This window comes from Manihot esculenta, chromosome 18, assembly GCF_001659605.2.
Source record: "Manihot esculenta cultivar AM560-2 chromosome 18, M.esculenta_v8, whole genome shotgun sequence".
NCBI lineage: Eukaryota > Viridiplantae > Streptophyta > Magnoliopsida > Malpighiales > Euphorbiaceae > Manihot > Manihot esculenta.
Genome location: NC_035178.2, coordinates 27,213,144 through 27,285,232, shown reverse-complemented (window position 1 = coordinate 27,285,232; position 72,089 = coordinate 27,213,144). Strand labels below are relative to the sequence as shown.

At 38.7% G+C, this 72,089-nt stretch overlaps 1 protein-coding gene and 1 long non-coding RNA gene across 3 annotated transcripts; both read right to left on the bottom strand.

Moving 5' to 3' along the window:
• Window positions 1–27,241: 27,241 nt before the first annotated feature.
• On the bottom strand, window positions 27,242–38,824 carry LOC110606794 (ubiquitin-activating enzyme E1 1). Of its 2 annotated transcripts, XM_021745784.2 has the most exons (7): window positions 38,556–38,824; window positions 37,980–38,350; window positions 34,873–35,090; window positions 29,943–30,737; window positions 28,889–29,757; window positions 28,369–28,801; window positions 27,242–28,095 (listed from the first exon to the last, which is right to left on the bottom strand). In XM_021745784.2, exons 2-7 carry the CDS (start codon window positions 38,335–38,337, stop codon window positions 27,499–27,501), a joined length of 3,270 nt encoding a protein of 1,089 aa, XP_021601476.1. In that variant the 5' UTR covers window positions 38,338–38,350; window positions 38,556–38,824; the 3' UTR covers window positions 27,242–27,498. The 2 variants fall into 2 exon arrangements, with proteins under 2 accessions (XP_021601476.1, XP_043808835.1); XM_043952900.1 differs by lacking the exon at window positions 38,556–38,824 and having other exon boundaries at window positions 37,980–38,540.
• LOC122722355 lies at window positions 35,248–37,973 on the bottom strand. The gene is made up of 2 exons (XR_006349321.1): window positions 36,526–37,973; window positions 35,248–35,678 (listed from the first exon to the last, which is right to left on the bottom strand). It is a non-coding gene; the product is annotated as an uncharacterized LOC122722355 (long non-coding RNA).
• Window positions 38,825–72,089: the final 33,265 nt, after the last annotated feature.

Below are 72,089 nucleotides of genomic sequence, written 5' to 3'. Positions count from 1 at the left end.
CTCCTGACCGCATCTGTAGCAGGCTGTCGTCCCAAACCGACATACTCCCTTGTGTGGCTTACCACACCTTGTACAAACTGCATTATCCGCACCAGAGCTTGAGCCACCTCCAAATCCCAGACTGGACTTAACTTTGCTCCAGAACTTGTTCTTCTTAGTCTTGGCTTTGCCCCATCTCTTGCTGCCTGAAGCTGCTGCACTCAGGGTAGAGGGATCTAACCTTCCCCCACCCGGGGTTTTAGGACCAGAAGACTGTGCCACTGACTGCTTAACTGTCCCCTGAATGATGGCACTGGCCTCCATTTTCTTGGCCATATCTATTATGGCATGGAAGCTCTCCCTGTCCACTGACTGAATCAAGGAGGAATACCTGGAATGAAGTTTCATGACATACCTCCTTCACTTCTTCGAATCTGTATCCAGACTCTGCCCAGCAAAAGGCAACAGCTCCAAGAATCTGTCGGTGTACTCCTCTACACTCATTTCATCTGTCTGCCTCAACTGCTCAAACTCTATCATCTTCAGTTCTCTTGAACTGTCAGGGAAAGCCCATCCTGCAAACTCATTTGCAAACTCCTCCCATGATAAGCTTTCCACCCTCGGGCTCACATAATTCTTAAACCACTCTCGGGCTTTCTTGCATTTTAATGTGAACCCAGCCATCTGGATGGCTCTACTGTCATCCGCCCCTAACTCCTCTGTAATAGTCTTGACCCTCTCAAGATACACAAACGGGTCATCACCTGATTCAAACTGGGGAGCACCCAGCTTCATATATTCAGTCATCTTGACCTTGCTCCCACCAGATGAGCTAGGCCTAGGTAATTGAGTTTCTGGAACTGGGGTTTCTGCTGATGGTGGAGGAGGTGCAACATTTTCTGTGGTAGGGTTTGTTGGATTTGGATAGTAAGGTGGGGGTGGATACATTGGGTACTGTGGGTATGGTGGGTAGTAGGGTGGGTATGGCATCTATGTGGGATAAGGGGTAAAGCTAGGGTAATCCGATGTACCTCCCATCGAATACCCGGGATTTTGTGAGAAGTGTGGGTAGTGGGGTGGCTGAACAAATCTCGAGGCCTGAGTGCCTCCTTGGGACTCTCCCATACCTTCTTCCGACATGCTAACTCCCAGACTGCCATCCCTCCTCTACTCTACATCCATATCATCCCCCACGTCCTCTGACATTCCTCCCTGAACTGTTCCCCTCACTGATCTGCTTCTACCCAGATCCAGAGACCTTCTAGGGTCTTTTGCTGCCCTTTCTCTGTTAGACCTACTAGACATTGCCCTAGGCAATGTAGGAGGACGGGCGCTCATGCCCTCATCCTCAGGTGGCACTCCAGTCAATCGTGCAGATCGACGAGTTCCTCTCATCCTGTTTTCTGAAAAACAGCACACAACAAACAAACGTTAGCATCATATGGTTCATGTGGAAACACATGAACCCGCATCACATACATCACATATCATAGCATATCATTAATGCACATGCATATTATCATGTCATTTCACACCATCATACAAGACAGGACTCCCCATCCTATCCTAGTGGACATGATCTTTCCTATTGTGCTTGACCTTTTATAACACCTAAGAGCCCGACACTCTAGGTCCGACCATATGAACCTAGGGCTCTGATACCACTCTGTAACGACCCAAAAATCGGACCACTACCGGCGCTAGGATCCAGATCGGCTTAAGGCCGCCGGGACCCGTAGCAAGCCTGACATATGACCTGTGAACCTGTCAAATCCCATACATGATCATACATACTCATAAACCTGTGAACTTTTCCTTTCCATAAACCAAGCTCAACCTGTGCATACTCATAACATAACATAAACCACACACTGGAGCCCTGATAGAGCATAAATTAGCCCATATTATCATGATATTCTTGATGTCTATTTACATCTTTTCTACCTAATTTTGTGGTTTTAATCATGTTTTGCAGATATTAGGTGAAAAGGGACATTCAAGGGAAAATGCTCTTAAAAACGCTCAAAAGTGCAAAATCTGGAAAAGCCACCTTCGGCAGCATCTTCGGCGACCGAAAGCCCAGTCCAGAGACGAAACTGCCCCACCTTCGGCGGCACCTTCGGCCGCCGAACATTGGCTCCAGAGACGAAAGTCGGCCTCCTTCGGCCACCGAACCCCAACCTTCGGCCCCCGAACCTTCAGACCAGAACCGAAAGTCCAGCCTCCGAAACTCAATTTAGGCAGCCGAAAATGCGCTCAAATGCATTCTTTCCTTGTTCAAGAAGCCATATCCCAAGTTGCCATATTTGAGGAGCCAAATAAGGGAAATATCTTGAGATCCAAATCTTCAAAATTCACATTCAAATATTGGATCTCAAAGATCAAGCTTATTAAGGAAGCCAAATCCAGAGATCACATGTTTCCCACTTCATTCAAGTTTCCAAAGAAGGCTCCACCTTCCTCATTAGTGCATGGGCAATCTCTTGGACTTAATGTACAACATCTTGAGGATCTTGGACAGCTATGAAAAGACCAAAGTGCCCCCACTTGCCTTCCATCACATGCAACTCGTTTTTGCCTTCATACATGCACAAACAAGGCACATGCAACACCAAGGGCACTTTGGACAGCCCCTAAAAGTCTCCTGGACTTCCATGAAATCCTAGGCAGCCTCTCAAGACATATTTAAAGGCTCCAAGAAGACAAGAAGACAGATTTTGATCCACCTCTTCTCTCCCAAATTTCGGCAAGGCTCCAAGCCTCTCTCTCCACCTTAATTCTTCATCTTTTGCTTTCTTTTCTTTTATTTTCTGTTTGGTTCAGCCATGAGTGGCTGAAACCTTCTCTCTAGTTGAAGTTTGGTTGAAACTAAGGTTGTTTAATGGGTTGTGAGATCTGAACAGAAACTTTTGTCTTTGATTTTATTCAATATTCATGCAATTGTGCTTTGATTCCTAGATTGCTTTGTTGTTTTGATCAAATTGGCCACTTGATTCTTAATTGCAAAGTTAATTAATTGTTGATTAGGATATTTGTTTGTCCGTAATTGCTGGAAATATTCTGATCTAAGAACACTTGGTGTAAAAACCCAAGAAATTGTATGATCTAGCAACATCTCATGCGTTTGAGTAGCTAGGGTTTGGATCTTTCTTGTTCTTCATGCAATTGGCAATTGTTTTGATGCCTATGGCCCAAGGACGTTCCTTGGCAATTTGTTGATTAGTAATTGGTTAGAGGACGTTCCCTAATCAGTTTGTTCATAAGGAAAGACATGGTAGTGAGAAGCGTCTTCCACTCCCATAACCAACCTATTGAATCAATCAAGATAACCATGTTTCAATTATCAACCCAAACAACCAAAGTGGATCCATATCTTCAACTAGACTTTTCTCATATTGATTTCTCTCTTATTTTAGATTACTTACTGTTTTAATTGCTTTCATTAGTTGTTAATCAAATCATCTCAAAACCCCCCTTTTTCCTTTTCTTGCACTTGTTTCTATTTCTCTTGATTACTTGCCTTCACTTGTGCTTTCAATTAGTTCTATTGGTATTGATTGTGATAAATAAATAGGTAATCAATTCTCTGTGGATACGGTCCTTCACCACTATCTGCAGTTGTAATTGTAGGTAACCAAGAAGGTTATTTTTTACCGGCTTCGACAACCGCTCATGTCAAAAATTGGCGTCGTTGCCGGGGATTTGATTTCACTTGTTTGTTTATTTTTCTTTCATGACCGGGTCTGAACATAGGGACACTCTGCCCTTTGATCCAGAAATTGAACGCACTCTCAGAAGGCTTGGAAAGCAAGCTACCACGCCTGAAGAACATTCTGCCCAACCTTCGGCCGCCGAAAGTCATCAACCTTCGGCCGCCGAAAGTCCTACACTCCAGCAATCAAGTTGCGCGCCAATGGCAGAACCTCAAGCACCAGCTGCTGCCCATGATGGACATGCCGTCCAAGGCCAGATAATTCAAGAAAATCAAGCAATTAGGCCACAAGCACAAAGGGAAAGAACCATAAGGGAGTTAGCAACTCCTATAGGTGATTATGCTCCACTTTGCATCACCTATCCGCCTCTTACAGTTCCCTTTGAACTGAAATCAGGTTTGATTCATCAGCTCCCTAAATTTAGAGGTTTGCAAAATGAAAATCCACATAAGCACTTAAAAGAATTTAAAATTATTTGCTCATCCATGAGACCTCAAGGGATCTCTGAAGATCATGTTAAACTAAGAGCTTTCCCTTTTTCATTAGATGACCATGCTAAGGATTGGTTATTTTATTTGCCACCTGGATCTATAACTTCTTGGGATGATATGGTCCAAGCCTTTTTGGACAAATACTTCCCACCATCTAAATCAATTGGCATAATAAGAGAAATCACTAGCATAAGACAAAAACCAACTGAAGACTTATATGATTATTGGGAAAGGTTTGAAAGACTATGTACAGGTTGTCCACAACATGATATGTCGGACAAAGCCCTCATTCAGTTCTTCTATGGAGGATTGATTCCATCAGAAAGGAAACTCATAAATGTAGCCTGTGGAGGATCTATCCTAGACAAGACACCTAGGGAGATGAAGGAACTAATATCCAATCTTGCAGCTTCATCTAAGCAATATGAAGAAGAAGAGCAAACGCAAAGAGAAATCTATGAGATAAGAACATCCTCTATTGAATCTCAAATCTCAAAACTAACTTCTCTTGTGGAAAAGATCGCCTTTAGCCAGGTCCAACAAATGCAAGCAATTCCACCACCTAGGCCATGTGAGATCTGTGCTCATGTAGGACACCCAACTGATCAATGTCCCACACTCCAAGAAGATCACCACCAAGTCAACGCTATTGGAGGGTACCACAACCAGCCTAGGCATGATCCATACTCCAATACATACAATCCAGGTTGGAGAGACCATCCCAATTTCAGCTATGGAAGGGCCAACAATAGTCAGAATTACTAAATTCTCCAAAGAAATCAAGCTCAACCAGCACCTTCAAATCCAAATCAGAACCTTGAGAAGATCATGCAAACAATGATGGAAACAATGGTCAATACCATGCAAGGCGTGCGATAAGAGATAGGCCAACTGGCTGCATCCATCGGCAGATCTGAATCTCAAGGTAAGCTCCCTTCTCAAACTGAAACTAATCCTAGACAAAATGTCAGTGCCATTACTTTGAGAAGTGGAAAAGAGCTTCAAGAGGCCAAGATTGATGAAAGAACACCTCCTACACAATCTGAAAGGGAAATCTATGTGCAAGAACCAACTGCAGAAGAGCACATTGCGCGAAGACCCATCCCGGAAGCCACTCCTGCGCAAACTGAAGTCCCCCCTGCGCAAAGAGCTGATCCGAAAGTAAGTTTCCACATTCCACCTCCTTTTCCCAAGAGATTTGAAAGAACACAAAAAGAAAAAGAAGAAAAGGACATTCTTGACACTTTCAGAAAAGTGCAAATCAATATACCTCTGCTAGATGCTGTTAAGCAGATTCCCAGGTACGCTAAATTTCTGAAAGAACTTTGCACTAATAGAAGGAAGCTTGCAGAAAGAGAAAAAGTAAGTGTAGGTGAGGTAGTGACTGTTGTTATTAAAAGGGAACTCCCCACCAAATGCAAGGACAAAGGTATGTTTGCTATCTCTTGCAAGATTGGAAATGTTGGTATAAAGAAAGCCATGTGTGATCTTGGTGCATCTATCAATGTCATGCCTCTCTCCATCTATAAATCTCTCAATGCATGTGCACTAAAAGAAACAAGAGTTGTGATACAATTGGCTGATAGATCTGTGGTATACCCCATAGGTGTTCTTGAAGATGTCTTAGTCCAAGTAGATGAACTTGTCTTTCCTGCTGATTTTTATGTGATTGATACTAAGGAAGATAGTTGCAATACTAGTTCTGACATTCTTCTTGGACGTCCCTTCTTGAGTACTGCTAGAACTAAAATTGATGTGCATGATGGTACTCTTACCATGGAGTTTGAAGGGGAAGTAATCAAGTACAATGTTTATGATGCCATGAAATATCCTCATGATATGTCCCCTGTTTATGGTCTTGATATTATTGATTGTTTGAGCCAAGATGTGTCTAATGAAAATCAAGATTCTGTTTTAGATGATGATCTTTGCAGGATTGAAAACCTGAAACTAAAAGAAACAATCTGCAGCATTCAGCAAGTTGAGATCAAGCAGACAGAAGATCTTCGGCTGCCGAACATAGCCCACTTTCGGCCGCCGAACTCCACTGCCATTCAGACACCACCTTCTGTCGCACCACTTGAGCAAGACATTGCGCGGAAAGAAGACATTCTTCGGCCGCCGAACATCTTTCGGCCGCCGAACCACACTGACTTGCGGAAGCTGAATCCATCGCCAAAGCTCATTCCGTAAACTAAAGAACTTCGGCCGCCGAACCCAGCACCTTTTCGGCCGCCGAACCTCTCCCAGCAGCCCCCATCGCAAGCAAGCTCTTCTAATCCATCTCTGCAACAACCTTCTGATCTGAAGCTTCTTCCAGACCATCTGAAATACATGTATTTAGGAGCAAACGAGACACTACCAGTAATAGTGTCCAATGAATTGAGCCAACAAGAAGAAGCAAGCCTCTTGAAAGTACTACAGAAACACAAAGGAGCCATAGGATGGACTATTGATGACATAAAGGGTATTTCTCCCTCCACCTGCATGCATAGAATTCACATGGAGGATGAGTACAAGCCAGTCAGAGATGCTCAAAGAAGACTAAACCCACCTATGATGGAGGTAGTGAAAAAAGAGATAGTCAAGCTCCTTGATGCAGGCATAATATACCCAATCTCTGATAGCAAATGGGTGAGCCCTGTACATGTGGTTCCAAAGAAAACTGGAATTACCATTGTTCCAAATGCTGAAGGAGAACTTGTCCCCACTAGAGTCCAGAACGGATGGAGGGTGTGCATGGACTATAGGAAGCTTAATGCTGCAACAAGGAAGGACCACTTCCCACTACCTTTCATTGATCAGATGCTAGAAAGGCTTGCAGGTAAATCTCACTATTGTTGTCTTGATGGTTATTCAGGTTTTTACCAAATCCCAGTTGCTCCAGAGGACCAAGAGAAGACTACCTTCACTTGTCCTTTTGGCACTTTTGCCTTTAGAAGAATGCCATTTGGACTATGCAATGCACCTGCCACTTTTCAACGATGCATGATGAGCATATTTTCTGACTATGTGGGTAAGACAATTGAGGTATTTATGGATGACTTCACTGTTCATGGAAATTCTTTTGATGAATGCCTTACCAATTTAGAAAAGATCTTGCAAAGATGCATTGAGACTAACCTTGTGCTTAATTATGAAAAATGTCATTTTATGGTTAATCAAGGTATGGTCTTAGGACATGTTGTTTCAGCTAAGGGCATTGAAGTGGACAAAGCTAAGGTGGATACCATCAAAAATCTACCTTACCCCACAAACGTTAAAGAAATTCGATCATTCCTTGGCCACGCAGGATTCTATAGAAGATTCATCAAGGATTTCTCAAAAATCACTTTGCCATTATGCAAATTGCTCCAACAAGATGTAACATTTGATTTCGATGCAGATTGCAAAAAGGCGTTTGATTTGATTAAAGAATTGCTTGTGACTGCCCCAATTATTCAAGGGCCTGATTAGAACTTGCCATTTGAAATCATGTGTGATGCAAGCAATTATGCAGTAGGAGCAGTCTTGGGGCAACGTGTGGGAAACTCCCCCCATGTCATTCACTATGCCTCTCGCACATTGGATTCTACACAAAGCAACTATACAACAACTGAAAAAGAACTCTTGGCAGTTGTATTTGCTTTGGAAAATTTCAGACCATATCTTTTGGGAACCAAAGTCATTGTCTATTCTGACCATGCAGCCTTGCGATATTTGATCAAGAAAAAAGAAGCAAAACCAAGGCTCATTAGGTGGATTCTACTTCTACAAGAATTTGATCTTGAGATAAGAGACAAGAAGGGCAAAGAAAACCTTGTGGCAGACCACCTCAGCCGACTTCCATATAGTTCTACACCACACCCCAGGGAAGTACTCAGTTTCTTTTGTTCTCTCCCCTCTTCTTCTCCTCTCCTCTTCTCTCTTCTTTTACATTGAGGACAATGCATGATTTATGTGTGGGGGTGCATATAGCTTCTCTTTTCTTCTTCTTCTTTTCCTTCTTCTTCTCCCCTTCTTTTCTGCGATTTCTCATGCTTTCAGATTGCAAATTTTTTTCTTTAATTAGCCACAGTTAAATTTTAATTTGTTTATGCTTTCAATAATACACACACAACCTCAACCTTCTTCTTCTTCCTTTTTGTTTTGCTCCACTCAAACTGATAAACTATGTTGGATGAGTTTTCTTTCCATGACCCCATTAATGTGAAAACTCTTTAAACTTATGTTGAATCAATTGCAGTGAGTTGTATTCATGTTTGAGAATTGGCTTTTGAATTGAATCTTTGAGTTTGCCATGGTGAAAAATGTATTGATGACCCTCAATTGATTGAGAGTGAATTAAAATTGTGTGAATGAACTTAATGTGACTTGATTTAGCAATTGGTGTTGATTTGCCCAAATCATTGAGAGAAAGAAAATTCAGCAAAGGCAAAGCCCTCAAAAGCACAAAACAAGAAAATATTCCAATGGTCAAAAAGACTATGAAAAGAGCTAGTAGCCACTTGGAAAGGTGATCAACTGAGAAACTGGGGGTGGGTATCACAAATATGTACCTTCACGTCAAAAGGTTGGTGATCTTTTCAAGCAAAATCAAAGTGCAAAAAGCCTGAATAAATTACTTCAAGGTAAGGGCAAGTCAATCCAAAAGCTAGAAAAAGTCTTAACATAATGTGCATGTCTCTCTTGAGGAAAACAAATCCTAGCCATGGTAAGCAAAGGGAAACAAGGAAAGGAGGTAAGTAATCTTCATGCATATATTCTTCACTGCAATGATTCAAAATAGGTGTCTTGAGTATGAGCTTAAGTGGAAATAAGGATCTAGAGCAAGGGAAGCTTATTTGATTATGTTTGTTTGCTTGAGGACAAGCAAAAGCTTAAGTGTGGGGGTATTTGATAGAGCATAAATTAGCCCATATTATCATGATATTCTTGATGTCTATTTACATCTTTTCTATCTAATTTTGTGGTTTTAATCATGTTTTGCAGATATTAGGTGAAAAGGGACATTCAAGAGAAAATGCTCTTAAAAACGCTCAAAAGTGCAAAATCTGGAAAAGCCACCTTCGGCAGCATCTTTGGCGGCCGAAAGCCCAGTCCAGAGACGAAACTGCCCCACCTTCGGCGGCACCTTCGGCCGCCGAACATTGGCTCCAGAGATGAAAGTCGGCCTCCTTCAGCCGCCGAACCCTAACCTTCGGCCCCCGAACCTTCAGACCAGAACCGAAAGTCCAGCCTCCGAAACTCAATTTAGGCAACCGAAAATGCGCTCAAATGCATTCTTTCCTTGTTCAAGAAGCCATATCCCAAGTTGCCATATTTGAGGAGCCAAATAAGGGAAATATCTTGAGATCCAAATCTTCAAAATTCACATTCAAATATTGGATCTCAAAGATCAAGCTTATTAAGGAAGCCAAATCTAAAGATCACATGTTTCCCACTTCATTCAAGTTTTCAAAGAAGGCTCCACCTTCCTCATTAGTGCATGAGCAATCTCTTGGACTTAATGTACAACATCTTGAGGATCTTGGACAGCTATGAAAAGACCAAAGTGCCCCCACTTGCCTTCCATCACATGCAACTCGTTTTTGCCTTCATACATGCACAAACAAGGCACATGCAACACCAAGGGCACTTTGGACAGCCCCTAAAAGTCTCCTGGACATCCATGAAACCCTAGGCAGCCTCTCAAGACATATTTAAAGGCTCCAAGAAGACAAGAAGACAGATTTTGATCCACCTCTTCTCTCCCAAATTTCGGCAAGGCTCCAAGCCTCTCTCTCCACCTTAGTTCTTCATCTTTTGCTTTCTTTTCTTTTATTTTCTGTTTGGTTCAGCCATGAGTGGCTGAAACCTTCTCTCTAGTTGAAGTTTGGTTGAAACTAAGGTTGTTTAATGGGTTGTGAGATCTGAACAGAAACTTTTGTCTTTGATTTTATTCAATATTCATGCAATTGTGCTTTGATTCCAAGATTGCTTTGTTGTTTTGATCAAATTGGCCACTTGATTCTTAATTGCAAAGTTAATTAATTGTTGATTAGGATATTTGTTAGTCCGTAATTGCTGGAAATATTTTGATCTAAGAACACTTGGTGTAAAAACCCAAGAAATTGTATGATCTAGCAACATCTCATGCGTTTAAGTAGCTAGGGTTTGGATCTTTCTTGTTCTTCATGCAATTGGCAATTGTTTTGATGCCTATGGCCCAAGGACGTTCCTTGGCAATTTGTTGATTAGTAATTGGTTAGAGGACGTTCCCTAATCAGTTTGTTCATAAGGAAAGACATGGTAGTGAGAAGCGTCTTCCACTCCCATAACCAACCTATTGAATCAATCAAGATAACCATGTTTCAATGATCAACCCAAACAACCAAAGTGGATCCATATCTTCAACTAGACTTTTCTCATATTGATTTCTCTCTTATTTTAGATTACTTACTGTTTTAATTGCTTTCATTAGTTGTTAATCAAATCATCTCAAAACCCCCCTTTTTAATTTTCTTGCACTTGTTTCTATTTCTCTTGATTACTTGCCTTCACTTGTGCTTTCAATTAGTTCTATTGGTCTTGATTGTGATAAATAAATAGGTAATCAATTCTCTGTGGATACGATCCTTCACCACTATCTGCAGTTGTAATTGTAGGTAACCAAGAAGGTTATTTTTTACCGCCTTCGACAACCGCTCCTGTCAAGCCCTCATCAAATGCTCCAATGGGGTATCATAACATACATGAATTAAGCTTGGTTGAACATAAACATCATAAAACATTCTATAGATCATTATTAAAAGGGATTACTATACAAACTCGGTCAAGCACAATTTCTAAACCTCAATACATCATCATTACATATCATAACTGTATAAGACATTACATTACAATTTAATCATGTCCACTGCTAGCTATTTCATAACCATGACTTTACTCTATCCGACTTCCTACTCTATCCTGTACCTGCAAGCCTGGGGGTTAAAGGGAGAGGGGTGAGCTAAAAGCCCAGTGAGTAGAACCATAAAAACATATTAACAAACATGCTCCAATGAAATGCATCATAACACAGACAATTCACATAAGGGTTGGGTGAACTTGTCACCAAATAGTCCCAGCATCATTTGTGCCAGGCCGTAGCATGGGGTCCTGGTCTTCCTGTCATATCATACATTACTTACCATTGCCCCAGGGCCTCCTCTGGGCTCCTGGTCTTCAAGTCCCATATCCGTGCCAGGCCGTAGAATGGGGTCCTGGTCTTTCATTTCCGTGCCAAGCCGTAGAATGGGGTCCTGGTCTTCCCTCAGGGACTAATTGGGTCATCCAACATTCACCCACATCAACAATAAAGAATGCAATGCAACATAGTCGTGAAATCTAATGCAATCATCCTATTGCATACTCATGATGCATGAAACATGATAAACATTTAAATTTCTCAATTTAAAAGATTAAGTTTAGTTCCACTCACCTCTGGCTGACTCTGACAACACCAAAGCAGCTGAACTCACTGCTGGGGGGGTCCGAACCTACACAGGTGGACTCAAATGAGGGACCAAACATACTAGAACATGACTCAAAAATACTCCCCAAAAACCCCCTTAAAACACCTCAAAACATCATGGAAAATCATGCAAAGGAGGGCTGCACAGGGCACTTTCGGCGGCACCTTCGGCGGCCGAAAGTCCCTCAAGAGCCGAAAGTCAGGCAGGTTCGGCAGCATCTTCGGCGGCCGAAAGTGCCCTCCAGAGACAAAAGTCTCTTTTCGGGGGCAGGCTTCGGCAGCCGAAAGGCTTGCCTCCCAGCCATGTTCGGCGGCCGAAAGTCCTTCGGCTGCCGAACCTGGTTTCTGCCAAAGGGCAGAAACTTCAGCTCCTCATGCACAAATGCCTCCCAAACCTTCCAAACATGCATTTTTCCTATTCTACAACATGCATACTCAAGCATACAAGTTCCTAGGGGCTTCAACTAACTTAAACCTCATCTACAACACATCAAACATCCACATTGTTCATAAACACAACATATACCCATAAACATAACAATAACCTAACATGCATTTCTACCCCATAGATCTACTTAAAACTTACTTAAAACATGCAATAAGCTCAAGATCGGACCTTACCTCTTGAAGATCGAGAGGAGAACGACCCTAGCTCAGAAAATGGGAGAGAGAGAGTTCCTTGAACCTCCAATCTCCAAAACTTGCTCAAAAGCTCACAAACTTCAAAACAAAGAGAAAACTCATGAAAATCTTGAAAGATCTGAAGGAAGAAACTCAAGATTGGTGAGGGATCGCGGAGAGCTCACCTTGGCCGAAAATGGGGAGAAAAGCTCGCCCGTTTTCGGTTAAGGGACCCCTTTATAGGTGGCTGGCCAGGCCACGTTCGGGAACCGAAAGTGCCTCCGCATGCATGCCATGTTCGGCGGCCGAAGATAAGGTTCGACGGCCGAACCTGGTTTCCCTCACTTATGCTTTCGGGGGCCTAAGGCACACCCGAAACGTGTGCATGTTCGGCGGCCGAACCTGAGTTTTCTTCCAAGGTTGTTTTTATGCAAAAACTCATTTTCTTTCATGCTTAAAACATAAAACACATTAAAACATTTTATGAAAACATAGTTTTACCCTCCTAGAGGTCTCCGACACCCGAGATTCCACCGGACGGTAGGAATTCCGATACCTGAGTCTAGCCGGGTATTACAACCACCTCATGCCTTGCACATTCAAAATTCAAATTGCAAAGGAGGCTCCTCCTTTCCTTATTAGTGCATGGGCGGCAAGGAGAGTGTGAAGGCAAGTCTTGGGCACCTTGGGCAGCATCTTGAAGACACTTGGGCAGTAAGCAAAGACCAAAAGACCCACTCTTGCACAAGCCACATATGCCCCACGTTTTTCCCTTCTCACATGTGCATGGATGGCACATCTTGGACCAAGGGCATTTTGGACAGCCTCTTAAAGACTCATGGACAGCCAAGAAACCTTAGGCCAGCACCTTAAAACATATTTAAAGACTCCAAAGAGGCCAGCCGACCAGCACTCTTCATCACACCATTCAGCCAAGGCAAGGGAGGCGCACCAAGCTCCATCTCCTCCATTCGGTTCCCCTTTTCATCTTCTCTTCTTCTTTTTGATTTTTGTTTCAGCCATGAGTGGCTGAAACCTTTTATTCTAGTTGAAGATTGGTTGAAACTACGGTTGTTTTATGGATTGTGAGATCTGAACATAAACTATTTGTCTTTGATTTTTTCAATATTCATACAATTTGGTGCTTGAATCTATGATTGCTTTGTTGTTTTGATCAAATTGGCCACTTGATTCTTGATTGCAAGGTAATTGATTATTAGTTTGGATAATTTTTAGTCCGTAATTGCTGGAATTATTCAAACATAAGAACACTTAGTGTAACAACTAAGGAATTGTATGATCTAGCAACATCTCCATGCGTTTGGGTAGCTAGGATTGGATCTCTCTATTTCTTCATGCAATTGACAATTGTTTTGATGCCTAAGGCCCAAGGACGTTCCTTGGCAATTTGTTAATTAGTAATTGATTAGAGGACGTTCCCTAATTGATTTAATCATGAGGAGAGACATAGTGGTGAGAAGCGTTTTCCATCTCCATAACTAATGTATTAAATCAATCAAGAGAACATAAGTTTTAATGATCAATCCAAACAACCAAAGTGGATCCATCTCTTCAACTAGACCTTTCTCATATTGAATTTCTATTTTATTTTAATTACTTGCTCATTTAATTGCTTTCAGTAGTTTGCTAATCAAATTAATCTCAAAACTCCCCTTTTTACTTTCATTGCACTTTACTTTTGTTCCGCTTTCAGTTACTTGCTTTCAGTTTCTCATTCAGTTTAATCTCTTGGTCTTGTTGAGAAAAATAGATAAGTTTTCAATTCTCTGTGGATTCGATCCTTTACCACTATCTGCAGTTGTAAAATTGTTGATAACCGGAAAGGTTATTTTTTACCGGCTTCGACAACCGCGAGTCAGCAGGGGACTTTCGGCGGCAGGTTCGGCAGCCGAAGGTCCCTCCAGATCCGAAAGTCAGGCACTTTCGGAGGCAAGGTTCGGCGGTCGAAAGTCTTCACAGATTCGAAAGTCCAAACCTTCGGGGGCAAGTTCGGCGGCCGAAACTCCACTCCAGAGCCAAAAGTCCAAACTTTCAGAGGCGAGCTTAGGCGGCCAAAACTGCCTCCTCTGGCAGGTTCGGCGGCCGAAACTGGCTTCGGCGGCCGAACCTGGGTTCTCCTGAATGGTAGAACTCGATTCTGCCTCTCTCATCCAGCCACCCAAAACCTCACAACATGCATTCAACTATTCTAAAACATGCATAAATACATTTTCAAGCACATAGGGGCATAAAACTAGCCTAAACCCCAACAAACATCAACATAGCATCACATTTCTCATAAAACTAACATAAACCCTAACATTTTACATCTACTCTAAACATGCATCAAAACCCTTAACCCCTTCTTAAAACTTACTTAAAACATCATAAAAGGTGTGGATCTACACTTACCTCTTGAAGATCGAGGGTAGGCGTGACCCAAACTTAGAGGTTGGGAGAAATCAAGCTTTAGGGGTCTCCAAGCTTCAAAACTTTGATTTTAAGCTTAAAAACTTCAAAACAGAGTAAAATCTCATCAAAACTTGAAGGGATTGAAGGAAAACACAAAATCAACCATGGGAGGGCGAAATCTCACCTATGCCCGAAAATAGAGAGAGAAAACTCGCCCATTTTCGGACAAGGGGCCTTTTATAGGTGGTTGGCCAGACCACCTTCGGGGGCCAAAAGAGCTTCCGCAAGCTCCCCATGTTCGGCGGCCGAACTTGAGGTTCGGCGGCCTAACCTGGGTTTTTCCTCCTTGGTCTTTTCTTTCAAAACTCAATTTTCTTTCTTCATTAAAACCATAAAAACATGTAAAAACATTTTATAAAAACATATTTTACCCTTCTAGAGGGTTCCGACATCCGAGATTCCATCGGAAAGTAGGAATTCCGATACCGAGGTCTAGCCGGATATTACATTACCCTTGCTGACTTCTTATGCTATCTCTGACCCTGCAACCTGGGGGTTAGGGGAAAGGGGTGAGCTACTAAAGCCCAGTGAGCAAAACGGTAAAACAATTTTAATAACATATGCTTTCATGAAATGCATCACATCACAAACAATTCACATCAAGGATAGATTTGTCGCCAACAACCCTCTACTTATCCAATTGTGCCAGGGGCGTAGAATGGGTCTCACTGGACTTTCTCTTAAACATGACGTAACATAACATGTCCAATGTGCCAGAGGCGTAGAATGGGCCTCACTGGTCTTTCTCTTATATCGTGCCAGGGGCATAGAATGGGCCTCACTGGTCTTTCTCTCACATCGTGCTAGAGGTGTAGAATGAGCCTCACTAGACTTTCATACCATATCATAACATATCATATCGAGGGCTAGTGGGTTATCCAATATCTATCCACATCAACATCATATTATGCAATGCATCATATTCGTGAATTCTAATGCAAAACAACCTAGTACATATCATGGCATTCGTGATGCATGAACGTGCTAAAAATTTCATTTACTTTAAAACATAGTTCAGTTCTACTCACCTCTGGCTAATGCTGGATTGACTCTGAAACAGCTAACTCTGCTGGCCTCCTCGGTTCCTCGGGTCCGATCCTACACAGGTGGACTCAAATGAGGGACCAAACAAACTCTAACATGACTCTAAACAACTTCCCAAAAACCCCCTAAAACACCATCAAAACATGCATAGAAAACTAACAAAGGAAGGCTGGACAGGGGACTTTCGGCGGCAGGTTCGGCGGCCGAAGGTCCCTACAGATCCGAAAGTCAGGCACTTTCGGGGGCAGGGTTCGGCGGCCGAAAGCCTTCACAGATCCGAAAGTCACTAACCTTCGGGGGCAGGTTCGGCAATCGAAACTCCCCTCCAGAGCTGAAAGTCCAACTTTCAGGGGCGAGTTTAGGCGGCCGAACCTGCCTCGGCCGCCGAACCTTGGTTCTCCAGAATGGCAGAACCCGATTCTGCCTCTCTCATCCAGCCACCCAAAACCCTTACAACTCACACTCAACTTCTCAAAACATGCATAAACACATATTCAAGCATATAGGGGCATAAAACTAGTCTATACCCCAACAAACATCACATTTATCATTAAACTAACATAAACCCTAACATTTTATATCTACTCTAAACATGCATCAAAACCCTTAACCCCTTCTTAAAACTTACTTAAAACATCATAAAAGGTGTGGATCTACACTTACTTCTTGAAGATCGAGAGGAGATGTGATCCAAACTTGGAGATTAGGAGGATAGGTCTCCGGAGGTCTCTAAACTTCCAAAACCTTATTCTTAGCTCAAAATCTTCCAAACAAAGTTAAAACTTATCAAAAACTCAAAGGATTTGAAGGAAAACACAAAATCAACCATGGGAGGGCGAAATCTCACCTATGCTCGAAAATAGAGAGAGAAAACTCGCCCATTTTCGGACATGGGGCCTTTTATAGGTGGCTGGCCAGACCACCTTCGAGGGCCAAAAGAGTTTCCGCAAGCTCCCCATGTTCGGCGGCCGAACCTGGGTTTTTTCCTCCATGGCTTTTTCTTTCAAAACTCGATTTTCTTTCTTCATTAAAACCATAAAACATATGAAAACATTTTAGAAAACCTTTATTTTACTCTTCTAGAAGGCTCCGACATCCGAGAAATTTCGGATTCCAATGGAGATTCCGCCGGAAGGTAGGAATTCCGATGCCGGGGTCTAACCGGGTATTACATTCTTCCCCCCTTAAGAACATTCATCCCCGGATGTTCAACAAACAAGCATAGCATGGCATAACACACATCTCAATAAGGAAGCACATGACAACAAAAACACTAACCTTAAAAGAGATAGGGGTATTGCTGGAGCATAGACCCCCGTGTCTCCCAGGTACATTCTTCTATGTTGTGGTGATTCTAAAGGACTTTCACCATCGGGATTTCCTTGTTCCTCAGCTTTCTGATCTGCGTGTCTAGGATCCGTACTGGCTGCTCAACATAGGTGAGATCTCCTAGGATCTCCACATCAGGCTCATTAAGAACCTTGCCCGGATCTGACATAAACTTCTGTAACATGGAAACATGGAAAACCGAATTGATTCTCCCCATTGAAGTAGGTAGGTCCAGCTTGTACGATACATTCCCAATCTTCTGCAAGATTTCAAATGGTCCGATGTACCGTGGAGCTAGCTTACCTTTCTTCCCAAAATGAATCACCCCTTTCATAGGAGACACCTTGAGCAATACCATATCTCCCTCCTGAAACTCTACATGCTTCCTGCGGACATCTGCATAGCTTTTCTGCCGACTCACAGCAGTTCTGATTCTTTCTTTGATAATGGGCACTACCCTGCTGGTGATCTCTATTAACTCAGGCCCTGCCAAGGCCCTTTCTCCAACTTCTTTCCAGCAGACAGGTGACCTGCACTTCCTCCCATAAAGAGCTTCATAAGGAGCCATCCCCATGCTAGCATGATAGCTATTATTTTAGGCAAACTCCACCAAGGGTAGATGCTGCCTCCAAGAACCGCCAAAATCTAGCACACATATTTTGAGCATATCTTCAATTGTCTAGATGGTCCTCTCTGACTGTCCATCAATCTGTGGATGGAAGGCAGTGCTAAAATCTAACCTTGTGCCCATAGCGTTCTGCAGACTCCGCCAAAACCTGGAGGTGAATTGGGTTCCCATATCTGACACTATTGATACCGGAGCCCCATGCAACCTGACAACCTCTTCCACATACACTTGTACCAATTTATCCATAGAATAGCCACTCCTGACAGGGATGAAGTGAGTAGATTTGGTCAGTCTGTCTACAATCACCCATATGGAGTTCAATCTGTTGGACGTTGCCGGTAACCCCACCACAAAATCTATAGCTATATTCTCCCATTTTCACTCTGGAATCGGTAGTGGGTTAAGCATTCCAGCCGGCTTCTGATGTTCCAGCTTCACCCTCTGACATACTTCGCAGGCGGACACGAACTGCGCCACTTCTCTTTTCATAGCTGGCCACCAATAAACTCTCTTCAGATCCTGGTACATTTTGGTGGCTCCAGGGTGAACACTGTACCTGGCATTATGAGCTTCCCTCATAATGTCTCCCTTCAGACTCACGTCATCTGGTACACATAACCTGTTCTCGTAACGGAGGATCCCTTTACTGTCAAATCTGAACTCTTCATTCTTGCCTGCCTGGACTGCTCTGGCTATCTTCACCAACTCGGGGTCCTCATGCTTTTTCTGCGCCACTTGTTCCAGAAACACGGGTGTCACTCTCATCTGAGCTATCAAAGCACTTATACCAGACAACTCCAACTGCAGCCCTTCATTAATGAGCTTATAGAATTCCCTCACCACCGGTCTCCTCTCTGCTGTAATATGGGATAGACTGCCAAGTGATTTCCGACTAAAGGCATCTGCCACAACATTTTCCTTATCCGGATGGTACTGAATCTTGCAATCATAGTCACTAAGCAGTTCTACCCATCTTCTCTGCCTTAGGTTCAACTCTCTTTGACTCAAGATGTATTGCAAACTTTTATGATCTGTAAAGATCTCACATTTTACCCCATACAGGTAATGCCTCCACGTCTTGAGTGCAAAGATCACAGCTGCCATCTCTAGGTCGTGTGTAGGATAATTCAACTCATGCTTCTTCAACTGTCTAGAAGCATAAGCAATTACCCTCTCATTTTGCATCAACACACAACCTAGTCCCACACGGGATGCATCACAAAACACTGTGAAGTCTTCGTTACTGGTAGGCAGAGCTAACACTGGTGCTGACGTTAACCTTTTCTTAAGCTCTTCAAAGCTTTTTCTCGCACTGATTAGACCACACAAACCTCTGATTCTTCTTGGTCAATCTGGTCATAGGAGCGGCAATTTTTGAGAAGTCCTGGATGAACCTCCTGTAGTAACCTGCCAAACCCAGAAAACTCTTAATCTCTGTAACTATAGTGGGTCTGAGCCAGTTAGCTACGACTTCTACCTTCTTGGGATCCACCTCAATTCCTTTTTCTGACACAACATGCCCCAAGAATGAGATGCTCCTCAACCAGAATTCACACTTGGAGAACTTGGCATACAAGCCGTGCTCCCTTAGGGTCTGTAAAACTATCCTCAGATGATGGGCATGCTCCTCTGTGTTTATGGAATACACTAAGATATCATCAATGAAGACAGTAACAAAGTGATCCAGACACTGGTTGAAAACTCCGTTCATGAGGTCCATGAATGTTGCAGGGGCATTGGTCAGCGCAAACGGCATCACTAGGAACTCATAATGCCCATATCTAGTCCTGAACGCCATCTTCGGCACATCTTCCTCTCTAATTCTTAGCTGGTGGTACCCAGATCTCAGATCTATCTTGGAAAAACAACCTGCTCCTGCTAGCTGGTCAAATAGATCGTCGATCCTGGGTAGAGGATACTTGTTCTTAGTAGTGACTTTGTTCAACTGTCTGTAGTCGATAAAAAGTCTTAGGGATCCATCCTTCTTCTTTACAAACAGCACTGGAGCACCCCAAGGTGAGGTACTCGGTTGGATGAAACTCTTATCTACCAACTCTTGCAGCTGATCTTTCAACTCTTTCAACTCTGCAGGTGCCATCCTGTAGGGAGGGATAGAGATCGGTCTGGTTCCAGGCATCACTTCTATTTCGAACTCTATCTCCCTAGTAGGTGGTAGTCTTGGAAGCTCGTCTGGGAAGACATCTGAAAACTCTCTGGCTACGGGCACTGAGGCGGGCTCCCTGACCTGACTATCAAGCTCTCTAACATGAGCTAGAAACCCCTGACAACCCTTCCTGAGCAACCTACGAGCCTATAGGGCTGATATTAAACCTCTAGGCATCCCTACTCTATCCCCCCCTGAAGACAACTTCTGACCCATCTTGATCTCTGAACCTGACTATCTTGTCTCTGCAGTCCAAGGTAGCACCACGAGTAGAAAACCAATCCATCCCTAGAATGACGTCAACAAAAATCGATCGATTCTAGAACCACAATGGTCGGCTGGAAGGCATCTACTCTCAACAAACACTAGGCTATACCGGCAGACTGACTCTGCCACTGATGGATCACACTTGGGTCCACTGACCCAAAGGGGACACTCTAACCTAGAGACTATCAAACCCAACCTCTCTACGGCTCTCGGTGCAACAAAAGAAAGAGAAAAGCATCAGGGTTCATAAAAGCATACACATCAGAACATTCAAAAGTGAGCGTACCTAACACCACCGTGTTCGATGTGTTAGCCTCCTGCTGAGCCAGGGTGAAGATCCGAGCTGGAGCTGACAGACCTTCTCCGCGGGAACCTGCCGAAGAAGAGGCTGACCCTCTCCCTTTGCCTCGACCACTGCCCTACGTCATGGCTGGAGCTACTGGCTGAGCCACACTACCTGAAGCTGTCTGCTGGGACCGTGCCAACCATGGCGCAGTGGGACACTCACGTGCCATGTGCCCTTGCTATCTGCATCTGTAACATGCTGTAGTCCCATACCGACAAACTCCCTTGTGCGGCCTTCCACACCTCATGCATCCAGAACTATCTGAACCGGAGCTCGAGCCACCATCTAATCCCAGACTAGACTTCAACCTTTTCCAGAAATTCTTCTTCTTCGACCTCTTTGTTCTGCCCCACTTTTTACTTCTTGTGGGGGCTGCACTCAGAGATGAGAGATCAATTCTCCCTGTACCCAGGGTTATGGAACCCGAGGCCTGAGTGCCTTTTTGTGACTCTCCCATGCCCTCTTCTAGCACACCTACTCCCAAACTTTCATCTCTCCTCTGAACATCCATCTCTGCTTCCTTCACATCAGCTGACATCCTTCTTGGATCCATTCCTCCTCTGATTACATCAAAAGACCTTCTAGGGTCCCTTGTTGTTTCCCATCTACTGACTCTACACGACTGTGCTCTCGGCAGAGCAGGGGGAGAGGTATCCATACCCTTCCTCTCAGGTGGAACTCTAGTCGATCCCGCAGATCGACGAGTGCCTCGCATTCTATTTCTAAAAAAATGACATAAAACACATAAAAATTAATATCATATGGTTCGTGTGGAAACACATGAACCCACATCATACATAGCATATCATTAATGCACATGCATATAGTCATGGCATTACACATCATCATCAAGACAGGACTCTACATCCTATCCTAGTGGACATGATTTTTCCAATTGTGCTTGCCCTTCTATAACATCTATGAGCCCGACACACTCTAGGTCCGACCATATGAACCTAGGGCTTTGATACCACTCTGTAACAACCCGGAAATCGGACCGCTATCGGCAATAGGATTTAGATCGACTTAAGGTCGCCGAAACCCGTCGCAAGCCTAACATACATCCTGTACATCTGATAAATACCCATACATGATCATAAATTTTCATAAAAACTTTAAACTTTTCATATACCAAGCTTGACCTGTGTATGCACTAAAACTATATACATAAAACCCCTTACTGGAGCCCTCATTAAATGCTCCAGTTGGGTCAACATCTCATATGTCAAGTCTGGTTCAACATATATCATCAATAAAACATTTCATAAAGATCATGTACCAAAAGGGATTTACAACCAACATTAGGGCCAAGCACAATACTAATCCTCATTATATTACTGTACAATACTTACATTACATTACATGTCATTTCATATCCACTACTAATCTATTACATATACAACCTCTTTACCCTTGCTGACTTCTTATGCTATCTCTGACCCTGCAACCTGGGGGTTAGGAGAAAGGGGTGAGCTACTAAAGCCCAGTGAGCAAAACGGTAAAACAATTTTAATAACATATGCTTTCATGAAATGCATCACATCACAAACAATTCACATCAAGGATAGATTTGTCGCCAATAACCCTCTACTTATCCAATTGTGCCAGAGGTGTATAATGGGCCTCACTGGACTTTCTCTTAAACATGATGTAACATAACATGTCCAATGTGCCAGGGGCGTAGAATGGGCCTTACTGGTCTTTCTCTCACATCGTGCCAAGGGTGTAGAATGGGCCTCACTGGACTTTCATACCATATCATAACATATCATATCGAGGGCTAGTGGGTCATCCAATATCCATCCACATCAACATCATATTATGCAATTCTCCCATTTTTTAAAATCTTAAAAGGCAAAAGTAAGTTTGTGGGGGGAGGAAGACTATACAGAAACTTTTCAAAGTTTAAAAACCTTTTTATCATCTCTCCCATTGCTAAGCTCGCCCATCAAAGGCGAGGTTTTGTTTCTATACTTATTTGTGACACAGAAAACAGTAAGCTCAATACTCTTTTTGAGACAATGGGGAGCAAAATCCAGTCTATTACGCCAACCAAGTCTTGAAGGGGGCAGAGCTGAACTGTTCTCCTCTTGAAAAGTTAGCATTTGCAGTCTTGATGTCAAGCACGAAGTTACATCCATACTTCGAGTCATACACAATAGAAGTCAGGACAAATTATCCTCTGCAAAAATTTTTACATAGACCGGAGCTTTCAGGGCAACTATCCATCTAGTCAATAATATTGCTAGCCTTCAATATCAGGTACGTCCTAAAAAAGGCTATGAAAGCCTAGACAGTAGCCGATTTTATTGCAAAAATGAATCCGACATTAGAGCCTTCAGAATCTCCTGCATCAACCATGGAGGAGTGGAAGGTTTAGACGGATGGAGCTTGCGAAGCTGGGAGTTTTGGAATTGGGATCCTTTTACATATTCAAACAGGATAAGGCTTCGGTATGCAAAAAAACTCGCTTTCAATGCTACCAACAATATAGTTGAGTACGAGGCTTTAATAATGACCTTAAAGATCATCAAGGAATTAGGTATACCAAAATCTACTGTTTTTAGTGACTCGCAGTTGGTTGTTAATCAGCGCTAAGGACAATTTAAAGTCTAAGAACCAAATCTTATCAAATACGAGGAAAATGTTTGATCCTTAATGGAGAGGATCAAAGAAAAGCAAGGCAACTACTAGCTTCACGAGGTGGCTAGAGGTGACAACAAAGAGGTTGATTTTCTGGCCAAAATGGTGGCGGCAAGTGAACAACACTTGACTCAACCATTTCAATTTGAGGAGCTGCATACTCCAGCAACTAACAAAGAAGAGTCTTTTCCCATAGAGGAAGGGGAATATGGATAATGCATGTATACAAGTTTTTGACATAGGATGATCTGTCGGCCGATGAACTGTTGGCCAAACAAGTATAAGAAAATCCTCTAAGTATGCACTAATTGATGGTTGGTTGCATAGGAGGTCATCAACTCAACCATGGCTGCATTATATTATGAAAGGAGAAGGCCAAGAAATCTTAAAGGACATTCATGAAGGTCAATGCGAGAGCCATAAAGGAGCTCGGACGATCGCCCGAAAAACATTCAAACAAGGATACTACTGGCCAATGATAATGCAAGATGCAAAGCAACTTGTCCAAAAGTGTCAAAGATGTCAAGTACATGCAAACATCCCAAGCAAGCAGCAATTGGAAGCCCCTGGCCTTTCTTTCAATGGGGGATAGACATCCTTGGCCCGTTCCTAAAGGCAACCGAGTCAAGGAAGTTCGTAATTATGGGAGTGGATCATTTCAGCAAATGGGCCGACGTGGAGGCAATTCAGTCCATCACCACCCAACAAGCGATCTCTTTCATCAGTAAAAATATCTTCACTCGGTTCGGAATCCCAAAGATAGTAATTACGGACAACGAAACTCAATTTGCGAGCTCTAAGTTTAAAGATTTCTACAGGGAATGGGAGATTGACTTAAGGTTCAGTTCGACTTACCATCCACAGACCAATAAAATGACCGAGGTTATAAATACGACTATCCTACAAGAGCTAAAGAAAAGACTCGACAAAGTCAAGAGCAACTGGCCTAAAGAATTGCCCCACATATTTTGGGCATACAAAACAACTCCAAGAACAGCCACAAGAAAAATACCATTTTCTCTTATATACGGAGCCGAGGCAGTTATCCCTGTGGAAATTCAAGTAAGCAACTTCATGACACAACACATTGAGATTTCAGAAAATCCTAAAGAAATGTAATTCAATTTGGATCAAGCCGAATTCCTACGAGAAAAGGCCACAATCAGAATGGCAGTTTATATAAATAAAATGCCCAGAATGTTCAATAGTAAAGTCAGGCCGCGTGCTTTTAATGTGGGGGACTTAGTCCTTAAAAAGACGATGTGACAAGCGGTAATGCTGGGTCTAGTAAGTTGGGCGAAAACTGAAAAGGACCATTCAGGGTCTCGAAGGTCATTCGCTCAGGATCCTATAAGCTGGCCAAGTTAGATGGCTGAGTCATTACCCACTCCTATAATATTTGTAATTTGAGAAAATTTTATCAATAACAGTTAACAAGGTATTTTTTTCATATGTTGTGCTCTTCAATGATAAGAAATGTTGGGATTGCCTTCTTTAAAAAAGATTAAGGAGTATTCATTGAAGGCCACAAGGCGAGTTCCGCCAGGCCATAAAGCGGGCATTGGATCCACTAAACAAAGGCATCTCATGCCAAGCCAAAAGGTGGAAATCCACCAGGCCATAATCTGGACGTTGGACCCACTAAACAAAGGTATTTCATGCCAGGCTACCAGGCGGGAATCCATCAAACCATAATCCGGGCATTGGATCCACTAAACAAAGGCATCTCATGCCAAGCCACAAGGCGAAAATCCGTCAGGCCATTTGGGTATCATTTCCGCATAGCAAGGCATCTCATGCCAGGCCACAAGGCAGGAATCCGTCAAGTCATAATCTGAGCATTGAACCTACTAAATAAAGGTATCTCATGCCATGCCACAGGGCGAAAATCCGTCTGGCCATCCAAGTGCCAGTCCTGCATATTAAGGCATCTCATGCCAGGTTACAAGGTAGGAATCCGTCAAGCCATAATTAGAGCGTTGGACCCACTAAACAAAGGCATCTCGTGCCAGGCCACAGGGCGTAAATCCACCAGGCCATTCGAGTGTTAGTCTCGCATAATAAGGCATCTCATACCAAGCCACAAGGCAAAAATTCGTCAGGCCATAACCTAAGTGTTAGTCCCACTAAACAAGGCGAGTATGAGCCAAGCCAACCAACCAGGTGTCAGTCTCGCTTCACGAGAAGTTTCTAAGGCATTTCATGCCCAGACAACAAGGCAAGTATACGCCAGGCCAACCAACCGAGTGTTAATCCCGCTTCACAAGAAGTTTTTAAGGCATTTCATGCCCAGGCTATAAGACATTTGTCACTACTCTTACAAAGGACTGTTGAGCTAGAAAGTGAAGTCCACAAGGAGGAAAATGGCCGGAAGATTGTCAGGGCTGATCAAGGCAAGAAAATGCTCGGAAGCTCATCAGGGCTTAAAAATGATCAGAAGCCTGCTAGATAATGCCCGGAAGTATGTCGGAGCTGGAGAATGCCTAGAAACTCACTAGGGCTAGAAAATGCCCGGAAGCTCACTAGGGCTGATTGAGGCAAGTGAAAGCCCGAAAACTCACCAGGGCGTTACCATATCGCTCAAATCAATTTTAGCCAGAAGATGGACAAGATCTTGGACTGAGTTAGTCGGTAGGCAAGTAAGAAAAAACCAAGGACAGCGTGCACAGCCTAGATAGAAGCTGACTTAGTTCGGCGGACTGAACTAAGGCTGCACAGTTCCATTTGGGACAGTTGGTATGACTTACACTCTAGACCGTAACATATTTCACGACCAGGCCACTAGGAAAGTATCCGTGAGACTAATGATCGGGTGTCAGTCTTGGTTAATAAAATTCTCAAGTCATTATCGTGATCGGGTGTTAAGTTCGATTTGTTATTTTTAATGTATTTCATAGCTATAAGACAATTGTCATTTATAGGTAGGAGCAGGCAAAGCGATGCGAGTATAGAAGGCTAATCCAAACAAGCCATATGCCCCATATCACGAAAACAACTGTCACCTTTAAATCTAAAGAATTGAGAATCAGCGGGGAGACTTCTGATATTACATAATAATAATCCAAAAAAAACCATGTGTTGGCACTCGAAAATAGGACTACATGGCAAAGATCTGATCAGGTGATACCCAATCCTACTAAGGAAAAAGAAGATCCGGACGCTTCAGGTCTTGAGTCTTCGTCAACGCTCGCCCTCCTTTGGAGAGGTCAGATCTTCACAGGAGGTTACTAGTAGTGGTTACAATCCAACAAACTCCCTTTACGCTTGTAATCACGAAATTGTCGACCAATTAGTCAGTAAGATCCCTTATCAATGAACTGGCCACATCATTGTCGAATTTCAAAAAAAATACTATAATTAACTTCGTGCTCCTATAGTATAAAAATCAACAATTACAGAGAGTACGCATTCTTACACAACTATTCTTAAATTCAGAATATTATATTACATTCGCTCTTCCCTTCAATTTATTACTACTCGAGTATCGGATTACATTACATTCGCTATTCTTTTCGGTTTACTGCTTTTCAAATATCGAACTGCTGTAAATATCAATCACCTCATATTATCTTTCTTATAGCTCATTCTCTTTCTCATATTCTCTTTCTTACAAGTTTAACCAATTATAACTCTATTTTCCTATTACATCATTAACAAATAAAAATAATTATTTAATTAATTTTTAACTTTTTAAATGTAAAAAACGAATTTAAGAAGCCATAATATCGTCATTATCATTACAATTTAAAGATTAATTTGGTTAAAATTAAAATTAACTAACTAAAAATAATAAATATTCACATACATTGCTGCTTCTGCGTACTTTTCCCAATAACTTTTTAAAAGGCAAAATTAAAACATTAAAAAGTTTTTAACTAAAAAATCTCTCTAAATTGTAACTTCTACACTCCGTAAGAAAATAATATTATCTACTTGAGAGAGAAGGAAAAGGGGATTACGAGCCAATTTGCGTTTGAACTTCCCCCTCACCACAATCACAACATAGTTTTGCATTCTTTATTATTTTCCTAACACAAATCACTGAATGTTGAATTACCGATGCAAACAAATGAACCAAATAATAACGCAATTTCCAAAATCTCATTAACAACGTCCAACGTAAATGCAAGAAAAGAGTCAGCTGTGGATCACCATCAAAACATAAGCAAGTATACATGATATCTGCAATGCATAAGAAATTGGATACTGGGAAGCCTTAAATCTTGGTATACTCCCAGACAGAACATGGAGATGAAAGACTAAAGTCTGATTATAAGTATTTTCCTAAAATCACAGGGCCAATGATTAGGCAAATTGGGAATACAACTTAACGGTAGTAAATAGATATCGGGGGAATGTCGATATCATTGTCCTCGTCATCTTCGCATGCCACCACAACATCAAAATGAGATCGGTATGGAGGCAATTCTAATTTTGCCACTTCCCTAACCAAATCCACCACCTTCCTGTCCATTCTTTCTCTATGCTTAGGAAACATGCTATTGTAGAGCAGGCAACTGCCACATGAGATGCTATAAGCATTCAACCCTTTATCCTTGAGCCATTGAAGAAGTTCCCTCAGAGTAGGATTATCCTTAACAATCCACCTGTCCCAAACGGTCCACTTCATGTCCCGATGCTTGATAACCTTGGGTGGGACTGGCTCAGCCATGGAGAATAAAGGTAGTGCTAGGTTGGCAAAAGTATTGCGATAGTCTTCTAGTTTGTGGCCCCCATCGAGAACCTTGTACAGCTCCAAGCACACAAGACCAGTTGCCATTGCTGTTGAGGTTGCAATAGCAGGAATGATCCTTCCTGCTATAAACTTGGCTTTCAGCTTGTCAACCTCAGGAATGCTATAGTTTCTTGCTCTCATGTTGGCAAGTGCAGCAATCAAATCCATATGGAAGTTTGTATCATCATCCTGTAGATTCATAGAATGTGAATAGCCATGCCAACAAACCAATTGAATTAAAATCGAACAAGGTTGGAAGACAGAAACACAGTATTTTAGACCACATAAAAGTTATGGGGCAAGAGTAGTTCAAAACAAATACAACTATGACCAATTCATACAAACATTCCATGACAACAGCAAAGTCCATATTAATTAAGTTAGAAGACATATTAATCAACGCTTTGATATGGTCAAAGAAATGCACATTAAATATGTTAAATAAAGATGCAAAGAGAGAACCTTCTCAAACTGAATTGGCTTCATCCTGTATCCTGGTGGCAATTTCTTCCTGGACTGCTCTAATCTCGCGATTATTTCATTGATAATCGCTAGATCATCTGCAGATGCAGTAGCAAGACTGGTAGCCTTCTCATCCGTCACAATTTTCGCATCTTTCTTTGGTTGAAATTCTGGTACCATAACCTTCTCAACAGCCTCAGTCAACATCTTAGGATTCTTGACCCAGTCAGGAACGGGAATGCCAAAAGTCTCCGCTCGAAGTACGGATGCAGACATGACAAAATGGAGGTGACCAGGATCAGAAGCTGAGAACTCAAGTGGATGAGGAAACCGCTTTGGGGCAGACCAGAATGGTGCCCCAGTACTGGTTGCAGCATCTTCAGGAAATGTATAAATCAACTGCTTTACACGATTAGCATAATAATCTTCAAACCTGATTACAGAAGCAGCAATGTCAGGAATTAAATTATGTATATTCAATAATCACTTATTTAATGGAAAGATTGAATCAGGGTAATACTTTAATCTAGCCCAGGTAATGCAATCTTGGAACGTCTCGCACTTTTCCTTGTCAAGACACTCAAGGACACGCTCTAACGTATCCCTTGCCTGAGCATCACCAGCATTAGCCATAGCAGAAGTATATTCAGCTGGATTGGATAGGTAGGCATTCACTTCAGCTGGAGTTTTCTCAAGCAAACCTTCAAATTCCGATCGAGCCCATGTCAAGCAGTGGTCAATATTGTGTGGGAATGAATGGACTGTGCACATGGGTGCTTGCTTCTCAGGCGGGTCTCTCGAGGCACCATAGTTTTCAGTCAGATGAGGAATGACCATCTGGGTGTTGCATTTGGCACCCAGGGTTCCAGACTCAAGAAGTGACTTCTGAAAGTACAAGCACCTCTGATCAACATATAACCTGGCATTAACATTGTCCAAAGCATTTATGACAACAGTTAAATTCTCCCAGAATGTATCATCAAAGACATTCTCAGTTTCAGGGCCCACGCGATTTTGCAATGCTTCAATGTTGAGACTTGGATTTATTGATGCCGCAGCAGCAGCAGCAACTGTTGACTTGGCCTGTCCAATGTTCCAATCACGGAAGAGAAACTGTCTACTTAAGTTACTTTTCTCTATTACATCATCATCAGTTATTGTCAACTTTCCCTTTTTCCCGCATGAAACACCCATTAATGCAACATTTTTCAAGAATTCACAGCCTAATGCACCAGATCCTACAATGAACACATTGGCATCTTCTAATTTCTTCTGGAGCTTAGATCCAAAAACTGAAATTTGTGCATCATAACGGCTATTTAATGGTTGAAAAGCACTGGGATCCAAATTCTCTTTAGGGAGTGACTCCACAGAGTCAAAATAGAAAAACTGTGACAACAGAGATACAAAGAGAGAGGAGGAGATTAGTTTACCAAAAGAAGCAAGGAGAAGTATATGAAATCACACACATGTCTACAAAGCATAAAACAAGTAATGAAGAAAAGGAAAGGAAAAAAAATATAGCGGGAGGGGGGGAACAAGGAGGAAAGATAAGAAAGTGACATGATGCCCACCTGAAAGAGAGGATGAAATTTTCCAGAGCACGCTTTGACAACCTCTTGTCCCACAATGCCGCCAAACATGGCAGCCATGGGATTCAGTACAGCCCTGGCACCAAAGGCAAAATGTCGAAGAAGTTTTGGATCAATGTCCTCCACTTTTCCATCTTCCAAGCTTTCATTTATGTTAGCAGTCAAAGTTATAAGCTTCTGAGCATCCTCTTCTGAACCAGCAACAGGATATCGACCTAGTTCTGACAAAAACTTATCCAATGCTTGAAATGCTAGATGTAGGAGAGGTGGGCGATCAAACTTGGAGAAATCACTCAAAAGAAAATCACCAGGATTTTCAAGTGCTTCCCTCAGTGGCTTAAAGTTCAACACCTTGAGTTGTTTCACCTGTGTTACAATACCACCTTTCTCATAGGTACTGAACTTCGAGGTATCCTCATCAAGAGTAAAGGCATATGGCTTGGCACTTTTTATCTTCCTTGGCTTGCCATCATTTAGCTCTGTCATTCCATGAATTTCAGAGAATACAACAAGATCCCCATCCTGAAACTCAAGCCTCTCATCATCCACACATGATACTAGAGCAGGGTTGTCATTGCTGATGGATGCAATTATACCCGTGTGTGGATCCTCTCCATCAACATCAAAAACTGTGAATTCAGGTCCAAAGTCACAAAATACAGAACCAAAAAGACCTCTAACTTCAGCCTTAATGAAAGAGATAGGAGGCTGATGGCTATGGCAGTAGTCATTGAACTCAATGGCTTTCTCAAGATTGATATCAGTAAAAACAACAGCCTGCATAAACAGAAAACACGTATCTATGCAACATGAAATAAGCAAAAACATTGCATAAAGCACATCCAGATGAGAGAAATAATGTTGACAAAATGGATACACAAAAGAAAATTAAAAAATATAAGAAAAATCATAAAAATCATAAAAATCTAAAGCTAAGTACGCTTATGCTTGAATTTCTCCCAATCCAAATGACATATGCATGAAAAGTGATATTATTGCAATTACAAATTATTTACATTGTTGGATAAAAATCTATGATCCTTGGAATTCAAATACATGTCCATTCCATTTTTCAGATTCTCATAGATTTTTGCACTATTTTGCAATGCTCGTATCACAATGAGGTGAAAGTTACTATGGCAACATAGGAACCATTGAAGCCCCAAAATGCGCACGCAAGAGAGATGAGAGCGAGAGAGAGAGAGAGAGGAAATTACAATGATGTAGACTGGAACTTATTCTGTACTTTTGACATTCAAGAGACTCCTATAATTTAGCTAATCAGCAGTTCCATTTCATTATTGGTATGTTGAGGCAACTCTGAAATTGAACTCCTTGATGGATGCAAGCACATAAATAAACAGAAAACTCTTGTAAAATGGAGCCAAAAAAAACACGAGGCAAATGCAAAAAGAAAAGGAAATACCTATCTTATTTTACTCTCATAAATTTCAGAAGTTACAAAAATTCAGTGGTTAGACATCCTCTAGATTCTATTAATTCTGGTCCAACTATTCAGTCAGAGAAGACTCTGTTAGACTTCTCTTTGCATCCAGCAATATAAATGTACAATTTTGCAAGTCAGTCTCCCAAACAAATAGTTTCTGATTCAGGAGCAGTACAGCCCCAGAACAAAAGAGACTAGCTGTTAATTGGAGGTGTCAATTTCATGGTTTTAAATAATTGCTGTTACTTCACTTAAAAGACATTATTTACAGCACTTCATACCATAATAGCCATTACATAGAGGCAAAAAGGATTGGTGTATTGGTCATTACACCCATTACTTACCAGTAATGGCCATTTCGCATGTGGGGTTCTTTTCTTTTTTCAGAGGTGGGAAGGAACCTCATTTCAATATTTTGTTTCTAGTTTCTGGGTTGCGCTCTTTTAGCTAAGATCATCAAATATTGGAAGTTTATTTCAAGTAAAAGAAAGCAATCTGCATCCACATTTTGCGATGGATGAGTTTTAAAATTGGTTACTATTAGGGACATCTAAGAATGACGGATTTAATATCTTTAAATAATGTATTTATGCTTACCATAATTGTGTATCTTAGTTTTACTTATCTTTAGTTATTATTAAATTCTTAACTACTCAAATTTTTCAAAATAAAATAAAATAACATAGTAATTATGGCCATTAAAAAATGGTTTGCTCCCAGCTGTAACAGCAATTTAAATCCATGAGCACAATAGCTATCCGAATTATTCCCATACATGAACGCTACTCATAAACCTATAAAATCCTAAAAAAATACTTGAATTACCCTCCTTCCCCATACTGCAGTGTATCTAAACCATTTTCTTAGATGACTTTCTAGCCTTAAATCTCTCAAGCACGATAAATCCCAAACAGAAGGAGCATTTAGTCATCATGTGCTTGCAAACAGTCTTAAACACCTCCTCCAGAGAATGCTAAACCAAGGTATATTCTCCACATACTCACATTCCAGACAACTCCATAGAAGTTCCAAATCCCACCCCACCACATTGAATCTCTTGTTGCTTGGACTCCACATTTAGCATATGTTTAACAAAACAATCAAACTTCAACATGGAAGTTTTCTGAAGGCAGACAACAAATTGAGAACATCCATTCTACTTCCATATCATATTTGTTTTCCTTTTTTTTTTCCCCATTCCATCAACAACTTTGTGTTATCTGGCTAAACTTTATTAAAGAGGTTCAAAACTATCATTCCCAAATTGAATGGAAGAGAATGACCTTAGTTTGAATGCACAACAGACCATCAAAGGAAGACCACAGAATGAGCTGGATTTGATAAACCAAGACTACATAGGTTTTTCCGGAATTTGCATCTCTGCTCTAAAAAACTGTAATCAGCCAAGATTTAACAACCAAACAATGACACATAAGATTGTTCAAATTAATGAACAAATGCACAAGAAAACTAACATATCTAGCCATTGAACTTATATTTTTTTATTTCCAAGTTGAAAAAAATAATTAAAAAGAAAAGTTATACTCATTGACAATAGTCAACAATGGGAACACCATCCATGTTCATCAATCCCAACACCCAATTTTTGTTGATCTTATAGAGGTTTCCTGGCTATCAAATGCAGCACACATGATCAACAAAGACCAAGGAAATGGCATCACAAAGCAGCCTTTTCCTTGTTCCACAACAATAAACTTCCCATGCTAAAAAGTTCAACTCCAAATTTTCTGAAAGTGTAATAGTACCTTAGACTCGCATGCATCAGTCACCATGGAATTCTGACTATCTTACTAAAAAGAAGTGTTCGATCAGTTGCACTAACTCATAAAAAAACTAGAAGGGGAAAAAAAGCACCTCAACACAGATGAATGGAAAAGAGCTCTCTCACATGGCTTAAAAGGCCCCAAAAAGGGGGGATGTTTGTCTTCCAAATTGCTTACAATAAACAAATAAAATAATATAAAACTCATATAGCTCATCTCCCACTTTACAATAAAGACTATAATACTACTTTATCCCACAATTTTTTTCCCTTATGCTTTAAGGTGGATAAATATCATTAAGAAGTTCCAGAAATCAAAGAAAGGCTCAATTACCCAACCAGATCTCTCCTATGAACCACACTTGACCTCCTCTACGAAAGCAATGATTCCCACCCACAAAGAATCCTGAACTTACCCCGCATTTATAGCCAAAAAAAGTGTTATCTGAAAAGGCAACTCCAATAGCAATAATCATGCAAAAAAAAAAAAAAACTAAAATTGAGCCATTACGCACCATAAAAGAAAAATAAGAATCTCATCCCTCCACTACAATATATGCTTCTAAAACACAATCCCAAGAGAAAATCTAACTGAAAAACCAGGAAGGCTTGGCCTAGTTTAGAATCTGTCCTTCAGTGGCATCATAAAGTACCAAATAGGACTTCAAAAAATAAGAGGTTAAACATCAACACCTCTTTATGCTCTCCACCAATCCTAAGTTTATTCAGCAAATCACCCAATACAATCACAATAAATATCAGTGCTGAAATTGTCCATTAGAAAGAAATCAGTATTACATCCATTAATATGGATTGAGAATCCACCAATATATACACAAACCTTCTTACCCAAATTGTTTACTTAAACCCAAAACCCATAATCTGACAGATAAAAAAGGGAAAACAAAAGAAGAGAGAGAGAGAGAGAGAACTATCAGTTCAACAGTTGTGTTCTTTCTGAACATCCACCCATCTTCTCCTAAATTTTTTTGAATTCATTGACAGTAAGAACTCACAAGTAAATGCTTTTCCGATAAAGTAGAAAATCATATAGTAAACATATGTATTCTAGGTCTTGGCTCATCATAGCATAATCCTTATTCAATGTGATATATCCTCATTGGGAACAGTTCATCTCTACATCCTCAAAAACCACAGTTCTTAGGTGTGGCATTCCTAATTCAAAAACCAGATGTTCAAAACCTTTGACTCATATCCTATCCCCCACACCTCCTAAAGTAAAAGGAACGAGAAGATAAATACATAATAAAATCACATTAGTTAACATGTACTTTTTGACTTGCTAATAGACAAAAAGTTGGCCAATTCACATAAAATTTGTTCAAAACTTTAAGAAGAAGAAGAAAAGAAAATAAAACAAAGAATTCAGTACCACATTCATACATGCCTTAGTTGTAACATTGATAGATAATCACCATGCAAACAGTGGGATTATCTAGAGATCATTTTACCCTTTTACAGTGACCTTGATAGATAGCCACTAAGTAATTGCCAGGATTATCCAAGAGGTCATTTATCCTTTCTAGTCAAGATGGTAGGATCCATTTATTAAAGATATTATGGGATATTATGAATAAGTATTAAGTAGATATCCACAACAATGGAAATGCCTTTCTTTGGAATAACATCACTAACAAGAAATTCAACAAACATGGAAATACCTGGAAATCAGAAAGTTTTTCCTTTGTTAGTTCTGTAGTTAAGGTGGAAACAACTACTGCATTATTTAGTTCCTGCAACTTCTGAACAGAAGCTAATGCCCTGTTCTTTCCAACATCTTTCTCAGAAAAAACAAAATTACTGGACAAATCCCACATCTCCACTTCCCCTTCATCGTGCAATGTTATAGACTTGACCCCAGCAAGAATAAGATTTTTAGCTGCAGCAAGAGAACAAACACACATTACGGCGTGTCACATAACTGGTATAAGATCAACTTAAATGTAGTAGCACTATTTTAATCCCGTCACCTCAACAGTATAGGACACATCCATCACCATCAGATACACAAACAGAGACGCATGCAAATTTTTTTAAAAAAAAAAAAAACCAGAATGCTAGAAAATAATAGTTTAAATCTCACGAGTGTTTCAAATTATTCTACCAAGGAGACAATTGTACACATTCCGTAATGCAAATGAGTGAATACACTACAAACAAGGTTAATAATTTTATTTTAATTTTCAATTGTCATAATAATATCATAATAAGCTCTACTAAATACCAGCTATCTAGATGACTCGGGTATTTATAGAAATAATAACTAGTCCCACTAGTACTAAGGTTGGGAATCCCAAAATAAGAAAAAAAAAATTAAACCAGCACTCCACTTGGTCGAGAAGAGCTTGATTCCAGAGAGTTGAACTGCACATAAGAATCCATGAGAGAAGAATCCAAAGTTTGAAATGTCTCTTTAGAAATCCAGGTAGCATCAGAAATCGAACAATCATGGCACTTGACAATAAATCTGTGAAAAACAACTTGAGAGGAATTAATGAACTCATCATCTAACACAGATTCAGGATGTTGATGGCAAAGAATTGTTACGGACAGCAGCAAGGGCTTAAGGGAAGCATAATATGGAAAAGAAATTCAATAGCAAGGAAGTGTGAGAAAGATATAGCAGCCAAGGGCAGAAACTTCAAGAAGAGCCAAAAAAATTTCATAATTAATTGTTTGGGTAATTCCACAGACACTTGGATCAAGAAAGAAGCCTTCTGATACCAAATTGAAGCAGAACCAAAAGAACAATCACAAGGAAAAGAACTACACTCCCAAATTTTATTCAGTTCTCAATTGTCAATAATAATCAAAGTTCTACTAAATGCACAGATCATATAAGCATTTATAGTATAATAATATTCTGTTAGTACCAGGATTAGAAGACTTGGAAAGAGAAAATATTAAACTAATGCTAATTGGAAATCCTAAAGCAACAAAAATTCATAAATAAATAAAATACTACACGGTTAAATTTCCTAAATTTATTTCTAAAATAAATAGACCTAAAATCCTTAGTAAAAGGTCCTGCTTCACAAACACATTGACATTTCAATTGATATGGCTCCAATTAGCTCTATAAAACACAATCTAAAATGGCCAAATATATACTTACACCTCCATACCATTTGAGTTTATCTATTAAACACCTAAAAGTACAATCAAAACCCATTAAGTACCTGAACTTATCAAAATTAAAATAATTAAATGTAATTTAGCCACATTATCAATGACTTACCAAAAGGAATTCAGAAATATTTCTATTTATTGCTAGATATACTCCAAATTATCATAAAATAAAAAAGTTATTTCACCTTATGAACAACAAAAGTTCTTTCCGTCTCATTGAGGATAACTTTTTCATTTTATGAAAGCTTGGATCACATTCAACAAAATTTAAGACAAATGAGTGCTATTAAAGGAGAGGCAACAATAAAAGTGTGTTTGGATTGGAAGTAAAGCAAAGTAATAAAAAGTGAAGTATCATAACCTTCCTAACACTCCAATTTGGTGGACCCAAAAAAAAAAAAAGACATTTTTGGAGGTTTTGAAATCTCCAAAAACCTTACCTTTCTTAAAAAGGATCCTCCCAAACATGAAGATTACTTTTAAAACCATCTCTTAACATTCTAAAACTTCCAACCAAACATTCTAAAACTTCCAACCAAACATAGTGCAAGGTGACAGGTACCCTATGGCCCCAAGCGAGAGGAGAGGCGAGCCAAGCTGAGAGTGGGCCACCAGAGAGAGAGAGAGTGTGCGTGTGTGTACACCTTAAAATAGAGAAGTAAAAATGAAACAAAAAATAGGGGAAAACAGGCTGGATGTTTCTGCACCAGCAGTGAGAATAAGAGACGATACGAAGAGAATAAGAGGAGAGAAAGAGGAGAGAGGGCAAGGAAGAAGATTAAAAAAAAAACTCAGCTGGGTTTGCTGTGCCAGCAGTGAGAAAAGAAGATGAGAGGAGAGAGTGGAACGAAGAAAAAACTAAGGGAAATGTACCTGAAATTCAGTTCTCCAGCAGCTGATGTGGAAATAGACACTATAGTTTAGGACTCGATGTTTAAAAAGCAAAAGAAAACAAAAACAAATACTGATATGCCTGTTGTTTCGAAAAGGCAAAGCCAGGCAAGGGCCTCTTTGACTCGCCTCGCGCCTCTAACAACACTTGTAATAATTTGGAACTTTTTTTACTTTCTTCATCAATAACATGACTAATTTGCATTTAATTGTGCTGCTTTTCATAAGTTCAAATATTCAGTAACTCATTATTTTAGCTCAAGTATTCACTGGCTTAAATCCCAGGGATAAAGCTATGTATTTAGCAAACTAAAGCTATAGAAGAACTTGTTCAGTTCATGTAAAGGAAGAAGACAGTAATTTATATACATATACATATATATATATATATATATATATATATATATATATATATATATGAGATACTTAATATTTTGTTGCATTTTAAAGTATAACACAAATTAGAATTATAAAATAGTAATTACACTTAATATCATTCCACATTAAAATTTGAATCAAAAGTTGAAATCTTCCATAATTTTACAAGAATTCATTTAAATTCTTTTATTGCAAAATGAATCATGCCTTCAGATGTTAGAATTAGTTCGTAAATCTATCAAGATAAGTAGGCTTTCAAATCACAAACAACATATTCACAACCATCAGTCAAGCATTGGATTATCACTTGAAAATTCAATTAAACGAAAATCTAACAAGATCAGTTGGTTTTATCATATCATATCCATACCAATCTCAGCACCAAGACCCTGCATGCCCGAGACTAGGACATTAGAAGCAAAAAGCCGCCGCATGGTTTCACGGCCATACACAGCTAGCTGCCGGCTGTGCAGATCCTCATCGATATCACTCAGATTTGCATCGCCAGGTGCCATAATCAAATCTCTACTACTCTTGTCTTTGTTGAGGCCAACGATGCTACTGTTGCTGTTGTTATTGGTCGTATTGGTGGCAGTAGTCTTTTCAGCTGATTCAAGAACGCAATCGATCCGATGCTTTTTAATCGAGGCCGAACCTGCTGTCTTGCTTCCGTTCTCTTCTTCTGCTTCTACAAGCACGCCTTCAACAGGTCGCTTTCTTGGAAGCATAAAGTGCAGTAAACTGCCGAACAAGCCACAAAACCCAACAGAAATCATTACAATAGGAACCACCCCAGAGAATTTACAATTAGCAAACATTAAGCCCACAAGGATCGGCAACAAAATTATAAACCCTAACCCTAGTTTAAGGTTCAACATGATTCCAAGGCAAAGATGGCAATCAAAAGAAAGATCATTAACAATCTCACAAGGAGAAAGAAACGTACCGACAAGGACTGCGATTTAGGAAATATCAACACTAGTAATTGGATAGGGGAAGCGAGCGAGAGAGGCAAAATGGGTTCCAATTCGTTACTTGAAGTGTAATACTCGGTGATTATAGCTAGGGTTTTCATTTATACATAAGGAAAATGAAAAGGGTATTTTATGGATTTTGAAAAAGAGTCCTTCCCTAGGGTTTTGGGCCAAGGACAGGTGCTGTTTGGCGCGGCCTCTAATGTACCATTATCATCATCCTCTAGTTGTTTTGACAGAATATGAGGATTGGCGTGGATATAGAGACGAGAGGAAGATGGCAGTTGTGGTTCTGTCGGGCCCGCGTGAGCAATCAAACGGTCAAGATTCAACCATGTGATGTTTCCAAAACAAAAAAAAAATTCAGCCATCTTTGTGAATATGGACTTAATTTCTCCCTCCCCCATTCTCAATTTCAAAAATTACTTTTAATGTCTTTAAACTTTCATTTATATTTTCCATTTTCATAAAAATAAACTTATTTTTAAAGTGATATACTTTTCATTTTAAATTGAAAAACTAAAATAAATCGACACAAATTGAATGAATTTAATTGATCTGATTTTTTATCTCAAGTACTTTCAATTTGAAGGTTTTTATAATTTTGATTATTAAGTTCCATTAAATTAATTGAAGTGATAATTATTATTATATTTTTTATAGTTTGATCAAATTAATTAAATTGTTTTTATATTTTTTAAATTAAATTAAAAATTCATTATAATTTAATTTCATTGATTCAAAGGACAATGGCCTAATTTTAGGTCTTTTAGTCATTGCTCCGTAGGAAAATCTCTAAATTCTCTTTTATAGCCATATCAATACATAGAAATCCATCTTCTCTAACCGTAGCAGTAACAACCATCTCCTCCATCCAACAAGCTAACCATGTTCTTCTCTTTCTCTATCTCATCAGCTATATCCAACTTAAATAAACTTACTATTATCTAAACATCATCTAAATACCGTAATTGCAAATCTCTATGTTGTGCTTTTTTTGCAACTCCACAAGACCCTCTCCTTGAGATTGTTTTTATTATTGGTGGTTATAAGTATCCCAACTCATCATATCATCAAATAGAGATTTAAGTCCATGGTATCATCACTGGATAAATGAAGTGTAATGGGTTCATCTTTGGAGAGTAAATTTTCAATAGTTGGATTTGTGTCTATTAAAAAAAATTGAGTAATTATATTGTTGATAAGATTAGAGCAACCCAGTGCATGAGAGAAAGAAGAAAGTAAAGACAAAGTTGGCAACCTAATAGAATTTCATGGGAAGATAGGTTTTTAAAGAAAAAGGGTTCAAGAAGCGTAAGAGGCAATGGATGACAATTAAGATTGATTGGTTGGACTCAACTGATCCTGTGGGTAGTAGCCATATCTTTATGAACTAAAGGATTCAATTAATATTGGGTTCTTAACATGAGATTGTCATATTAACCTCCATGGCCATATTTCTATGAGATAAGGGATTCAATTGAATATCAAATTACAAATGAAGAATGGAAAAGTTAATCAAAACTTGAAGTAATGAAGAAATTGCATTATTAGCAGAGTAATACCTTCGATTGTAAACAAATTTGATTTGTTGCTTGTGCAATGAGGATATGAAAACAATGGAGAGGTTCAATCGAGTTTGGATCCAAAGACAATTGGAGAGAGAAGATTATCAACTTCTCTTTTCAATTTAGTGAGATTCAAGGGGATGGGCAAATACATTTGTCGCTATATCATACATTTATTAATGCCCTTAGATTCAACTTTTGACATGGAGCAACTAGCCTTGGATTTTACGGCAGACTTGGACCGGGGCTAACTTTTGTATTTTAATTATTATTTTTGGATATTTTGAGTATTTTCATAATTTTGGACATTAGGGTTTTGTTTCTATTATAAATAGCCTCCCTTGGCTATTAGAAAGATACTTTTTCAATCTTTGAGGAATTTCAATAAGACTTTTAGTCTTTCATCCTATCTTTTCTCTTTTTTCGTCTTAGCCAAACGATATTGGTTGAAACTCCTGACGGAGTCTAAACAGTCCTTTATCAGATTGATATCAGAGCAAGGTTCGGCCATGGCAGATAACCAAGAGGCGCGACTTGCTGCGATTGAGGCATCCTTGGCATAATTGAGGGAGATGATTGGACAATTGACCCTACAGTAGGGAATCCACCAACCCGCCGCTGCCGCACACCCCCAGCCAGTCGCCAATCCTGTGGCCACCAATCCTGAGGTCACCTATGTGGTGAAGAAAATCTTACGTTCAACAAAACAGGAGGATGAGACGCAAACGAGGAAGATTTTACAGGCAAAGTGTCGAGTAGGAGAGGCAATTTGCAGGCTAATCATAGATAGCTGCAGTTGTGAGAATCTGATAGCTAAGCAATTGGTGGAGAAATTGCAGTTGCCTATACAGCCGCACCCTTCGCCATACAAAGTCGGATGGATTAAGGAAGGTCCGACAATTGAGGTCAACAAAATCTGCAGCGTGCCTATCTCGATCGGTAAATCTTATGCTGAACTTGTTAATTGTGATATTGTGGATATGGATTGCTGTGGAATTTTGCTAGGTCGCCCTTGGCAGTTCGATGTTGATGCATTGCACAAAGGAAAAAAGAATTCATACATGTTCACGTGGAATCAAAAGAAGATTACTATCTTGCCTTCCGGTTCTGTTAAACATTCTAAAGTGGAAGGGAAGAACGTTGTTGCTGTTTCCACGGGAGTACAGAGGCTATCAGGCACAGTTGAGAAATCTGAAGACACACTGGCCTTATTGGTGAGAGCAAAAGGTACAATGAAGGATGCACCATCTTTAACACCACCCGTCAAAGAGCTGTTGAAGGAGTTTCCTAAGATGGTGGAGGAATCATCCAAGCTTCCACCTCTGCGGGATATTCAATATCAGATTGATCTCATTCCTAGATCAAAACTATTGAATCTGCCTCATTACAAGATGAGTCCAAAGGAGAGTGAAATCCTCCAAGACCTGGTGGAATTTGCTAACAACAGTGTTGTCCATAGCTCCGCAAAGATGTCACCATTTGCTGTTGCGTACAGGAAAGTCCCAGCGCATACAGTTGAACTTGTTGCCCTTCCCACAGGTTCTCATAACAGTATTGTAGCAAGCAACTTGGCAAAGCAGCATGTGGATGTTTTCAAACAGGTACAACAATGCCTTATAGAAGCCAATGACAAATATAAAGCTACAGCTGATAAACATAGGTGTTTCAAGTCCTTCAATGTCAGTGACCAAGTTATGGTGTATTTATGCAAGGAGCGTGGTGGATGACAGAAAAAACTTGACGCCAAGAAGATTGGTCCATTCCGGATCATTCAGAAGATTAATGACAATGCCTATGTTCTTGACCTCCCACATGAGATGAAAATTTTCAAGACGTTTAATGTGGCAGATCTATTTCCGTACTACCCTGCTGATGACAACTCGAGGTCGAGTTCTTTACAAGTGGAAGGGAATGACATGGAGCAACTAGCCTTGGATTTTATGGCAGACTTGGACCGAGGCTAACTTTTGTATTTTAATTATTATTTTTGGATATTTTGAGTATTTTCATAATTTTGCACATTAGGGTTTTGTTTCTATTATAAATAGCCTCCCTTGGCTATTAGAAATATACTTTTTCAATCTTTGAGGAATTTCAATAAGACTTTTAGTCTTTCATCCTATCTTTTCTCTTATTTCGTCTTAGCCAAATGATATTGGTTGAAACTCCTGACGGAGTCTAAATAGTCCTTTATCAGATTGATATCAGAGCAAGGTTCGGCCATGGCAGATAACCAAGAGGCGCGACTTGCTGCGATTGAGGCATCCTTGGCAGAATTGAGGGAGATGATCGGACAATTAACCCTACAGCAGGGAATCCACCAACCCGCCGCTGCCGCACACCCCTAGCCAGTCGGCAATCCTGTGGCCGCCAATCCTGAGACCTATGTGGTGAAGAAAATCTTATGTTCAACAAAACAGGAGGATGAGACACAAACGAGGAAGATTTTACAGGCAAAGTGTCAAGTAGGAGAGGCAATTTGCAGGCTAATCATAGATAGCTGCAGTTGTGAGAATCTGATAGCTAAGCAATTGGTGGAGAAATTGCAGTTGCCTACACAGCCGCACCCTTCGCCTTACAAAGTTGGATGGATTAAGGAAGGTCCGACAATTGAGGTCAATAAAATCTGCAGCGTGCCTATCTCGATCGGTAAATCTTATGCTGAACTTGTTAATTGTGATGTTGTGGATATGGATTGCTGTGGAATTTTGCTAGGTCGCCCTTGGCAGTTCGATGTTGATGCATTGCACAAAGGAAAAAAGAATTCATACATGTTCACGTGGAATCAAAAGAATATTACTATCTTGCCTTCCGGTTCTGTTAAACATTCTAAAGTGGAAGGGAAGAACGTTGTTGCTATTTCCACAGGAGTACAGAGGCTATTAGGTACAGTTGAGAAATCTGAAGACACACTGGCCTTATTGGTGAGAGCAAAAGGTACAATGAAGGATGCACCATGTAATACCCGGCTAGACTCCGGTATCGGAATTCCTACCGTCCGGTGAAATATCGGATGTCGGAAGCCCCTAGTAGGGTAGAAACATGTTTTCATAAAATGTTTTAATGTTTTTCATGGTTTTAAGTGAAAAGGAAATGAGTTTTTGCATTAAAACAACCTTGGAGGAAAACCCAGGTTCGGCCGCCGAACCTCAAGTTCGGCCGCCGAACATGCAGGCATTTCGGGTGTGCCTTAGGCCCCCGAAGGCATAAGTGAGGAAAGTCCAGGTTCGGCCGCCGAATCTCAAGTTCGGCCGCCGAACATGGCATGCATGCGGAGGCACGTTCGGCCCCCGAATGTGGCCTGGCCAGCCACTATAAAAGGGTCCCTTAGCCGAAAACGGGCGAGCTTTTCTCCCCATTGTCGGCCAAGGTGAGTTCTTCGCCATCCCTCACCAATCTTGAGTCCTTTCCTTCAGATCTTTCAAGATTTTCACAAGTTTTTGCTTTGTTTTGAAGATTTTCAAGTTTTGAGCAAATTTTGGAGCTTTGAGGTTCAAGAACTCAAATCTCTCCCATCCCCGAGTTTAGGTCGTCTCTCTCTCGATCTTCAAGAGGTAAGAGCCGATCTTAAGCTCATTGCATGTTTTAAGTAAGTTTTATGTAAGATCTATGGGGTAGAATGCATGCTTAGCTTGTGGTTAGGTTTATGAGCTTATGTTGTGTCTTTGAGCAATGTGTTGTTGTTGTGTGTTGTAGTTGGGGTTTAAGATAGTTTGAAGCCCCTAGGAGTCAATGTATGTATATTTGCATGATTTGAATGAGTTATATGCATGTTGGAATGAGAAGGAGAGGTTTTGTGTAAAGGGAACCGAGTTTCTGCCCTTTGGCAGAAACCAGGTTCGGCAGCCGAAGGACTTTCGGCCGCCGAACCTGCCTGGGAGGCAGGCCTTTCGGCTGCCGAAGTTGCCCCCGAAAAGAGACTTTCATCTCTGTCTGGGACTTTCGGCCGCCGAAGGTGCCGCCGAACCTGCCCTGTTCAGCCTTCCTTTTGCATGTTTTGCATGATTGTTTTAAGGTGTTTTAGGGGATTTTTGGGGATGTTTTTAGAGTTATGTTCTAGTTGTTTGGTCCCTCATTTGAGTCCACCTATGTAGGTTCGGACCCGAGGAACCGAGGACCTCAGCAGTGAGTCAGCTGCTTCAGTCAGTGTCAGAGCTAGCCAGAGGTGAGTAGAATAACTCTTTATGTTTCAAGAAAGTAAATCAATTTTGAGCATGTTCATGCATCACGGATGCCATGTGATATTTTAGGTTGTTTGCATTAGAAATCACGAATATGTTGCATTGCATAATATGTTGTTGATGTGGATGAATGTTGAATGATCCATTAGCCCTCATATGTTATGACGTGATGATATGATATGGAAGTCCAGGTGTGGCCTGCACTACGCCCCTGGCACTATGTAAGAAAAAGACCGGATGTGGCCTGCACTACGCCCCCGGCACCATTGGTTATGTATGTTATGTTATGTATAAGAGAAAGACCAGGTGTGGCCTGCACTACGCCCCTGGCATGATTGGAATATGTAGAGGGCTAAATGGTGACAAGTTCATCCTTGATATGATTAGTTGTGATGTGATGCATTTCATGATAGCATGTGTTTTAAATGCTTTATTATTCTGTTCACTGGGCTCTAGTAGCTCACCCCTTTCCCAAATTCCCCAGGTTTGCAGGTACAGGGTAGACCAGGAGGTCAGCAAGAGTATTGAAGTCAATTGTATGTAATAGATAGAATGTGGACATGATAAAATGTAAAGTTATGAATAGTTATGTTATGTATAATGATATTGAGGATTAGAGGTTGTACTTGACCTATGTGTAAGGTATCCCTTTTAATGCATGATCCTAGATCTTTTATGATGTTTATGTAAACCAACTCAACATATGTTGTATTTGCCCATTGGGGCATTGATGAGATCCCTCAGAGGGGTCGATGTTTATGATTATGTCTATGTTCAGTGCATGCACGGGTTGAGTTTGGTGTTTGAATGAAAGAAAAGTTTTAATTTTTATGTATGTTGTTGATCATGTATGGGATAAACAGGTTTACAGGTTGCATGTCAGGTTTGCTACGGGTCCCGGCGGCCTTAAGCCGACCTGGATCCTAGCGCCGGTAGCGGTCCGATTTTCGGGTCGTTAGACACCATCTTTAACACCACCCGTCAAAGAGCTGTTGAAGGAGTTTCCTAAGATGGTGGAGGAATCATCCAAGCTTCCACCTCTGCGGGATATTCAATATCAGATTGATCTCATTCCTAGATCAAAACTATTGAATCTGCCTCATTACAAGATGAGTCCAAAGGAGAGTGAAATCCTCCAAGACCTGGTGGAATTTGCTAACAACAGTGTTGTCCATAGCTCCGCAAAGATGTCACCATTTGCTGTTGCGTACAGAAAAGTCCCAGCGCATACAGTTGAACTTGTTGCCCTTCCCACAGGTTCTCACAACAGTATTGTAGCAAGCAACTTGGCAAAGCAGCATGTGGATGTTTTCAAACAGGTACAACAATGCCTTACAGAAGCCAATGACAAATATAAAGCTATAGCTGATAAACATAGGTGTTTCAAGTCCTTCAATGTCAGTGACCAAGTTATGGTGTATTTACGCAAGGAGTGTGGTAGATGACAGAAAAAACTTGACGCCAAGAAGATTGGTCCATTCCGGATCATTCAGAAGATCAATGACAATGCCTATGTTCTTGACCTCCCACATGAGATGAAAATTTTCAAGACGTTTAATATGGCAGATCTATTTCCGTACTACCCTGCTGATGACAACTCGAGGTCGAGTTCTTTACAAGTGGAAGGGAATGACATGGAGCAACTAGTCTTGGATTTTACGGCAGACTTGGACCATGGCTAACTTTTGTATTTTAATTATTATTTTTGGATATTTTGAGTATTTTCATAATTTTGGACATTAGGGTTTTGTTTCTATTATAAATAGTCTCCCTTGGCTATTGGAAAGATACTTTTTCAATCTTTGAGGAATTTCAATAAGACTTTTAGTCTTTCATCCTATCTTTTCTCTTATTTCATCTTAGCCAAACGATATTGGTTGAAACTCCTGACGGAGTCTAAATAGTCCTTTATCAACTTTCCATCTCCTATATTGAATCTCATCATATGATATAGCGTTAAATGTGACAAACGAGATGGGAAGTTGAATATAAGGGCAAGAGATAGGTAAATACTCATTCAACATAAGAGACACCAAGGGCAGTAGGTAAGAAGCAAGTTGATGGTAAAGGATAAAAACTAAGAGTAAATTGAAATTATTTGAAAGATAGAGTAAGGCCAGAGGCAAGATAGAGGAAGGAGAGGACATTGTCACATAAGAATTAATAATGAGCTTGTTGAGGAAGAAGAGTGAATGAAGGTTATATTAAACGATAATTATATAATTAGAAAAAATTTTATTCATGAACTAATGGTTAAAAGTCTCAAAATTGGACAGTTGTCCTCTAGAATTAACAGAATTAAATTAGAGGGATATTTTAATATAATTTGAAAAATATAGGGACAATTTAATTATTTTAGTCAAATTATAGATATATATAATAGTAAGTATCTCTTTTTTAAATTAAAAGAAAAAAAAAAGAACTAACCCAATTGTATGAATTTTCATTCGCTAGTTGAAGTCTCGCGTTTTACCTGGGTGTATGTATATACACACACATAAAGTAAACTTAATGTTCTAATTTTTTTAATAATAGCAATCTTCTCTTTAACTCATTTGCCTCCCATCTCTTTATCCTCTTCTTTTTAACCCTGTTGCATGTTACGAAACTAGAATTTGACATTTGTCTAAATCCATGTGGCACTCATTTTGAACTCAAGACAAGTCAATTGATGAATTCACATAATAATATGCACAGCAATAAGAGTTAATTAACACGAAATTGGTCTAATAGATTATAAAAGCAATATTAACATAACATTTTAAGTAGGATATCACAATCAGATAAGCATAGCATGACAATCATAACAAGCATAAGAAAAAAAAAGCACAAAGATTTCATAAATGGACTATTTTTTTTATTCAATATAAAGTAGTCAATACTATCTTATCATCGGTACTCACATAACTTATACTAGGAGAAAACATATAAGGAATGGTACAAAGACTCAACAAGCATACAGTGGTTAATTATACCCTTTCTTTATTGGAGACCAACTAGTTAGTCCCTTTTAAAGAGCCTTAGGAATAACTTGGAGTTTATCAGAAAGAGACATCAATATATTTGAGACAATATACCCTTAAAAATAAACAAACAAATAAAAAGGATAATTCCTTACAAGTCCTTAAAATATTACATTATAGTACCTAAAATCCTAAGCTTTTGGCATTCTTCTCCCACTAAATCAATCGACATCCTCATTAACTTGTGGGAATTCTTCAGTCTTCTATATATATGATTATGGTTTGTGTGAACACTTCAATGTTTTGTGGTAAGACTGGAGGTTAGCTTTTTTCTTCCAATTAGTTTCTTTTGCACTTGAACTAGTCCAACTCTTGGTATATTCTCCGACTTATTAACTCTTATCGATGATAATGCATTTAAAACATTTCATTATAAAAATTTGATTCAAGCTAGGGTCACGATCATATCAAACCCTAAAACTTTGAATTATTTGATTAACACTTAATTTCAATTCTTAATTAACATGACTTACATAGGAAAACACTTTCCAATTAAGTCTAATTGTCATGGCCATAAACTTACTTTATTAAAAACAATTAATATGATCGCAAGATTTCACCTATTTGCCCAAGGTAATGAATCCATCTTGACTAGCCCCCTTATCTCTATAAATAATTAACTCGAGTCAATACTCATCATATTACCCATACATAATACAAACATGTAAATGATATTAAAATCAAATCATTTATATATAAAATAAGTGTTATCACAGGTCTAATTGCACTATTATAATCTTGACAAGCAAATATTGATAATAATAAACTTTGCGTATTCCTTATCCTATTGCCACGTGTTCAGACCACTTATCACCATAAGTGTCCACATGTCCATCTAGACATCTTATGTCCCATAGCAAGTGACTCATCATTCTACTATCAATAGCGTTACTATGCTAATCAATAGAAATAGATAGAAGTAATAGTCTAATCAAGAGGAATCATGACCAGTGAGTCATCCTATAACTGAACTATAATTTGTACAAGACTGTTCCCTCATTCTTATTTCTAACTCTTGAGGAATGGAACATCTTCCAAATAATAATAGGAATATGTCCATTATTCAATTAAACAACTTTTAATATATAAATATAAATAAAAGATCTATTTTTTTTGAAGTAAATATAAATAAGTTTTATTAAGCACTATCAAGTCTCAACAAAGGCAAAATACAAGTAGGAGGTGAAATAGTCCATTTCACCTGATCTGTAAAAGAATGGGCAGCCCTAACCAATACATGTGCTACGCCATTAGCAGATCTATTTTGTTGCCTTAAGAAATGTCAAATTTACAAAACATGACATAATATATAGCTCTGGGTGTATACATCTAATAATCTCCCACTTTCCCTAAAGTTAATCCCTATAGTATCTAAGGCCCATTTTCTCTAGTGCTCTCTAATTGCTACTGGCTCATATCTTTGATAAGTGGATCAACAATATTATATACCAAAACTACTTTTTTGACAGTTATACCGTCACTTCTAATTATTTCTCTAATAATGTAGAAGCACCTTTCAATGTGTTTAGACTTTTTGTGGAATTGTAGTTCCTTTACTTAAGCCATAGCACCACAATTGTCAAAGAAGAAAGGTATTGATGACTCAATGATAGGAACCACACCTAGTTCAGTGATGAGCTTTTTCATCCAAATTACTTCCTTTACAGCATTCAATGTAGTAACATATTTAGCTTCTGTAATGGAGTTTACTATCTTTATTTGCTTGGAAAATTTCCAGTTAACTGCTCCTTCATTATAAATAAACACAAAACTGGAAATAGACTTTCTATCATCTACATCTGATTAAAAATTAGAATTTGTAAAACCATCAATATGCAAATCACCTCCTTCATAAGTCAAAATCAAATCTTTAGTCCTTTTCAAGTATTTGAGGTAGTATTAACAACACCCAAGTTTTCAATACTAAGGTTGGACTGAAATCTACTAGTCACACTAACAACATAGGCTATATTCTACTAAGTACACAACATGGCACACATAAGACTTCCAATAGCTAAAGCATATTGAATCTTGGCCATCTTGTCTCCTTCCTTAAGCATCTTAGGAGATATTTACTTAAAGAGATAGATACAATGCTTGATTGGTAACAATCCTCTCTTAGAATCAATCATGTTGAACCACTTAACAAATTTTCAAATATAGACTTAAAGAGAGATCTATTATTCTTTTTGCTCTATCACGATAGAGACAAATTCAAAGAATATAATGTTGCCACTCCTAAGTCTTTCATGGAGAAAGTATTTCAGAGCGATAATTTTACACTCGTGACCATCCCAATGTCATTTCCTATTAATAGTGTGTCATCTATGTACAAAATAAGGAAAGCAGTTACGCTCCCACTAACCTTCTTATACATAAGATTCATCAACATTCTTAATAAAATCAAAGGATTAAATTGCCTCATCAAACCTTAAATTTCAACTCCTTGAAGCTTGCTTAAGTTCATAAATGGATTTCTTAGGCTTGCACACTTTGAAACCTTCTTTGGATTCAAAACCTTTAGATTATTACATGAATTTTTTTTTAATGAATGTGGCCATTCAGAAAGGCAATTTTGGTATCTATTTGCCAAATATCGTAATCATATTGTGCGGCTATAGTTAGAAGAATAATATTGAACAAAGCTAAAATTCTCTGATGCTCTCTACAGTCACAATACTGATTATGGTTTTCTAGATGATTCTCAAATAATTCAGGTCCTTCACTTACTAATTCTTATTTGAAAACTAATACTTCTTGCTTATTAGTAAGGTCTATTAAAAGTAGTTTTTGCATAGTATCTTTAATAAAACTACACATATATATATTTACAAAAATCTTACAGTGTCGTCTTGGTAGTTCGGATGAATTTTCCAATCAGTTGGCTTGATTTCAGAAAATGGGATGTCTGCAGATGATGGCTTAGAATAGTATACCCAGGAATCGAACTTGCTAGAAGGTTCTCCTAATAAATTCTTTTCTCCTAATAATTCCTCTACTGGAAGGTTTTCTTGCTTAGTAATCTACACAACATCATCTCGGAGTTGTCGAATTCTTTCACCTAATTCATCTATTTGAGCTTCAAGTTGAGATTGGTATTTCACCATAAACTCAAAAGTTTTATTGATAGTAGTAGTTGTACAAACACACTTCAAACACTCACAAAGACGAAATGTAAACACACTCAAAATGCTCTGAAAGAAAAACTTGACAATTATTTACATCGCATGGCTATTTATTTTGGTAGATGGAATCTCTTCATTGTCATAGCCTTCATCATCATTTTTGTCACCATTTTAGCGACCACTTAGTGGAGTGCTTAGGGAATCTTTTAGTGCTTTTCATAATTCACAAGGGTCCTAGCTGTCCATCAATAGTTATTCTGTCATGTTGTCCTCATCCTCTGAGCCACTGTCTTTCATTTTGTCAAATCTCGACTTTGAACATTCTCCTTTGGCTTTTGAGTTGGAGCCTTCTGCCCTTACTTTTGAGCTGGCAGATTCGTCCATATCTCCTAATGCAGTGAATAATTATTTCTTCAATTCTTCTCTTGGGACAAACTGAAATAAGTCTTTGAAGAATTCTAATAGATTAGGAGATAAAGTGGTTTTGGATGAATTTGGCTTTTTCGCCAAGCAGATTATACCTTTATTATTGTAGACTGATGGGGTTTCAAAAACTTCATATTTATCCCATCATTTAATCATTATTCTCCTTGCTAGCCAGGGTATCTTTTCTATCGAGAATTCATTAAATTTTTTTCAGTATTTTGGTGGCAATAATATAGTCCCATTTGACAATCCAAGGTATTTTGTAAAAGATTGTGAATAATAGTCTTGGGTCATTTAAGACCCTGTTTCTTTCAGCAAATTGTTCATATATTGATCTTACCTTATTAGGTAAGGTAATAGGAAATAATTCCCAGTTGAAAAACCAATCGTGGAATCGGGGGGCAAATCCCATCTTTCTTTATCCAGTTGGAATTGCATGAACCAACTGAATTTTCTTTGTCTATTCTCATATAAGAGAGCTCTAGTTCAGGCATGGATATAATCAAAAGAACTATAGTATCTAAGCTTTTCGTAGCTTAGTTCTCTTTGTTTAAAAAGAGAATCTCCCCATTCATCGCTGGATATCACTCTTTTAATAATAAATAAAAGCCCATTCGTGTGCTGATCTTTCAATGGGGGAGAATACTACAGATCCAGTTTCTGCTAGAATAGCCTGATAATAGTCAAAAGCTTTGGGCAGATAAGGAGCTGTAGAATGGTGCTCTATATAAAAATTAGCTATCTCGTGAGGCTTTAAGCCTTCATGCTTCCTGTCAACTGTATTTAGGAAGAAATAACTAATAGGTATATATGGGTAATTAAGGGTAACTAACCTCTTTATTGTTTGTAGCTTCAGTGCTTATTTTATAAGCATCTTCTCTTAATTTATCCACATTTTTAGGTGGAGGAGGTGATATCTAATGCAATTTTTTTGAGGGAGTTGTTGGAGCTCTTGACAAATTTCCTGATGAAATAAAAGAAAAAACTCAATTGCAATGGTTTTTAGGAAGTCTTAATTATGTGTCATACTTCTATAAAAACTTGGCCTAAGATGCAAAACCTTTATTTCAAATTGTAGAAAAATCCCTCAGAATGGTCTGAGGAACATACATTGGCAGTAAGAAAATTAAAAGCAGAGTAAAATCTCTCCGTTGTCTTGCTATACCTCACCCTAAAGCCTTTAAGATTGTTGAAACAGATGTATCAGAAAAAGGCTATGGAGAAATCCTTAAGCAAAGGATTAGCAATAAAGAGACATTAGTCAGATTTGAAGCTAGCGCAATTAAATTAAAAATTATTTTATCTAATTAAACTATCTAAGAACTTTATAATAACATTGAACAAAGTTAAAATTCTCTTATGCTCTCTACAGTCACAATATTGATTATGGTTTTCTAGATGATTCTTAAATGATTCAGACCCTTCACTTACTAATTCTTATTTGAAAACTAATACTTCTTGCTTATTAGTAAGGTCTATTAAAAGTAGTTTTTGCACAACATCTTTAATAAAACTAGACATATATATATATTCACAAAAAGCTTACAGTGTCGTCTTGGTAGTTCGGATGTAGTTTCTAACCAATTAGCTTGATTTTAGAAAATGGGATGTCTGCAGATGATAGGTTGGAATAGTATACCTAATAATCGAACTTGCTAGAAGGTTCTCCCAATAAATCCTTTTCTCCTAATAATTCCTCTATTGGAAGGTTTCCTTGCTTAGCAATCCGCACAACGTCATCTCAAAGTTGTCGAATTCTTTCACCTAATTCATCTATTTGAGCTTCAAACCGACATTGGTATTTCACCATAAATTCAAAAGTTTTATTGATAGTAGTAGTTGTACAAACACACTTCAAACACTCACAAAGACGAAATGTAAACACACTCAAAATGCTCTGAAAGAAAAACTTGACAATTATTTATGTAATACTCGGCTAGACTCCGGCATCGGAATTCCTACTTTCTGGCGGAATCTCGGATGTCGGAGCCTTCTTGAAGGGTAAAATAAGGTTTTCATAAAATGTTTTCATATGTTTTGTGGTTTTAATGAAGAAAGAAAATCGAGTTTTGAAAGAAAAAGCCATGGAGGAAAATCCCAGGTTCGGCCGCCAAACATAGGGAGCTTGCGGAAGCTCTTTTGGCCTCCGAAGGTGATCTGGCCAGCCACCTATAAAAGGCCCCATGTCCGAAAATGGGCGAGTTTTCTCTCTCTATTTTTGGGCATAGGTGAGATTTCACCCTCCAATGGTTGATTTTGTGTTTTCCTTCAAATCCTTCAAGTTTTTTATAAGTTTTAACTTTGTTTTGAAGATTTTGAACTAAGAACAATGTTTTGGAAGTTTGGAGACCTCCGGAGATCTATCCTCCTAATCTCTAAGTTTGGATCACATCTCCTCTCGATCTTCAAGAGGTAAGTGTAGATCCACGCCTTTTATGATGTTTTAAGTAAGTTTTAAGAAAGGGTTAATGGTTTTGATTCATGTTTAGAGTAGATCTAAAATGTTAGGGTTTATGTTAGTTTAATGATAAATGTATGTTATATGTGATGTTTGTTGGGATTTAGGCTAGTTTTATGCCCCTATATGCTCAAATAAGTGTTTATGCATGTTTTAGAATAGTTGAATGCATGTTGTAAGGTTTTTGGTGGCTGAATGTGGGATGGCAGAATCGGGTTTTGCCACCCAGGAGGATCTAGGTTCAGCCGCCGAAGCAAGGTTCGGCCGCCGAACCTGCCAGAGGAGGCAGTTTTGGCCGCCTAAGCTCGCCCCCGAAAGTTTGGACTTTCGGCTCTGGAGGGGAGTTTTGGCCGCCGAACCTGCCCCCGAAGGTTTGGACTTTCGAATCTGGAGAAAGTTTCGGCCGCCAAACCTGCCCTCGAAAGTGCCTGACTTTCGGATCTGTAGGGACCTTCGGCCGCCGAACCTGCAGCCGAAAGTCCCCTACCCAGCCTTCCTTTGCCTGTTTTTCCATGCATGTTTATGGTGTTTTAGGGGGTTTTGGGGAGTTGTTTAGAGTCATGTTAGAGTTTGTTTGGCCCCTCATTTGAGTCCACCTATGTAGGATCGGACCTGAGGAACCGAGGTTGTAACATCCTCAAACCCATAGCTAGAGTGGTGCCATCATTAGGTATGAGTTAGGCTATTTCACTACTATAGTAAGTGGCATTAGGGGAGGTGCTAACTTAACTCTAATCTGCTAATAACTGAATCATAGAAAACTCAAATAAAGAAACAGACATATCCAGAAATAAAGCAGACAATGTGATTAGCGAGTCGGGAACGAGTCCCGAAAGGAGGTGCTTAGGGTTTCCCGACGTGCTTGCTTGAGGTGCTTGTTCACATCCGTCATGCTTGCTTAAGTGAAAAGGACTTTTAAAGGCTAAATGTATAGTTTAGTAGGTCAATCTATGAATATTGAAAGTTTGAAAACTAAATTGAAACATGGTAAAGAGTTTAGTAGGTCAATCTATGAATATTGAAAGTTTGAAAACTAAATTGAAACATGGTAAAGAGTTTAGTAGGTCAAAGTATAAATATGGAAAGTTAAAGGATGATGTGTCACCTAATTATGCATGAAAGAATGACAAAGCAAAATAGAAAAAGTGGCTGTCTTCTTTCTTCCTTCCCATTGCCGTAGGTCATCCATTTTGTTAAAAGAAAATGCTTTGCTTGTCTTTCTCCCACCAAAGCTAAGCTAAACCTCACCAAAGCCAAGCCAAACCTCACCAAATCAGCTTCTTTCTTTAACCAAAATTCATCCTAAGATCAAGAGCTAAAGGAACAGCCATATAGTGAAAGAATTGAAGAAGAAAAGTTTAGGGTTCCATATGCACCAAGCTTGACAATCAAAGGTGAGCTTAGAAATGAGTAGGCAATAGCATCATCTCATTTCTTCATGCATAAATTTGAATTATAAAGCTTTAATTTATAGTTTATTCAATCCTTCCCTAAGATATAAATTGACATAGGTGAAGGAACATCAAAGGGAAAGGAGATAGCTAGAGATTAGAAGAGGAAAAGAAAAGAAGAATTCAAGAAAGGTTTGGTGTTTTAATGATTTTCTGTTTTCCTTTGATTCTGCCATGAATAAGTGAAATTAGGGGTTGATTTTACTTGCTGGAAATGTTGCTTTGATTGTATAAATATTTTATATGAATGTTAAAATGATGTTTGAAAGGCTTAGAGTCAAGAAATGTAACATGTGAGCTAAAAGTGTAAATCTGGCAGAATAGGTTGTAACAGGACAGCTTGTAGTACTAACTTCATAACTTATTGTGTCTATATTGAAATTAGGCCTAAGATATACCAAATGAAAGCTAAGACAAATATCTAAAACTTTCATGAATTGACCAAATTCGGAATCTATAGGTAAGATGATGAAAATGGCAAGTGAACTTAAACTGGATACAGTGGTAGTACATCCGGAACAGAGTTTATTGAGTATACCATAACTAATTATGTACTCAGTGAAATTTGTTAAGACCAGTGCCAAATGAATCTTAAGAAGTATACCTAAATTTTTTTAGAAGAAACTTAAGCTTGAATTTGTATGGAAATGCATGAATCTGATAAGTTTTGTGATACTATAAACAAGTACCAATACTAGACTGATTAAGACCTTATTGAGCAGCTTGTAAAGAAAAATTCATAACTTAAGCTAGGATGATCAGATTTTCATGAACCATACCTTTTTGGAAAGATAAGACATAAATGTACATTTCTTATGAAGAAACTGAAGTCAAATTGTAACTCTAATCTGCTTGAAAAGTTTATGCAATATATGGCAGAATGTAGTTTTCTATATTGAAATGCTAAGTCAATAAAGTTTTGCACTATTTGCCATGAGTTTTCCATATTGTAAACCTTGGCATATGATATATGTAATTTGGAAAAAGAAATCAAATAGCTTCAAATGACATGCATTTACATTGATACATTGAGTTAATGATACTTGGTCCTGGTAAACGTAATAGGAGTCGAGGTTAGCTTAAGGGTATGGCATGCTATATAAACATACAGAGTTCGCAGTACTGCTACCGATACATGATCTATATTTGAGGTTACTTATCAGGTACCTCATAAGCATGGCCACAGAGCCCTGCTATCACAGTTTTGGCCTCTGAGCCTACCGTTCGGCACTCAGTGCCTACCGTTATAACTCCTTATCTACCTAGTCGATCCTACTATGTGTTTATAAGGGCTAAGATCTTAATAAAGATTGATACTTGATCTTGTGAACTTATTGGTGAATGTTAACATGTTTGCATTTACTAGCTTATAATTGTTTACTTGATTATCTATATATGCGAGCTTGTTTGTTTTATTCTGTTATTTGTTCCTATCACCCACTGAGCATTAGCTCAGCGTGTTGGTTTTTTTTTACCTCACGCAGGTTGTAGATAAAGTAGGCACGCAAAGTTCATCAGAGGTCTACATCAGATACCAAGACCATTATCATAGCTGGTTGTTTTGAGTCTCTTAGTCATAGTATAGTTTTATTTTGGCATGTACATATTAAATAGAGTGAGTTATGAAGGTCATGTAAATAAAAGAATAGTAAGATGTCAACTAACAGTTGATAATGTTGCATGTGTTTTTCATATATGCTACAGGGTAAAATATGGATGAAAAAGAGGAGACTCTGCAAAAATTTTGGTTTAAACATTTACCTTAATCGCTTTATACAATTTACTTGGACTATCTAAAACTTGGTAGTTACAGATAAAGAAAATTGTTTAGTCTTGATATGTATAAAAGGTATCGTTTGTGACAGACCTTGCTTTATCTACATTTGATAGGGTAAAGGGTGTTACAATTAGTGGTATCAGAGCATAGGTTTAGGCGGTTCTAGGTCATAGTATGTATGTGTATATGCATAGTATATGTACGTGCCAAAATGAGTTACAACTATGATATGGTTCTGATGTAAATCTCTTATTTTTGTGTTTAGGTCATATAAAATATGTCATCTGACTCACAGAGAGCAATAGATGAGGAGGTAGAGAGTCATGCTCCCTCTGAGGCAGCTGCACCTGCTGCTACTCCTCCACCTGCTGCTGCTGGCGGATTAGGGCAGGATGCATTGTTTCAGCAAATAGCTGAGTTGCTTAGGAGGGTTACACAAAATGTACCAGAGGTACCACCACCACCACCACCTGTAGCAGTCCAGGTTCCCCCACCTGTGGTAGCTAGGCCTCCAATAGAAAAACTCAGAAAGTATGGTGCAACAGATTTTAGAGGTAAAAAGGAAGATGATCCTTCAGCTGCAGAATTCTGGTTAGAAAGTACAGAAAGGGTTTTACAGCAGCTACAGTGTTCACCAGCAGAGAGCTTGACGTGTGCAGTGTCATTGCTGAAAGAAGAAGCCTATAGATGGTGGACAACATTAACACAGATGGTTCGACCAGAGCGCCAGACTTGGGAATTCTTTTTGTCAGAGTTTAAGAAGAAGTATGTTGGGGCCTTATATATAGAGGAGAGAAGGAGGGAGTTCTTATACCTCAGACAGGGCAGGCTTACAGTAACTGAGTACGAGCGAGAATTTGTCAGACTTAGTAAGTATGCCACAGAGATAGTTCCTACAGAGGAAGAAAGATGTAAACGCTTTGAGCAGGGATTACATGCTGATATCAGGATGTACCTCACAGCTATGCATATCAGGGAACTCTCAGTTTTAGTAGAGACGGCCCACAGCCTGGAGCGAATTAGAGAAGAAGAGCAAAGTAGAAAGCAAAAAGGGCAGCAGAAGAGGAGCCAGAGCCAGTATCAGGGACAATCCTCTGCATCTCAGACAAGTAATAAGAGACAGAGGGAATTTCAGCAGACAGGGCAGAGAGGACCACCTAAGCAGATTCAGAGACCTGGGCAGAGTTCAGTAGTAAGGTCTGGACAGCAGACTACCTCAATATCCAGTACAGGAGGACCAGGCAGAGGGTTGCCACCAGTATGTGAGCATTGTGGCAGGAGACATGGTGGAGTATGCAGGAGATTAACTGGGGCTTGCTACTTATGTGGAAGCTCAGACCACTTTATGAGGGATTGTCCTAGAGGCCAGTCAATGCAGCCTATGCAGACAGAGAGATCCATGCCGATAGGGTCTAGAGGCAGAGGTAGAGGTAGAGGTGAATCTAGCAGTGCTCAGAGTCACAGAGTATCAGAGACAGTAGATAGACCAGAGACTAGAGCACCTGCCAGGGCCTATGCTATTCGTGCAAAGGAAGACCAGGACAAACCAGATGTTATAGCTGGTAAATTTTCTATCTTTGGCAAATATGTTTATGCATTAATTGATCCTGGTTCCACACATTCATACATCAGCATACCCATCAATAATGAGAAGGGAATTCAAGTAGAACCCTTAGAACATGACATAGCAGTGACCAATCCCTTAGGACATCTTGTGATTGTGAATAGAGTTTACAGAGATTGTCCTATATGTGTGCAAGGTCATACCTTTTTAGGTGACCTGATAGAGTTACCTTTTAGAGAGTTTGATGTGATTTTGGGTATGGATTGGTTGTCTAGACATCATGTCATAGTTGATTGTAAGTTAAAGCGAGTTACACTCAAAACATTAGAGGGTTTTGAGGTTATAGTTGTGGGTGAGAGGTCAAATTACCTCTCTAATGTCATATCTGCCACTACAGCTAGGAGGTTGATTAGAAAAGGCTGTACAGCCTATCTGGCTAGTGTGATTGAAACTAAGAAGGAAGGTCCTAGTGTGTCAAACCTACCCACAGTATGTCATTTTCCAGATGTATTCCCTGAAGAGTTGCCAGGGTTACCTCCAGAAAGGGAAGTGGATTTTGCTATAGAAGTTGTGCCAGGCACCGCACCTATTTCAATTGCTCCTTACAGAATGGCTCCTACAGAATTGAAAGAGTTGAAAATACAGTTGCAAGAGTTACTTGATAAGGGCTTTATTCGACCTAGTGTTTCACCATGGGGTGCACCAGTGTTGTTCGTGAAAAAGAAAGATGGATCTCTTCGATTGTGCATTGATTACAGACAGTTGAATAAGGTAACTATCAAGAATAAATATCCACTGCCCAGAATAGATGATTTGTTTGATCAGTTGAAAGGGGCCAGCATTTTCTCTAAAATCGATTTGAGATCAGGTTACCATCAGTTGAGAGTTAAAGGGGCAGATGTGCCTAAGACCTCATTCAGGACACGATATGGACATTATGAGTTTTTAGTTATGCCATTTGGGTTAACAAATGCACCTGCATCATTCATGGATCTGATGAACCGTATCTTCCATCTATATTTAGACCAGTTTATTGTGGTATTCATTGATGATATTCTGGTATACTCTAAAACTAGGGAAGACCATGACAGACATCTGAGGATAGTATTGCAGACTCTGAGAGAAAAGCAACTTTATGCCAAGTTCAGTAAATGTGATTTTTGGCTCAATGAAATAGCATTTTTGGGACATGTTGTATCAGCAGAGGGAATTAGGGTAGATCCACAGAAGATTAAAGCTGTTCTGGAATGGAAGCCACCAAAGAATGTTGCAGAGGTCAGAAGTTTCTTGGGTCTAGCTGGGTACTACAGACGGTTTGTGAAAGGGTTTTCAATTATAGCAGCTCCATTGACTAAATTACTACATAAGGATGTTAAGTATGTTTGGGATGATAGATGTCAGGCAAGCTTTGATAGATTGAAGACTATGCTCACTGAAGCACCTGTACTTACACAACCTGTTTCTGGTAAGGCATTTGTGATATATAGTGATGCTTCTCACAATGGACTTGGATGTGTTTTGATGCAAGAAGGTAAAGTGATTGCCTATGCTTCCAGACAATTGAAGCTACATGAGAAAAATTATCCTACTCATGATCTAGAGCTAGCTGCCATAGTTGTTGCACTAAAGATATGGAGACATTACTTATATGGTGAGAAATGTTACATCTATACAGATCATAAAAGTCTGAAATACTTGCCCACACAGAAAGAGTTAAACCTGAGACAGAGAAGATGGCTAGAGTTACTGAAAGATTATGATTGCATTATAGATTATCACCCAGGCAAAGCTAATCTGGTAGCAGATGCACTCAGCAGGAAATCCTTATTTGCATTAAGAGCAATGAATGCGCGGTTGACTATAGCAGATGATGGAGCTATCGTAGTAGAATTGAAAGTTAGACCCAACTTACTGCAACAAATTAAAGAAGCACAGAAAGAAGATACAGAGATAGCCTTATGGACTAGACAAGTACAAGAGGGGAAGAAGCAGAAGCATGTGATAAGTGATGATGGTTACTTGTACTATGGTAACAGAGTATGTGTACCTAACATTGGAGAACTGAAACAGAGTATTCTTACAGAGGCACACAACAGTCCATATGTTATGCATCCAGGTAGCACTAAGATGTATCAAGATCTGAAGATGCACTATTGGTGGCCAGGTATGAAAAAAAATATAGCTGAATTTGTAACAAAATGTTTGACATGTCAACGGGTAAAAGCAGAGCATCAGGTTCCATCAGGGTTATTGCAGCCTATCGCTATACCAGAATGGAAATGGGATAGAATTACCATGGATTTTGTGACAGGATTGCCATTCACACCAAGAAAGAAAGATGCCATATGGGTAATAGTTGACAAGTTAACTAAATCAGCGCATTTTTTGCCTATCAGAGTGGATTATACATTAGAAAAATATGCAGAATTGTACATTAATGAAATTGTGAGACTACATGGTGTCCCTATCTCTATCATCTCAGACAGAGATCCAAGATTCACATCCAGATTTTGGGAAAAACTACATGAAGCTCTGGGGACAAGATTGAATTTTAGTACAGCTTTTCATCCTCAAACAGATGGTCAGTCAGAGAGAGTAATTCAAGTTTTGGAAGACATGCTCAGAAGTTGTGTAATTGAATTTGAAGGAAGCTGGGAAAGATATCTCCCACTAGTAGAATTTGCGTACAATAATAGTTATCAGGCTAGTATTAAAATGGCTCCTTATGAAGCCTTATATGGCAGAAAATGTAGAACCCCATTATGCTGGACAGAACTTAGTGAAGCTAAACTTGTAGGTCCAGAGTTGATAAGACAGACTGAGGAGAAAGTGAAGATTATCAAAGAAAGATTGAAAGCTGCAACAGATAGACAAAAATCCTATGCAGATTTGAGAAGAAAAGATATAGAATTTGCTGTTGGGGACAAAGTGTTTCTAAAAGTTTCTCCGTGGAAGAAAGTGCTAAGATTTGGCAAGAAAGGTAAGCTAAGCCCTCGGTTTATTGGTCCATATGAAATAATTGAACGTGTGGGTCCAGTAGCCTATAGGCTAGCTTTACCTCCAGAGTTAGACAGAATACACAATGTCTTCCATGTATCCATGTTAAGAAGATACAGATCGAATCCTTCACATGTCATTCCAGCTGAAACCATTGATGTACAGTCTGACCTAACTTATGAAGAAGAACCAGTGAAACTATTAGCAAGGGAAATGAAAGAGTTAAGAAATAAGAAGATTCCCTTAGTGAAAGTGTTGTGGAGAGATCACAAGGCAGAAGAAGCTACATGGGAAACTGAGGAAGCGATGAAGCAACAATATCCACCGTTATTCAAAGCAGGTAAAATTTCGAGGACGAAATTTCTTAAGAGGGGAAGAGTTGTAACATCCTCAAACCCATAGCTAGAGTGGTGCCATCATTAGGTATGAGTTAGGCTATTTCACTACTATAGTAAGTGGCATTAGGGGAGGTGCTAACTTAACTCTAATCTGCTAATAACTGAATCATAGAAAACTCAAATAAAGAAACAGACATATCCAGAAATAAAGCAGACAGTGTGATTAGCGAGTCGGGAACGAGTCCCGAAAGGAGGTGCTTAGGGTTTCCCGACGTGCTTGCTTGAGGTGCTTGTTCACATCCGTCATGCTTGCTTAAGTGAAAAGGACTTTTAAAGGCTAAATGTATAGTTTAGTAGGTCAATCTATGAATATTGAAAGTTTGAAAACTAAATTGAAACATGGTAAAGAGTTTAGTAGGTCAATCTATGAATATTGAAAGTTTGAAAACTAAATTGAAACATGGTAAAGAGTTTAGTAGGTCAAAGTATAAATATGGAAAGTTAAAGGATGATGTGTCACCTAATTATGCATGAAAGAATGACAAAGCAAAATAGAAAAAGTGGCTGTCTTCTTTCTTCCTTCCCATTGCCGTAGGTCATCCATTTTGTTAAAAGAAAATGCTTTGCTTGTCTTTCTCCCACCAAAGCTAAGCTAAACCTCACCAAAGCCAAGCCAAACCTCACCAAATCAGCTTCTTTCTTTAACCAAAATTCATCCTAAGATCAAGAGCTAAAGGAACAGCCATATAGTGAAAGAATTGAAGAAGAAAAGTTTAGGGTTCCATATGCACCAAGCTTGACAATCAAAGGTGAGCTTAGAAATGAGTAGGCAATAGCATCATCTCATTTCTTCATGCATAAATTTGAATTATAAAGCTTTAATTTATAGTTTATTCAATCCTTCCCTAAGATATAAATTGACATAGGTGAAGGAACATCAAAGGGAAAGGAGATAGCTAGAGATTAGAAGAGGAAAAGAAAAGAAGAATTCAAGAAAGGTTTGGTGTTTTAATGATTTTCTGTTTTCCTTTGATTCTGCCATGAATAAGTGAAATTAGGGGTTGATTTTACTTGCTGGAAATGTTGCTTTGATTGTATAAATATTTTATATGAATGTTAAAATGATGTTTGAAAGGCTTAGAGTCAAGAAATGTAACATGTGAGCTAAAAGTGTAAATCTGGCAGAATAGGTTGTAACAGGACAGCTTGTAGTACTAACTTCATAACTTATTGTGTCTATATTGAAATTAGGCCTAAGATATACCAAATGAAAGCTAAGACAAATATCTAAAACTTTCATGAATTGACCAAATTCGGAATCTATAGGTAAGATGATGAAAATGGCAAGTGAACTTAAACTGGATACAGTGGTAGTACATCCGGAACAGAGTTTATTGAGTATACCATAACTAATTATGTACTCAGTGAAATTTGTTAAGACCAGTGCCAAATGAATCTTAAGAAGTATACCTAAATTTTTTTAGAAGAAACTTAAGCTTGAATTTGTATGGAAATGCATGAATCTGATAAGTTTTGTGATACTATAAACAAGTACCAATACTAGACTGATTAAGACCTTATTGAGCAGCTTGTAAAGAAAAATTCATAACTTAAGCTAGGATGATCAGATTTTCATGAACCATACCTTTTTGGAAAGATAAGACATAAATGTACATTTCTTATGAAGAAACTGAAGTCAAATTGTAACTCTAATCTGCTTGAAAAGTTTATGCAATATATGGCAGAATGTAGTTTTCTATATTGAAATGCTAAGTCAATAAAGTTTTGCACTATTTGCCATGAGTTTTCCATATTGTAAACCTTGGCATATGATATATGTAATTTGGAAAAAGAAATCAAATAGCTTCAAATGACATGCATTTACATTGATACATTGAGTTAATGATACTTGGTCCTGGTAAACGTAATAGGAGTCGAGGTTAGCTTAAGGGTATGGCATGCTATATAAACATACAGAGTTCGCAGTACTGCTACCGATACATGATCTATATTTGAGGTTACTTATCAGGTACCTCATAAGCATGGCCACAGAGCCCTGCTATCACAGTTTTGGCCTCTGAGCCTACCGTTCGGCACTCAGTGCCTACCGTTATAACTCCTTATCTACCTAGTCGATCCTACTATGTGTTTATAAGGGCTAAGATCTTAATAAAGATTGATACTTGATCTTGTGAACTTATTGGTGAATGTTAACATGTTTGCATTTACTAGCTTATAATTGTTTACTTGATTATCTATATATGCGAGCTTGTTTGTTTTATTCTGTTATTTGTTCCTATCACCCACTGAGCATTAGCTCAGCGTGTTGGTTTTTTTTTACCTCACGCAGGTTGTAGATAAAGTAGGCACGCAAAGTTCATCAGAGGTCTACATCAGATACCAAGACCATTATCATAGCTGGTTGTTTTGAGTCTCTTAGTCATAGTATAGTTTTATTTTGGCATGTACATATTAAATAGAGTGAGTTATGAAGGTCATGTAAATAAAAGAATAGTAAGATGTCAACTAACAGTTGATAATGTTGCATGTGTTTTTCATATATGCTACAGGGTAAAATATGGATGAAAAAGAGGAGACTCTGCAAAAATTTTGGTTTAAACATTTACCTTAATCGCTTTATACAATTTACTTGGACTATCTAAAACTTGGTAGTTACAGATAAAGAAAATTGTTTAGTCTTGATATGTATAAAAGGTATCGTTTGTGACAGACCTTGCTTTATCTACATTTGATAGGGTAAAGGGTGTTACAGAGGTGATCAGCAGTGAGATAGCTGCTTCAGAGTTAGTTCAGAGTCAGCTAAAGGTGAATAGAACTGATCTATGTTTTAAAGTAAATGAAAATTTTAGCATCTTCATGCATCACGAATGCCATGATATGTACTAGGTTGTTTTGCATTAGAATTCACAAATATGATACATTGCATAATATGATGTTGATGTGGATGGATATTGGATGACCCACTAGTCCTCGATATGATATGTTATGATACGGTATGAAAGTCCAGTGGGGCGCATTCTACGCCCCTGGCACGATGTGAGAGAAAGTCCAGTGAGGCCCATGCTACGCCCCTGGCACAATTGGATATGTTATGTCACGTCATGTTTAAGAGAAAGTCTAGTGAGGCCCATTCTACGCCCCTGGCACAATTGGATAAGTAGAGGGTTATTGGCGACAAATCTATCCTTGATGTGAATTGTTTGTGATGTGATGCATTTCATGAAAGCATATGTTTATTATTTGTTTTTACTATTCTGCTCACTGGGCTTTAGTAGCTCACCCCTTTCCCCTAACCCCCAAGTTTGAAGGGTCAGAGATAGCAGGAAGTCAGCAAGGGTAATGGCTATGTCATGTAATAGAGTTTTAGTGGACATGTAATATAATGTAATGTAATGTAAAGTTATGTAATGAGGATTAGTATTGTGCTTGGCCCTAATGTTTATTGTAAATCCCTGTTGTACATAATCTTTATAGAAATGTTTTAATGATGAGATCTATTGAACCAGGCTTGACATATGAGATGTTGACCCTACTAGAGCATTTGATGAGGGCTCTAGTAAGGGGTTTTTATGTTTGCAGTTATGATGTATGTATAAGTCAAGCTGGGTAGATGAAAAGTTAAAGTTTTATGGAAATGTATGATCATGTATGGGATTTTATCAGGTATACAATATGTATAGTAGGCTTGCTACGGGTCCCGGCGACCTTAAGTCGATTTGGATCCTAGCGCCGGTAGCAGTCCGGTTTCCGGGTCGTTACAATTTACATCGCATGGCTATTTATTTTGGTAGATGGAATCTCTTCATCGTCATGGCCTTCATCATCACTTTTGTTACCATTTTAGGGACCACTTAGTAGAGTGCTTAGGGAATCTTTTAGTGCTTTTCATAATTCACAAGGGTTCTGGCTGTCCATCAATAATTATTCTGTCATGTTGTCCTCATCCTCTGAGCCACTGTCTTTCATTCTGTCAAATCTCGATTTTGAACATTCTTCTTTGGCTTTTGAGCTAGAGCCTTCTGCCCTTACTTTTGAGCTGGCAGATTCATCCATATCTCCTAATGCAGTGAATAATTATTTCTTCAATTCTTCTCTTGAGACAAACTGAAATAAGTCTTTGAAAAATTCTAATAGATTAGGAGATGAAGTGGTTTTGGATGAATTTGGCTTTTTCGCCAAGCAGATTATTCCTTTATTACTATAGACTGATGGGGTTTCAAAAAATTCATATTTATCCCATCATTTAATCATTATTCTCCTTGCTAGGGTATCTTTTCTATCGAGAATTCATTAAATTTTTTTCAGTTTTTTGGTGGCAATAATAGAGTCCCATTTAACAATCCAAGGTATTTTGTAAAAGATTGTGAATAATAGTCTTGGGTCATTTAAGACCCTATTTCTTTCAGCAAATTGTTCATATATTGATCTTACCTGATTAGGTAAGGTAATGGGAAATAATTCCCAGTTGAAAAACCAATCGTGGAATCGGAGGAAAAATCCCTGCTTTCTTTATCCAGTTGGAATTGCATGAACCAACTGAATTTTCTTTGTCTATTCTCATATAAGAGAGCTCTAGTCCAGGCATGGATATAATCAAAAGAACTATAGTATCTAAGCTTTTCGTAGCTTAGTTCTCTTTGTTTAAAAAGAGAATCTCCCCATTCATCGCTGGATATCACTCTTTTAATAATAAATAAAAGCCCATTCGTGTGTTGATCTTTCAATGGGGGAGAATACTACAGATCCAATTTCTGCTAGAATAGCCTGATAATAGTCAAAAGCCTTGGGCAGATAAGGAGCTGTAGAATGGTGCTCTGTATAAAAATTAGCTATCTCGTGAGGCTTTAAGCCTTCATGCTTCCTGTCAACTGTATTTAGGAAGAAATAACTAATAGGTATATATGGGTAATTAAGGGTAATTAACCTCTTTATTGTTTGTAGCTTCAGTGCTTATTTTATAAGCATCTTCTCTTAATTTATCCACATTTTTAAGTGGAGGAGGCGATATCTCATGCAATTTTTTTGAGGGAGTTGTTGGAGCTCTTGACAAATTTCCTGATGAAATAAAAGAAAAAACTCAATTGCAATGGTTTTTAGGAAGTCTTAATTATGTGTCAGACTTCTATAAAAAGGTAGCCTAGGATGCAAAACCTTTATTTCAAATTGAAGAAAAATCCCCCAGAATGGTCTGAGGAACATACATTGGCAGTAAGAAAATTAAAAGTAGAGTAAAATCTCTCCCTTGTCTTGCTATACCTCACCCTAAAGCCTTTAAGATTATTGAAACAGATGTATCAGAAAAAGGCTATGGAGAAATCCTTAAGCAAAGGATTAGCAATAAAGAGTCATTAGTCAGATTTGAAGCTAGAGCAAGATTAAACTAAAAATTATTATATCTAATTAAACTATCTATGAACTTTATAATAATATTGAACAAAGTTAAAATTTTCTTATGTTCTCTACAGTCACAATATTGATTATGGTTTTCTAGATGATTCTTAAATGATTCAGACCCTTCACTTACTAATTCTTATTTGAAAACTAATACTTCTTGCTTATTAGTAAGGTCTATTAAAAGTAGTTTTTGCACAACATCTTTAATAAAACTAGACATATATATATTCATAAAAAGCTTATAGTGTCGTCTTGGTAGTTCGGATGTAGTTTCTAACCAATTGGCTTGATTTCAGAAAATGGGATGTCTGCAGACGATAGGTTGGAATAGTATACCTAATAATCGAACTTGCTAGAAGGTTCTCCCAATAAATCCTTTTCTCCTAATAATTCCTCTATTGGAAGGTTTTCTTGCTTAGCAATCCGCACAACGTCATCTCAAAGTTGTCAAATTCTTTCACCTAATTCATCTATTTGAGCTTCAAGCCGAGATTGGTATTTCACCATAAATTCAAAAGTTTTATTGATAGTAGTAGTTGTACAAACACACTTCAAACACTCACAAAGATGAAATGTAAACACACTCAAAATGCTCTGAAAGAAAAACTTGACAATTATTTACATCGCATGGCTATTTATTTTGGTAGATGGAATCTCTTCATCGTCATGGCCTTCGTCATCTTTTTTATCACCATTTTAGGGACCACTTAATGGAGTGCTCAGGGAATCTTTTAGTGCCTTTCATAATTCGCAAAGGTCCTAGTTATCCATCAATAATTGTTCTATCATGTTGTCCTCATCCTCTGAGTCACTGTCTTTCATTTTGTCAAATCTCGATTTTGAACATTCTCCTTTGGCTTTTGAGCTAGAGCCTTCTGCCATTGCTTTTGAGCTGGCACATTTGTCCATATCTCCTAATGCAGTAAATAATTGTTTCTTCAATTTTTCTCTTGGGACAGACTGAAATAAGTCTTTGAAGGATTTTGATAGATTAGGAGATGAAGTGGTTTTGAATGAATTTGTCTTTTTAGCCAAGCTGATTATTCCTTTATTACTATAGACTGATAGTGTTTCAAAAAATTCATATTTATACCACCATTTAATCATTATTCTCCTTTCTAGCCAGGATATCTTTTCTATAGAGAATTCATTAAAATTTTTTTTATTTTTTGGTGGCAATAATATAGTCCCAACTGACAATCCAAGGTATTTTGTAAAGGATTGTGAATAATAGTCTTGGGTCATTTAAGACCTTGTTTGTTTCAGCAAATTGTTCATATATTGATCTTACCTTATTAGGTAAGGTAATGGAAAATAATCCCAGTTGAAAAACTAATCGTGGAACCAGGGGGGAAAATCCCAGCTTTCTTTATCCAGTTGGAATTGCATGAACCAACTGAATTTTCTTTGCCTATTCTTATATAAGAGAGCTCCTGTCCAGACATGGATATAATCAAAATAACTATAGTATCTAGGCTTTCCATAGCTTAGTTCTCTTTGTCTAAAAAGAGAATCTCCCCATTCATCGGTGGATATCACTCTTTTAATAATAAACTTACTAAAAGCCCATTCGTGTGTTGATCTTTTAGTGGGGGAGAATACTACAGATCCAGTTTCTGCTAGAATAACTTGATAATAGTCAAAAGTCTTGGGCAAATAAGGAGCTGTAGAATGGTGCCCTATATAAAAATTAGCAACCTCGTGAGGCTTTAAGCCTTCATGCTTCCTATCAACAATATTTAGGAAGAAATAACTAATAGGTATATATGGGTAATTAACCTCTTTATTGTTTGTAGCTTCAATGCTTATTTTATAAACATCTTCTCTTAACTTATCTATACTTTTAGGTGGAGGACGCAATATCTCATGCGATCTTTTTGAGGGAGTTGTTGGAGCTCTTGAACTCATATCCTGTAAGAAATTCTCGAGTTAAGAAATCAGGCAATAATTTAGCTTCTCCTTTCATAAATTCAATCTCAAAATCAAACACAGATAAGATCGCTTGCTATCTAGAAAAAATTTATTTTGAAGCAATGTTTTTAACATCTTTTAATAGTATTTCTTTTACACTTTTGCAATCTATCCTTATAAGAAATTTCTGGTTTAATAGATCCGACTCAAATTTTTAAATACATAGAACTATCGATAATATTTCCTTTTTTACCGTAGAGTAATTAAACCTAGGTCCAACCCAGATGCCACTAGTAAATCCGACTAATGACTCTTTATTGTTAATCCTTTGCTTAAGGATTCCTTCATAGCCTTTTTCTAATGCATCTATTTCAACATTCTTAAAGGTTTCAGGGTGAGGTATAGCAAGACAAGGGAGAGATTTCACTCTACCTTTAATTTTTCTTACTGCCAATGTATATTCCTCATACCATTTTGGGGGATTTTTTCTTTAACCTTTGAAATAAAGGTTTTGCATCCTGGACCAAATTTTTATAGAAGTCTGACACATAATTAAGACTTCCTAAAAACCTTTGCAATTGAGTTTTTTCTTTTATTTCATTAGGAAATTTGTCAGCAAATTCTATTGCTCTTTCAATGGGGATAATTGTCCTCTTTTCTATGTTGTGTCCTAAAAATCTGATTTTTATTTGGAAGAGTTTAATCTTCCGAGCAGAGACCACTAATCCATTGTTTTTAACAATCTTAATGGACATATTAAATGTTTGAAATGCTGATCTATCGTCTTAAAGAATACTAAGACATCGTCTATGTAGACTATAGAAAATGCTGAATAAGCATTAAAGATACCATTCATAATTTTTTGAAATTCTGATGGGGCATTTTTAAGCTCAAAAGGCATTACATTCCATTCGTAATGTCCGAATGAAAATGTAAATGTTATTTTATACTTATCCTCTTCTGCGATCTGGATCTGCCAATATCCAAATTTCATCTCGAACTTTAAGAAGATAGTTGCTTCATAGAGTCTATTTAATAGATCTCTTTTATTAGGCAAATGATATCTCATCCATGCTTGTAATTGATTACTAATCTAGGAACTCCCCTTTCTAACTCCGCTGCGTTTTCCACATAAAACGCAAGGTAGCTCCATAGGCTTCTACTTTTTCTAATAAGCTCTTTCTTTTCTAATTCAGTAATATCTTTTTACATATTTCCAGGTGTCTTGGCCCCATTTCTATTGGTCTGGCTTTTGTGGGAATCATTTTTCATTAAAGCCAGGTTCATATGGTAAATTTACCACATGCCTTTTTCTTTCCCAAAAAGCATTAGGGCTTTCAGTACAAATGCTATTAAGCATTTCTTCCTGAACTATCCTGATTCTTTGTTGAATCTTTGGATCATTAATTTTTTCTTCTATAACTTTGAAAGAAACTTCCTATTTTAAGGAGTTGATAAATTTGTTCTTATTTTTAATATGGCTTTTAAACATATCTATTTCTTTTACTCTTGGCTGAGATACAAAATGAAAAGTAGTTACTTGTCCTTCTATCTCAGTGCTTATTCCATTTTCTGATACTTCTTTAATCAGATATAACATATGTAAGAAAGAATTTTCTAAGATAATCCTTTTACCATTAGAAATGGAATTTCGAAGTAAATACCTTTATTACAGATTGCAGTGTTGTCCAGCTTATATTTTACCACCGTTTTACTCCCATCTGCAGTGTTGAGCTCTTCCATAGTCTTGGAGAAATATCTGGATGGGACTAATCCTTCATTTATGCAATTCAAATCTGCGTCTGAGTCTATTAAGGCGATTGTGTCAAACATATATTCTTTGTGGACAACTACTGTTATTTTAGTATGCCACTTGTGAGTTATTACTCTATCAAGCAGATTAACATAGTGAAGATTATTGATACTATTAGTTTCATCTTCACAATCCTTTTTGGGCCTTTTAAGGTCAAATTGATTTTGTTCTTCATTGAGTAGTTCTAAAATAACCATTCTTTCTTTTAATCCTTATAATTCAGCTTTTACTGAATTCAGTTCTGCCTTTAAATCTCCTAGAGTAGATTCCCTCACTTTCTTTGAGTTTTTAACTCTATCCAGTATCTCCTTTAAGTCATAAGGAGTCCTTTTTTCTTCTATTTTATGTTCTAGAGGATTATTAGAATTAGATGCCTCTGACTTTTCCCTATATATTTTAATATAGGTTTCTAATTTATCTCTTTTCTTTTTTGGATTTTCGATATTATCTATTAGATCTAATATCAAGTTTTCTTCTTTTGTGAGGACTAAAAAGCCGTTTAAGGCACACAGTGATTTGTAATAATCACAATTACCATCAGAATCTGAATTTTCTTAAGGCTTATCTTCCTTGTCTGTATCTCCTTCTTCAGAAGTGTAGTCTATCACATTAAGCTCTAGATCCTCTTGTTCTGAATTAGTATCTTTTAAGAACAATTTTACTAAAGTATCTTTTAGATTTTCATCTATGGTCAAGGTTTGAATTTGCTGCTTGACTTTACACATATTAGCGTAATGTCCTACCTTGCCACACTTATAGTATACTATCGTTTTCTTTGCTTTGCCACTTTTAGGGCCACCTTTTCTTCTTTTAGACTCCCCTTTTAGATTAGAGGATCTATCTTCTTTAGGTTTTCTAAACCTATTAGGTTTATAATATTTCATTCTTCTTTCCCCTATTAGTATTAGAGCCTGGTTGGAGAGGGACTATCCATAGAGTCTAGTGAAACCCAAGTCGCATATCCATCGTGAGAAAATTGTTTGAAGGCTTTAGCAGTAAATCATTGACAGTGATATAGATATATGGATAGATTACTTGAAAACTTTTCTGGTCTCTCTAGGAGTACTAGTTCAAGAAGTAGTAGTGAAAAGAAAATATCAAAAAACAAAGAAATATTGTTGGTATCTGATATAGATAGTAATCTAAACAATTGGAAATTACCATCTATATCTGCTAATCTCATATATAAATCAAACTTCAACTTTGTTTAGAAATCGAATTATGTTGTGAAAACGGTGGAACAAGCAACCCCTGTCCATCAAGGGTTCCAGTCATTGAGCTTATTTTCTAAAGAGCTCAGAGAGAAACATCAAGAAAAATATCTATTCCTTCATGTGGGAATGGTACAAGTTGCATTAAAACCTGCAACTAGGCTAGGTTTAAATACCTCAGCTATACTTTGTGTCAGAGATAAAAGGCATAACAAGTTTAATGACTCCTTATTAGGAGTTATAGAATC

What these genes read in the sequence shown, in the direction of transcription:
- LOC110606794 (XM_043952900.1), bottom strand. Translation starts at nt 38,487, where the DNA reads ATGTTGAACCTTAAACTAGGGTTAGGGTTTATAATTTTGTTGCCGATC. An exon ending in AAAAACTTTCTGATTTCCAG is followed by an intron (nt 30,738 to 34,872) that starts GTATTTCCATGT and finishes CTGTTTATGCAG; the next exon opens with GCTGTTGTTTTTACTGATAT. An exon ending in AATTTCATCCTCTCTTTCAG is followed by an intron (nt 29,758 to 29,942) that starts GTGGGCATCATG and finishes CTGTTGTCACAG; the next exon opens with TTTTTCTATTTTGACTCTGT.